At 47.7% G+C, this 70306-nt stretch overlaps 3 protein-coding genes, 1 long non-coding RNA gene and 1 pseudogene across 7 annotated transcripts in view; 2 read left to right on the forward strand and 3 right to left on the reverse strand.

Moving 5' to 3' along the window:
• Positions 1 to 821: 821 nt before the first annotated feature.
• On the forward strand, positions 822 to 26617 carry TRIM14 (tripartite motif containing 14). Of its 2 annotated transcripts, none has more exons than XM_044265280.1 (6): positions 822 to 860; positions 4263 to 4358; positions 17709 to 17942; positions 21155 to 21317; positions 23094 to 23186; positions 25914 to 26617. In XM_044265280.1, exons 1-6 carry the CDS (start codon positions 828 to 830, stop codon positions 26447 to 26449), a joined length of 1155 nt encoding a protein of 384 aa, XP_044121215.1. In that variant the 5' UTR covers positions 822 to 827; the 3' UTR covers positions 26450 to 26617. The 2 variants fall into 2 exon arrangements, with proteins under 2 accessions (XP_044121215.1, XP_044121214.1); XM_044265279.1 differs by lacking the exon at positions 822 to 860 and adding an exon at positions 1296 to 1529.
• On the reverse strand, positions 23903 to 30691 carry LOC122917425. 2 transcript variants are annotated; one of them, XR_006386390.1, is made up of 4 exons: positions 30578 to 30691; positions 29436 to 29674; positions 25272 to 25386; positions 23903 to 24665 (listed from the first exon to the last, which is right to left on the reverse strand). It is a non-coding gene; the product is annotated as an uncharacterized LOC122917425 (long non-coding RNA). The 2 variants fall into 2 exon arrangements; XR_006386389.1 differs by lacking the exon at positions 29436 to 29674.
• A 1190-nt stretch (positions 30692 to 31881) lies between these two features.
• NANS (N-acetylneuraminate synthase) lies at positions 31882 to 55550 on the reverse strand. Its single transcript, XM_044265282.1, has 6 exons — positions 55345 to 55550; positions 51351 to 51566; positions 38481 to 38580; positions 36546 to 36700; positions 33780 to 34046; positions 31882 to 32112 (listed from the first exon to the last, which is right to left on the reverse strand). The coding sequence occupies exons 1-6, from the start codon at positions 55474 to 55476 to the stop codon at positions 31903 to 31905; spliced, it is 1080 nt and encodes a 359-aa protein (XP_044121217.1). The 5' UTR covers positions 55477 to 55550; the 3' UTR covers positions 31882 to 31902.
• Positions 55551 to 64930: 9380 nt separating this feature from the next.
• On the forward strand, positions 64931 to 65108 carry LOC122917827 (annotated as a pseudogene).
• Positions 65109 to 69276: 4168 nt separating this feature from the next.
• The window catches only part of ANP32B (acidic nuclear phosphoprotein 32 family member B), a 26191-nt gene continuing 25161 nt past the window's right edge, over positions 69277 to 70306 (reverse strand). Inside the window, exon 7 of one of the 2 annotated variants that reach the window (XM_044265283.1) lies at positions 69277 to 69753. In XM_044265283.1, coding sequence (XP_044121218.1) covers positions 69665 to 69753 — 89 coding nt within the window. In that variant the 3' untranslated portion in view covers positions 69277 to 69664. The remainder of the gene's footprint in view (positions 69754 to 70306) is intronic. The other variant, XM_044265284.1, reaches the window with a different exon arrangement.

Genomic DNA, 70306 nt, shown 5'->3' on the forward strand with positions numbered 1-70306 from the left:
AGCATAAATAGAAGTGAGCAGGGCAAAGGGTATTGGGGGAAAAGAGGTCCCAAGCAGAAAAAACTGCCTATTCTTGGTCTGGAAACAAGCAAAAGGTAGAGCATAGACAGGGCAGGGATCAAAGGTATTAAGAGCCAAGGATAGGACCTGAGAATTTTTTTCCAACTTTATTGAGATACGATTGACAAAAGTTGTATATACTCGGATTGTACATGATTTTTAAGGATGTACAATGTGATGATTTAATATATGTATACCTTGTGAAATGATTACCATCAAGTTAATTAACACATTATCTCACATAGTGTGTGGTGAGAACACTTGAGATCTACACGCAGAAAATTTCAAGTATTAACTAGAGTCACCAGGCTGTACCTTAGATCCCCCAAACTTGGGCATCTCACAACTAAAAGTCTGTACTCTTTTCCCCCAACTCCAAAGCCTCCCTGGAACCAGTATTCCACGCTGTTGCTAGGAGTTCAACTGTTTTAATTTTATTTTGGTTTTTTGTTGTTGTTGTTGGTGGTGGTTTTTTGTTTGTTTGTTTGTTTTTGATTCCACATCTATGCGAAACTAAACAGTGTTTGTTTTTCCTCCGTCTGGCTTATTTCACTAAGCATAAAGTCTGCAAACTCATCCAGGTGGCAAATGTCAGGATTTCCTTTTGTTGGGTCTGAGCAAGGTTTCACCGTATATACACACAGCATTCATTCACGGACGGACACTGGTGGCTTCCACGCCTTGGCTGTTGTGAATAACGCTGCAAGGCACCCCGGAGTGCAGGTGGCTCTCCCAGATACTGACTTCATAATCGGTAATCTTCCTGTATGTACCCAGAAGGGAGATGGCTTGATCATGGGGTAGGTCCATTTTTCACTTTTTTGAGGAAACTCCGTGGTGTTTTTCAGGTTGGCTGTACTAATTTACATTTGGTGGAGGCTGAGACAGCCTGGGGCGATCAGTTTCTAGGATTCTGACAGCTGGGGGAACGGTGATTTCTCCCGGGGAAAGGGCAAAGAGAATCAAGGCAAAGTGGATCCGCCTGCGGCCACCTCCCAGGCGCGAGCCCAGGCCCGAGCCCTCCACGCCGCGGAAGGGGCCGGCGCAAGTCGGGCTAGAGCGCGGCCCATGGGGCCGCAGGGCGCCGATGTCGCCGCTACCCGTGCCGGGCGTGCGCAGCCGTCCTTCCTGCGGGAGCTGGGCCTGCCCGGAGCCAACCCCGCCCCACCGCCCCGCTTTCGATTCTCCGCGGGAGCCCCTCCCCCGCACTGCGGCCGCCGGGACCCGAGGGCTGAATGGCCGGCGCAGGTGCGCGGAGCGAGACACCTGGGGGGCCGGGAACACCTGGGGGGCCGGGGCCGCCGGAGCGCGAGGACGCAAGCGGCTGGCGCTGCCCGGAGCATGGCGACCGCGTGGCCGAGCTCTACTGTCGCCGCTGCCGCCGTTGCGTGTGCGCGCTCTGCCCGGTGCTGGGCGCGCACCGCGGCCACCCGGTGGGCCTGGCGCTGGAAGAGGCGGTGCACGTGCAGGTGGGGACCGGAGCGGCGCGCGGGGTGTGCAACGAGCGGGGAGGCGCGCGCAGGGTTGGCGGCCGCTTACTCGTTCGGCCTGGAGCCGCAGGGAGGCCCACCTGTTGTTGCCAACGATCAGTTAAGCTTCAGAAGAGGTGGGTTTGGGAGTGAGAACTTGGGCGCCCTGACTGATACGCAGATGTCCTTGACCTCGTCCACCACGCGGGTCCACCACACTGCCCTGGGGCTGGAAGAAGGTCTGCGGGTGAACACGGATGAAAAGCCATACAGAAACCTCTGGTTTCCTCTCCTGAAGTTCACAGTCAGGGCCTGAGGACTGCTTGACTGACTGCTGTAGGAGCGGCTGCCAGCCACCCACTCCTGCCCTTCCCCTCCACCCTTCCTCGCCATAGCACTTCCCTTCCACGCATTTAACAGCCTGGTGGGGAGCTGTGACAGCCATTTTACTGATACGAAAAGGAAAACTGGAAGCTGAGGCTGCCTTTGACCCCAGGATTCCACAGCTGTGTTGTCCCCACTGGCTTCTCATCTTGGAGCCCTCACCGGTGCATAATCCTAATAGTGGTCAGGGGCTCTCAACTCTTGTTCTGGCCTTGAGGACAACTTGTTCTGTGGCTCTGGTCAAATCTGTCTGCCCCATCTGGGATAGGCAGGCCCTCCTCTCTCTGACAGATGTAGATTCTACCACTTCCTCCTCCAGGAAGTCTTCTGTGATTAATGACCTTTCTGTTCACATTGCGACAGCCTTGGAGCTGGATGAAAATGGGCCCTGTGGGAGCTGGTCCAGTTGGTGGAGTCCTCTGTTTATGGCCCGCCTCTTCCTCCAAGGTCTTCCTTTTCTTATTTGTATAATGGTTGTAAGAGTAATAGAGGCTGTTTCCAGAGTTCATATGGCTGCTTTCCAGAGATAGGGCTTGGGTGTCTCATAGGTGGGTCCACCCACCTACCTACCTCCCCGCCTACGTACCCATTTTGTGTTCACACACCTACCCACTCACCTTTTATCCATCGTCCTTCCATCCACTCATCAGACATCCATTCAGCACATACTTTGTGCCATGAGCTAAGGAATAAATCGATTCTTCTGGATCTGGAGATGTTCCCTGGCTGGTGGGATGAGAACAGATAGTGACAATATAGTGTGATAAGTATTGTAATTGGGAAGCTGGAGGGAAGACAGTGTGAAGTAGGAAGAGAGAGCCCAGGAAGACTTCCTGGAGGAGTGCTACTGGAACTGTCCTTGAAGGCTAAGTAGAATTTTACCAGGTAGCTTTGACAGGAGAAGCATCCTGGGATTGGAAGGCCCAAACACTAGGAGGCTGGGCTCTCTTGGGGTGATGGAGAGCGTTTAGTCTTGAAAGCTTAGAAATCACAGTGGGGTAAGGATGTGCTCCTGGAATTTGCGGCTGTGGCTTATATCTGGGCTCCCATTGTGTCCCCACCCTCACCCACCACCTAGAATACAACCACACACAGCAGTAAATGCTTGTTGGATGTGACAATGACAGCTAACAACTCTGTTGAGTACTTAGTCCCTGCCAAGCACCGCACCAGGCATTCTGTGTACTTCTTATTCTCTATGGTGACACTATGGGGTTAGCTCCAGATTTATCGCTGAGGAAACAGGCTTAGAGAGGTGAGGTCACTCGCTCAGTTCCCATGAAAGGGACTCAGACCTAGGAAGTCCTGTGTGACTCAGGTTGGTGCTCTTCATAGCTTGCTGGGAAGCCCCCGCTCTCCAGTTGAAGCTGGCAGCCCTTGGACACTGTGTTCGATTCAGCAAACACTTCTGGGTCACTCCCTGGTCGCTGGGGGGGGAGCCAGGAGCGGAGCAGGCCTGCCCTCAGGAAGCTGTTGGTTGGCTGGGCAGCCAGACCTGGGCCCAGCAGCTGAGTATAAGGCCAGCCTGAAGAAAGTCCAAATAGAGGTGAGGTCAAACCTGTGGGGAAGAGGGTCACAGAGCCCACCCGTGGAAAAATGGCAGTCGCAAAACAGAGACATATGGAAGGGAGCCGTTTTAGGTGGGAGGGAGATGGGACCATGAACCCCCACAAGCCTCACATGTGCAGGTCTTCTGAAGCCCAGTCCAGGCCAAAGGCCCACATTCTTTCTGGAATGTATGTTCCACGTAGGCAGGCCCGGTGACAGGGCCTGGCATGTAGTTGGTGGTTCGGTTAATAGTGACTCTATAAGTGAACACTCTTCCCCTGTCCCCAGACTGTATGCCTTAAGGCCCTGTTTGAGAAAACTGGGTCATAAGTAGGATTGTTCTAGAAAAAAGGGAGGGGAACCTCAAGGTTTGAAGAATTTCTGACATGGGCGTCCGAGGATCAGAGGGACCCTTGTTCCAGCTCATCCTCCAATTTGCCCCGTGACTCTGGGCCCACTCATCTCACCAGTGAGTCTCAGGTACCTCAACTGGAGCAAAATTCAGGGGTGGGAGATGCCCCTCGGGGTAGCTTGTTACCTTAAAAGTCACAGAATTAAGAATTAATTTTTCCTGGGCGCCTGGGTGGCTCAGTGGGTTAAGCCGCTGCCTTCGGCTCAGGTCATGATCTCAGGGTCCTGGGATCGAGTCCCGCATCGGGCTCTCTGCTCAGCAGGGAGCCTGCTTCCTCCTCTCTCTCTGCCTGCCTCTCTGCCTACTTGTGATCTCTCTCTGTCAAATAAATAAATAAAATCTTTAAAAAAAAAAAAAGAATTAATTTTTCCTAACTCCTTCACATACAGAAACTCATCCAAGAATGTTTAAAGCAACTGGAAACCAAGAAGCAGCAGAATGTTGGCAACATAACCCACATAGAAGACACTGCCGAGAAGCTCAAGGCAAGTGGACATTTCTTCTTCATTCTAGTTAAGATATGTGCACTTCCCCTCGGACGCAAGGCTCTCCTCAGTGTGGAGCCAAGGGTATATAAAAACCCTTTTTAGATCCAGTTTGGTGGCCCTTGGGACTTCCAGAACTTAGGGGGCTCTTTTGAAGAAAAAGAACACAAAATCAGGTGTAAGGCCATGAGGGACCGGGCTAGTGAGGAGCTTGAAGCTTGTGGTATTGTGTTGTGTTGTGTTGTGTTGTGTTGTACCTGAAGCTTTTGTGTTGTTAGCTTGGTGAAGATCTGCCTCTGTCCAGTGCCCTAGTCTTGCCCCCTAGCGCCTCACAAAATGGAGGAACAGCCTTTCCTGCCACCTGCTGGCACCGCCAAGGCCATTCTCTTAGAGGGACTAGTCGTCCATCCCCTGCACCCCAAGTCACCTTAAACAAAGCAAAATGCAGTATAAAGAACGTGCAAATAACTCTTTGGGTGCCAACTGCTTTGTTGAAAGAAATTAAATAGGGTATAAATATATTCCAAAAGTAAGTACTTTCTTCAGGCTCCTCTTTTCACAAAATTGTTTATTTATTTATTATTTTTTTTAAATAATTTTTAAAAAATATTTTAAATTTTTTTAAAAGATTTTGTTTATTTGACAGAGAACACAAGTAGGCAGAGGGGCAGGCAGAGATGGAGGGAAGGGGAAGCAGGCTCCCTGCAGAACCAGAGAGCCCGATGCGGGACTCGATCCCAGGACCCTGGAATCATGACCTGAGCCGAAAGCAGAGGCCTTAACCCACTGAGCCACCCAGGCACCCCAGAATTGTTTATTTAAATGGATTCTTTTTGGGCTTGAAATGAGAAGTTGGGACTGATACAATTGTGAGCTGCCATTTTACTCTAAAGAAGTTGTGCTGGGGTTTTTGGTCCTTTTATGTGAATTGAGCTGGTCCCTTCCCCTCTCGGCCTCGGCTGCCCCCACCTCAAAATGGGGGCTGGGGTGGGATGCCCTCCCAGGGCCTCTCCCCCTGACGGCTCTGTGAACCCTGGACTGACCCCCACAGTCAGAACAGAGAGACTGGCACCCAGGACATCCCGAGGCCAGGCCCACAGCAGAGGGGAGATGCCGAGGCCCAGGCTAGGCGAGGTAACAGAATTGGTCCCCTATTGGCCCAGCATGCTTTGTCTGTGGCTGCGTGCCCCAGCATGCTGGGGACAGTTGCATTAATGCACCTGGAGCCCCAGCTGCATCAGTAACGGTGCCCGTCATGTCTCCAAGAGCATTTCTCTGGGGCTCAGGTAAATACATCCATTGGAAGAATTCAGGAAAGGATGGGGGAGGTGTTTTGGGCCACTCATCCAGAAGGGCAGAATCGGGATACAGAGTCACTGTCTGCGGATCTATGAGCAGAGATTCTTTCCTTGGGGGCCCCCAAGGAAAGAATTAGGACCCGTGTGCAGAGTCAAGTGGGTCACATTTCAGCCTTGTCTAAGGGGTGGAGTTTTCTTTCTTTGAACCTTTTCCCCAGCTTTTAAACTTCTAATTTGAAATAAGTACAGATTCACAGGATGTTGCAAAGGTAGTGCAAAGAAGCCTCACGTACCTTTCTCCTAGCTTGCCCCAAGGGTTAGAGCTTACCTAACTCTAGTGCCATGTCAAAACCAGAGTTGACAGCGTGTGTGTATAAAGTCCTACGTCAGTTTCTCATACGGGTAGATTCGGGAATGCAGAAGGATTCCGCCACCACCAAGACCTACCTCGGGCAACACCATTAGAGTCACCCCTCCCACTCTCCCTCCAACAGTCTGACCCCGGGCAATCACACATCCGTTCTCTATCTCTGTCATTATGGCATTTAAGAATGTCATAAAACTGGAATTATACGGTGTACGACCTTTGAGATTTTTTTCACTCAACCTAATGCCTTCAGGATCCCTCCAGGTTGTTTTGTGTATCAATAGTTCATTCCTTTGAATTGCTGAATACTATCCCAGTCATCTGGTAGTCCAGGTCAGCCAGTTTTTTTTGTTTTTGGTTTTTTTTTTAATTTGAAGTTTTCATCTACGTTAGGATAGTATCGTTGTTTCCATTTTGGGGCTATTAAAAATAAAGCCACTTTGAGCAATCGTGTACAGGTTTTTGTGTGGACATAGTTTCCGTTTCTCTGCAATAAATGCCCAGCACTGGTTCTGGGTTCTATGGGGCTTGTATGTTTAGCTTCTCAAGAAACTGCCAGAACATTTTGCAGGGTGGCTGTGTCATTTGACATTCCCACCAGCCATGTATGAGACATCCAGTCTCCCCTCGTCCTTGCCTACCGGCAGTACTTGCCGGAGTTCTAGTCTAGCCTTTCTGGTAGCTGTACAGTGGTCCTCCCTTTGGAGCCTGCGTTTGCGTTTCCCCAGCAGCTATGATACTGAACAGCTTTCCATGTGTTTAATGGCAGCTTCTCTGTCCTCTCTGTTGTTGTTGTTTGTGTTTTTTGTTTTTTACCACTTCAGGACTGGTCTGTCTGTTTTCCTGCTCCTGAGTTTGGAGACTTGTCTCTCTGAGCTAGACAGGAGTCCCTTGTCAGGTCTGTGGCTTAAGAATATTTTCTCCCAGTCTGGGGCTTGACATATCATTGCCTTCACAGGGGCTTTAGCAGAGTGAAAGTTTTTTAATTTTGAAGAAGGCCAGTTTATCCTTTTTTTTTTCTTTTTTAATGGATCATGCCCTCGGTTTCATGACTGAGAGCGCTTGGCCTAGCCCTACATCCCAAAGATTCCCACCTTTTCTTTGGTCTAAGTGTTTGACAATTTTATGTTGTTCATTGAAGTCTGTGATTCTTGTTGAGTTCCTTTTTTGTATAAGGTGGGAGATTTAGCTCAATTCTTTTTTTCTCTTTTCTTATGGATGTCCAGTTGCTCCAGCACCATTTGGGGAGAGACTGTGTGTTCTCCATTGAATTGCTCGAATTTTGACGAAAATGAGTTGGCCCTGGGAGCCGTTGGGAGCTGAGCACCAGACACCCCCACAAGAAGGGTGCCTGTCTCCAGGTCTCCCAGCCCCCACCTGATCACCTCCCTCACTGTGTTACCAGCCTGGCTCCTGGGGGCATTTATGTTTCCATCCCTGGTCAAGAAACAGATATTTAAAAATTCAGCCATGCTTAACTCTTTATCAGATATGTCATTTGCAAATATCTTCTCCCATTCGGGAGGTTGCCTTTTGGTTTTGTTGATTGTTTCCTTTGCTGTGCAAAAGTTTTTACTTTGATATAGTCCCAACAGATTATTTTTGCTTTTGTTTCCTTCACTTTATGAGGCATATCTAGAAAAATGTTGCTATAGCTTATGTAAGAGAAATTACTGATGTTCTCTCATCTAGGATTTTTATGGTTTCAGGTCTTTAACATTTAGGTCTTTTTTTTTTTTAAGGTCTTGTTTATTTATTTGACAGAGCAAGAGGGAACACAAGCAGGAGGAGTGGGAGAGGGAGAAGCAGAATTCCAGCCCAGCAGGGAGCCCAATACGGGACTTGATCCCAGGACCCTGGGACCATGACCTGAGCAGAATTCAGGCAGATGCTTAACAATGGAGCCACCTGGGTGCCCCCATTTAGGTCTTTAATCCATTTTAAATTTATTTTTGTGTATAATGTAACAAAGTGGTCCAATTTCATTTTGTCACAAAGCTGTCCAGTTTTCCCAACACCAGTTGTTCAAGAGACTATTTTTTTTCCCATTTCATATTCTTGCCTCCTTTGTCATAGATTAATTTAACCATATAGTGAGGGTCTATTTCTGGGCTGTCTGTTTGGTTCCACTGACCTACGTGTCTATTTTTGTGCCAGTACCATACTGTTTTCATCACTATAGGTTTATAGATTATTTTGAAATCTGGGATTTGGGTACCTCCAGTTTTGTTCCTTTTCCAAAATTGCTTTGGCTCTTTGGGGTCTTTTGTGGTTCCATACAAACACATAAAGAACTTTTACAACTCAACCACCCCCCAAAAAACCCAATTAAAAGTGGGTAGAAGACAGGGGTGCCTTGGTGGCACTGTTGTTTAAGTATCTGGCTCTTGGTTCCCCCTCAGGTCATGATCTCAGGGTCATGAGACCAACCCCTGCGTCAGGCTCTGCACTCAGCAGGGGGTCTGCTTGAAGATTCTCTTCTTCTGTTCCTCTCCTGTGGTCCTGTATGCACATGCTCGCTTGCTCACTCTCTTTCTCTCCCCCCCAAATAAATAAAATCTTTTTTTAAAGATTTTATTTATTTATTTGGCAGACAGAGATCACAAGGAGGCAGAGAGGCAGGTAGGGGAGGGGGAGGCAGGCTCCACGCTGAGCAGAGAGCCCGATATGGGGCTCGATCCCAGGACCGTGAATCATGACCTGAGCCGAAGGCAGAGGCTTAACTCACTGAGCCACCCAGGTGCCCCCTCAATGTTTGCTTTTTTAAGATTTATTTGAGAGAGAGAGAGCATGATTGGGATGAGAGGCAGAGGGAGAAGCAGACTTCCCACTGAGCAGGGAGCCCTATGTGGGGCTCAATCCTAGGACCCTAAGATCATGACCTGAGCCAAACCAGATGCTCAACTGACTGAGCCACCCAGGTGCCCCCGAATTTTTCAGTTTTGAGGGTCCATGAGCTCGGACTTGAATTCTTCTCAGTACAGTCCTGTCATTTGGTTTATTTGTTTTGCTGGTGACTCTTTTTGCCCATGACCCTTGATGGATGACAAGATTCCTTGCCCCTGGGGTGCCTGGGTGACTCAGTTAAGCGTCAGCCTTCAGTGAATGAGCCCCACATAGGGCTCCCTGCTCAGCGGCGAGCTTGCTTCTTCCTTTCCCTCTGCTGCTCTCCCTGCTTGTGCTCTCCCCGCCCCCTCTATCTAATGAATAAATAAAATCTTTAAAAAAAAAAAAAATCCCTTGCTCCTTTCCCAGGCCAGTGAATGGAGTTTTTCCTGTTCCTAGTTCATGGATGAAGCAGGCTCCTGGGTTGGTGCCCAGAGACCCCTCCCAAGGCTGCGGGGCTCCCAGTGTGGTACGGATGTCACAAGGGTCACTTGCTCAGCTTCCGCACCAGAGTTCCCTCTTTGTTTGGGGCAGCTAAGGATTTCTGCTTTTTGTCGTTTGTAGGTTTGCTTTTTGTTTTTGAGCTGAGTCATATGATTTAAAAATTGGCTCACGTGTATATCCCCATTTCTGTGTGTTTGAACTAGGGAGGGAGGTTTCCCATGTCATCTTCTTCCCCCGTTATTGACCAAAAGTCTGTGTCCCTTTATATATGGGCATCTTGTTTTGGCTTGAGGTCCTAACTAACACTACCCTGGGTCAGTGTCAGAGACGGTGTGTTCCAGTACATGGCTCTACCACGATTAAGCCATTTTTGTAATGCTGAACATTTCGATCATTTCCAGTTTTTCACTAGCATAAAAGAACACCGCAGCGAACGTTTCTTACTTGTTCCGTCTGGACACATTCCCAGAAGTGACTCCTCCAGCTCATGGACACATACGTGTAGGACTCTCCTGTGTTCCGCTAAACTGTGGCCCATGTGCTTTGGGGCAGAGAGGTCAGGGACAGCCACACTGCCCTGTGCTTGCGTAGGGAGAGGCACTGCTGGGAAAGGGTTGTCTGCCTGGAAATTAATCCATAAAACACTTTTGTGAGCAAACAAAAGTCAATAAAGTTCACACGTGCTCCAAAGTCCACTGTTCAGAAACCAGGGAACAGCCAACCACTTCCTTCCAGAGAACCATCAAGAAGGCCTTGGTCCTTAATCCTCAACCAACACCCATGGAATGATTTTCTCTGACATCCTTGTCAAGAGGCTGTTTCCTTCCCCTGCACAGCAGCTCAGAGGCCCAGGTGGACGGGAAACTCGCCATTTGCCCGCTACCCTAACCTGGACAAGGGTCAGGTGTCAGAGGGGCACAGTGATTATGCTCTTCTTTTGGAATCTTCCCAGTTTTCCCCAGGGAGCTTTTGATACTTTTATGAGTGTGTGTCGAGGGGGGAGGGGGGTTATGTAAATATGTATACTATAAAAATAAATATACACATAAGTTTGGTTACTGTCTGTCGAATCCAGACCTGGGTAGGGAGTTAGGGTGTGCACAGGCTGGCAGAGCTGAAGTGGCCCTCGGCGCTGGGGGCGCCCAGGAAGACAGAAGCCACGTTGAGGGTTTTGAAGATTTTTTTTTTTTTTTTTTTTTTACTTATTTGAGAGAGAGAGACAGTGAGAGAGAGAATGAGCGAGGAGAAGGTCAGAGAGCGAAGCAGACTCCCCATGGAGCTGGGAGCCCGATGTGGGACTCGATCCCGGGACTCCAGGATCACGCCCTGAGCCGGAGGCAGTCGTTCAACCAACTGCGCCACCCAGGCGTCCCACGTTGAGGGTTTTGGACAGTGGTGATGAGTGCAGGGACCAGTGACACAGCATGAGAGAGGCAGAGAAGCCAGCCAGGGGTGGCGAGGCAGAAGCATGGGCAGGAGACACAGGGAGGATGTGGGAGGAGGGAGCGCAGGAGGCCGGGGCCACTGTGGTGGGAGCTGGAACCAGAGCAGACCTGTCCTTCGGGAGCTGGAGGGTAGAGGGGACGCAGGGATGCAGCCTCTCGTGGAGACCCTGCCTTGGTGGGAGGGACGCCCTGGCTGCTCCCTCTCCCTCATTTCTCTCTAGTTCCTCCTTTCATTGACCAGACCCAGCCTGAAGGAGGCTCTTGGAAATGCACAGGCAGGAGTCAGCCCCTCTCCCTACCACGCAGGGCTGGGGGAAGGAGAGGAAATGGGCCTACACTGGCACCCTAGGGAGGGAAGTAAACAGCCTCCATTCCTGCCTTTCCCTGTGACCCACCAGAGCTGTAGGGACTGAACCGCAGCTTGAGACCAGTTTGGGGACAGAAAGCAGCCTCTGCCAGGGTGGGAATTGGAAGATGAGGACTCAGTCAGGCCATGCTCCTGCTGACAGGGGACGATGCCACCAGTCTCCACCACCCGCGCTGGATAAGGCCACCCCTCTGCCTCCCTCCGCAGGCCACGGCCACCTGTCCAAGTCACCAGTGACAGCACAGCTAACAGGGAGAGGGCAGGGGTGGGGAACAGTGGGAGGCCCCGGAGCGGCACCCATGGAAGCACTGTCCAAAGTCGCGCTGAGATATCAGCCAAACAGCTCTCTCCATTCTCCTCACAGGCCCCTCACCCTCCACAGGACCCAGACAGGCCTGCAGGGCCCTGGGCCGACACGAGTCACACAGCAGCCAGCACTCTGGGTACGAAATCCCCCGCTCTCCCATGCCGGCCTTCACCGCGGCCCAAGTTCCTTTTGTCCCCAGTCCCTAAGCTTTTCAGCTAGACTCTTCAGGGCCTCACCCGGCCCAGCCCACTCCAGTGTGGGGTCCAGTTTCGCTTTGGATCACTGTGGCCCAAACCACCAGACGGCATATTTCCTTGTTTCATCGCCAGAATCCCCTCCCTCCCTCCCATTCTCTCTCTCTCGCTCTCTCTCTTTCTCTCATGCTTTTAAACTGTTTGCATGATCAGCCTCATCTCCTTACACCTTAAGTTTTCTTGTGGATGTTTCCAAACGGTTATTCCTGGACTGAGAGGTACAACGATGGGTTGTGTCATTAAGCTTGTTTTGTACATTCTTCTTCACAAAGTGGAGCTGTGGAAACTGCTTGGTCAGGAGAGTATTTGCTCTCTTGGTTTCTAGAAAGGTGCTCCATTTACATACGTTGCCCCCAGAGTGTGTCTATAAACCTAGAGTTTGGCACCCATTTTCTTGGCTTCATTGGGTCGTTCAGGAGAGACATATTTGTGTCCGTGTTCCCTGACCCGTAGAAACCATGTTGTCAGTGTAGACTAATTCCCAGGCTGGCCCAAAGCCAACTTAACTTATATTGCGTGCGGCTGGGAACAGCTAGCCTCAGAACCTAACCACAGCCCAGAGTGCTGTATAGGAGTCGGACTCGGGGAACTCACTCCACAGATCATGCCAAAGCTCGTGTTCCCGCCCCACTAAAAAGAGAACATGACATCATGGGGAGCCTGTCCCAAGTACCAGGGCCTGCTCTGTTGTGTGGTCTGATGTTTGGGCTGGAGAAAGAGGCTGACCTGTGTTTTGCTTTTATTTATTTATTTTTTAAATAAACATATAATGTATTTTTATCCCCAGGGGTACAGGTCTGTGAATCGCCAGGTTTACACATTTCACAGCACTCACCATAGCACATACCCTCCCCAATGTCCATATCCCCACCACCCTGCTTTTATTTTTTTTTAATGATTTTGTTTTATCTTTTAATCATACTAGTAGTACATGAGCACGTGTTCGTTTTTTTTTAAATGTTCACAACAGTATGTTAGAATCTAGTATAGAACTATAGCAACTACAAAATGGGAGTACCTCTTCACCATTCCCCCAAGCCTGTAACTTTTCCCAAACATGACTAGAGCATTTATTTTATTTTATTTTTTCAGTGTTCCAAGATTCATTGTTTATGCACCACACCCAGTGCTCCATGCAATACGTGTGCTCCACAATACCCACCACCAGGCTCACCTAACCCCTCATCCCCCCTCCAAAACCCTCAGTTTGTGTCTCAGAGTCCACAGTCTCTCATGCTTCATCTCTCCCTCTGACTTCCCCCAATTCACTTTTCCTTTCCTTCTCCTAATGTCCTCCATGTTATTCCTCATGCTCCACAAATAAGTGAAACCATATGATAATTGACTTTCTCTGCTTGACTTATTTCACTCAGCATAATCTCCTCCAGTCCCATCCATGTTGATACCAAAGCTGGGTATTCATCCTTGCTGATGGAGGCATAATATTGCATTATATATATGAACCACATCTTCTTCATCCATTTGTCTGCTGAAGGGCATCTTGGCTCTTTCCACAGTTTGGCGACTATGGCCATTGTTGCTATGAGCATGGATATACAGATGGCCCTTCTTTTCACTACATCTGTATCTTTGGGGTAAATACACAGTAGTACAATTGCAGTGTTATAGGGTAGCTCTATTTTTAATTTCTTAAGGAATCTCCACAGTTTTCCAAAGTGGCTGCACCAACTTGCATTCCCACCAACAGTGTAAGAGGGTTCCCCTTTCTCTACATCCTCTCCAACACTTGTTTCCTGTCCTGTTAATTTTGGCCATTCTAACTGGTGTGAGGTGGTATCTCAATGTGGTTTTGATTTGAATCTCCCTGATGGCTAGTGATGATGAACATTTTTTCATGTGTCTGTTAGCCATTTGTATGTCTTCTTAGGAGATGTGTCTGTTCATGTCTTCTGCCCATTTTTCAACGTGATTATCTTTTTTTGAATGTTGAGTTTGAGTTCTTTTTAGATCTTTGATACCAGCCCTTTGTAGTGTCATTTGTGAATATTTTCTCCCATTCCGTGGGTTCCCTCTTTGTTTTGTTGACTATTTCATTTGCTGTGCAGAAACTTTTTATCTTGATCAAGTCCCAAAAGAAGTCCCATTTTCACTTTTGTTTCCTTTGCCTTTGGAGACATGTCTTTTTTTTTTTTTTTTAAGATTTTATTTATTTGACAGAGAGAGAGGGATCACAAGTAGGCAGAGAGGCAGGCAGAGAAAGAGGAGGAAGCAGGCTCCCCGCTGAGCAGAGAGCCCGATGCAGGGCTCGATGCAGGGCTCCATCCCAGGACCCTGAGATCATGACCTGAGCCAAAGGCAGAGGCTTAACCCACTAAGCCACCCAGGCACCCCTGAAGACATGTCTTGAAAGTTGCTATGGCTGATGTCAAAGAGGTTACTGCCTATGTTTTCCTCTAGGATTTTGATAGATTCCTGCCCCACATTGAAGGTCTTTTATCCATTTCGAGTTTATCTTTGTATATGCTGTAAGAGAATGGTCGAGTTTCATTCTTCTACACATAGCTGTCCAATTTTGCCAGCACCATTTATTGAAGAGACTCTTTTTTCCACTGAATATTTTTTCCTGCTTTGTCAAAGATTATTTGACCATAGAGTTGTGGGTCCATTTCTGGGCTCTGTACTCTGTTCCACTGGTCTATGTGTCTGTTTTAGTGCCAGTACCATGTTGTCTTGGTGATCACAGCTTTGTAGTAAAGCTTGAAATCAGGCAACATGATGCCCCCAGTTTTGTTTTTCTTTTTCAATGTTTCCTTAGCAATTCAGGGTCTTTTCTGGTTCCATGCAAATCCTAAGATTGTTTGTAGAACTAACAGACATTTAAATGCACCTGCATGGATGCCTGGGTTGTGCCTCTGTTAAGCATTCTCCTTTGGCTCAGGTCATTCTCCTGAGATGGAGTACTGTATCAGGCTCCCTGCTCAGTGGGGAGCCTGCTTCTCTCTGCCCCTCCCCCTGCTTGTGTGTTCTCTCTAATAAATAAATAAAATCTTTTAAAAATTTAAAAATGCACTTGCAAACATACAGAAGCATAGACAGCCTCCCCCCACCCCTGCTATCCAAAAGTAGTGTTCTCTGAAACCTTCTGTAGGTAGAAAGGGCATAAAGGAAAGACAATCACCGGCTTTTTCAAAGTTTGAGTTAAGCCACTTCACTTTAAGGAAAGTCCTGGGTTAATAGCCATTTTCTAACTGGAGGACACCTGAAGACGATTTTCGCTTTTTGGACAAAAACCCTTACCATGCTAATAAAGGTTTTTCTTAAAAGCAAAGTGGACCAAAGCAGACATTCAGAAGGTGGGCAAACCTGTATCCATATATAATTTTTGTTTAGTTATCTTTTACAGAAATAGGATCATCCTATATTTGTTATTCTATAACTTGCTTTTTTCATGTGGTGTCTTGGAGAGTTTTCCATGCCCAGGCACCTGGATCCACTGGTGTGTGTGTGTGTGTGTGTGTGGCAAAATGTACATAACATAAGTTAACCATTTTACCCATTTTTTGGTGTACGATTCAGTAGGACAAACTGAATTTACAGTTATAACCACTGTTTTTGCATTTATACTCATAAACACTGTATTACACTCACAACCACTGTATAACTGTACATTACAGTTATAACCACTGTAAACTGCATTTACACTCATAACCACTATTTCCAAAAATTTTCCACTACTTCAGATATAAACTCTGTAACTACTAAGCAATGACTTCCCCTCCTGCCAGGTCCTGGCAGACTCTCATCTACTTCCTGTCCCTGTGAACTGGCCTATTGTGGGTTATTTTATAATAGGAAATCATCCAGTATTTGTCCTTTTACGTCTGGCTTATTTCACTCCACATGACCTAACGGTTCACCCACAGTGTATTATGTATAAGAACTCTGCCTTCTTTTTAATCACTGCCTGTTCTTTCATTGTATAAAAGCCACATAATATATATAGTAAACATATATATATATACTTCCCATATCGAAAATCTTGCCCACCTTCACCACCAACAGTGCTGTAGTGAGTGTCTTGGTACACAGATGTTTGTGCACGTGTGAAAACGTTTTCAGAGATCAATGCTTGCAAGGGGAATTGCTGCATCAAAGGATGGTTGCAGTCAAAATTTTGATATCACATTGTCCCCTAAGAATGCTGATCCAGTGTGGCTAAGGTGTACTCCACACCATTCCAGGCTCTGCTATTATCAGTCAGTTAAAATACCTCCAGGCTGATGGCCATCAAGTATTTTCACTGCCCACTTCCTGGACTGCCTGAGAGGCCGGGTACCCCTTTGTCCAGCTATGGGCACTTATAAGCATCTAGCCCATTTTAAATTGAGTGATTTTTTTTTTTTCTCCATGTGATGGATGATAAACCCATGTAGCTTGTTGGAGCCGTTGTCTACAGAACCTTCCCTCTTAAGAGTTCCATTTTTTTATACAATCAGACCTGCTGTGGCTACTTTGTAGCTCTCTGAGTTTTAGGCTCCTCTTACAGAGGTTTCAAATTTTTAGAAATAAAGTTGTTTTGTATTTCATTATGATAGGTTTTTTTTTTAATATATAGTGCTTTAATCTCTGTGGAATTTTTCTGTTTACCTTTATTGTAGAAAACCTCAAGCATACCCATATATTTAGAAGCAAATCCCAGACATGCCGTTTTATCTGTAAAAGTTTAGCGTGTTGTTTCCACAAGATGCTTTTTTTTACATGCCCAGCCATGTTGTCATCATCACACCTGTGAAAATTCATAACAGTTCCCTTTTATCCTTCAACATCCAACCAGTGGTCACGTTTTCAACTGTGTTATAAATGTCATGTTTTGTTTGAATCAGAAGTGAAATAAAGTTTTCAAAATGCATTTGGTTGGCGTGTATCTCAAGTTGATGGTTACGGTGTTTCTCCGTTCTCCTTACGTATTCTAAATTGGATTTATAAGTTAAATTTAGAGTGATCAGACACAGAGTCCCCTTTTTTGGCTACACTACTTCCTAGGTGGGCTTCTGTTTGCATTTACTTTTATATATGGTATGAGGATCTAATTTTTTTTTTCCAAATACATGGTTAATTGCATGTTGTACCAACACTATTAATGGAATAGTTCACTCTTTCTTCCCTGTAATTTGAAATGTGACCATTACCTCTCTCTCCCTCTCTCTCTCTCACACACACACACACATACAGAGTTCATTTCTGAATTATTTTGAGCTCTTGATCTTTGTCTTTTTCTGTGTCATGTGGTTTTATTTTTTTTAAGATTTTATTTATTTATTTGACATAGAAAGATCACAAGTAGGCAGAGAGGCAGGCAGAGAGAGAGAGAGGAAAGCAGGCTCCCAGCTGAGCAGAGAGCCTGACGCGGGACTCGATCCCAGGACCGTGAGATCGTGACCTGAGCCTAAGGCAGCGGCTCAACCCACTGAGCCACCCAGGTGCCACGATGTGTCATGTGGTTTTAAGTCCTGTAGCTTTACAGTTTGTTTTCATATTTAATAAGACAGGTCATCCTTCATTGATCCTTTTAAAGCAATTTGTGGCTTTTCTTGGGCTTATTCTTTGCCACCATAATTTGCCATTTGTCTAATCCACATGCTAAGGCTGGGATTGCAATGAATTTGTAGACTATAATGAATCTTTCTAGCCAGGAATGTGGTCTTTTCTTCCACACATTCAGAGGCCTTTTTTTTTTTTAATGTCTTTTAGTACAATTTGATGCTTTACGTAGTTCATTACAGTTTTTGTTAGTTTATTTTTTGGTATCTTGCTATTTTCCCCACTACCCTTATTTCTGCATGCATTTTCCAGTTGTTTATAGGTGGTGGTACTTGGGAAAGCTGGAGTTTTTATGAGCTGGTCTTACGCTTGCCCGGGGACATTGCTGAACTCACTTTTTAGAGGTTATAATCTTTTTATGTTGATTATTCCAGATTTCCTGGTTGGCAGTGATATCATTTGCAACTGGTTTCTTTTCAGGCTCATGCAGAGTCAAGTAAAACCTGGCTGACGGGAAAATTCACTGAACTGAGACTGCTACTTGACGAGGAGGAAGCGCTGGCCAAGAAATTCATCGATAAAAACATGCAGCTCACCCTCCAGGCATACAGGGAGCATATCAAATCTTGCAAAGAGCAAATAGATGGCATGCACAGCCTCTCCACCAGGGTCTGGAGGATCAGCCAGGAGCCCGACCCCATACAGCTGCTGCAGGTAATGCTGGGCCCCTGCCCCCTCCTCCCCTGCACTTTACCTTGGTTACTGGGGCATCAAACACAGAGTTTACGCTGAGTGAATACACAAAGAATTGCCTGGCCAGCCTGCAGGCTTTCTTGCCCCCACACAAGTGGTAAGGAAATAGGCGTTGTTAGGAAGGGCAGATCCTTCTTGGACTAATGACATCATATTTACAGCCACTGTTTTGGGGGCCGGGGCCCTCTGTGTTCCAAGCACTTTCTGTATCTTAGCTCCGATACTTCCTAAAACGCAGCAAAGTGGCTATTCTCACCCCATTTTATGAATGAGCAGTTGAGGCCCAGGGAGGGTGAAGTGACTCGTCCAAGGTCACACAGCTGAGAGGCAGCAGAGCTGTGATCAGAAGCCAGGTCATCCTGAGTCCAGAGCACAGCCACCTGGCCCTCTGCCTGCTAAGTCTCACTCGAGACCCCTTCCTGGAAAGGCAGGTGTCCTTCCGTCTACTGAGCAGGCCCCAAGAGGTGACTCAGTTTGCTCAAAGGGCAGAGAAGGATGGTACTCCTTGGCCACTGGGATCTGTTGGAGGCTATCACCTTACACGGAGGGAGAGTCTAGGAAACAGCACCTGTGATGTGTTGGTCTATTAGTGAACATATGTTGTTAAGCGTGGTGCTCCTGTTCCCAAGGAACCACAGGAGAAACTCCCCTCCGGTGTCAGTACTGCTGTGCAGCCCCATGCTCTGGGACTGCTTTCCTGCTCACATGGCCCTTCCCTGGTTCCTTCTTTGCCCTGGCTTCTGGAACTCTCGGAGCTACACAGGTTTCACATGGCTCGGCAGACACCTGGCACCATATGCTTTGTTCCTCCGCTCGCTCTGGCTTCCAGCTTACTTCCCTACCCTGATGTTTTCTTCGCTTAAGTTTTCTCACTGAGGAGGAAACGCCTGCCCTGTTAGATAACCTTTGGAAGATGCTTTACAGATTTGTGGGACGAGATAAAGGTGTCACCGAGTCTAATCACACATTAGGCTTTGGCTGGAAAATAAGGCTAACAAACAAATCGGTCAGTAGCAAACCGGTTAAGCCAGTCCCCGACAAATATTTCTAGGCTTGTGCGTGTACGTGGCCTTGGTCAACTCAGCCTAACAAAAAATAATTCTAGGTGAGTCGCTTTCCTAGGCACCCTGGATATTATAAAGAGGGGCAAGTTGCACAGAGGTGTACATTCGTTTCTTTAAAAGTGACGGTACTTGGGAGGGCTATCTGATACAAAGGGACGCTTCCTTTTGGAGGAAGATGGAGAATATTTTTCTTGCATCATAGAGTTTCATGGCTTGATCATCTTTTTTCTTTATTCTCCGGTGCTAGAACTACTGATTTTCATCATTTACCATCCTCCCTTCTGCTTGCTCACTCTCGTATATATACGGATCTGTACTATTCTGAGTAACCTGTTTGCGCCAGGCCCCTGCTTGACATTAGGAGCTTGAGGGTGGGGAGGCATGCTCAGAAATATCTATTTACAGTGCAGCCCCAGCGAGCTGGCAGAAGTATGTCTAAGAAGTGTCCAGTTCTGCATAGGGACTCAGGGAAGGCTTCTAAGGGGAGGTGACTGTGGTGCTGGATATGGGAGCATGAGGGGCTCACCAGGGACATACAGAGGGACAGAGGACATCCCAGGCAGAAAGGAATCATGTGCACATGAGGGTCCGGCAGGCTGGAGAGCTGCTAGGGTTTAGCCTGGCTGGAGGCAGGGCGGGGGCATGAAGGGAGGGAGTGGCCTTGGGAGTTGCCACTGGGTTTGGAAGCCAGGCCTAGTTAGCAGAGGGCTGTATGTACCTGGTCGTGGGTTTAAATTGTCCTGTAAAGATTTTGGAGCCAGGGGAGCATTCTGAATTGGGAAGTGACCTGCTCAGTTTAATGTTTTTGAAAAGTCACTCTGGGGGTACCTGGGTGACTCAGTGGGTTAAAGCCTCTGCCTTTGGCTCGGGTCATGATCCCAGGGTGCTGGGATCGAGCCCCGCATTGGGCTCTCTGCTCAGCAGGGAGCCTGTTTCCTCCTCTATCTGCCTCTCTGCCTACTTGTGATCTCTGTCTTTCAAATAAATAAATAATCTTTATTAAAAAAAAAGTCACTCTGGTGACAGGGTGGAGGGTGGACGTTGGAGGCCAAGACCAGTGGACAAGCATCAGGAGGAAGGGACAGGCAGGTCTGAGACATGTGACAGGACTGGTGCGTGGAAGTAAGGGGAATCCAAGATGATGCCCAGCTATGGCTTGAAATACAGATGGCTAGGGAGCTGTTCCCCAAGTTGGCAAACGTGAGAAGCAGGTGTGCTTGATTTCCTTATTCTATCATAAATATTTACAGAGAACCTACTGTGTGTCGGGCCCTTTGTTACATACTAGAGCTGGGGATACCGGGATGGTCCAGGGAGCTTCTACCTTGCAAAGCCACACTTAACCCAGGAAGGCTATTTAAAGGGTGAGGCCTGGAGTTCATCATTGTTTGGTGGGGAAGGTAACAGTGGGGGACTAGTCAGAAAACAGGCAGGTGGGGCGCCTGGGTGGCTCAGTGGGTTAAGCCGCTGCCTTCGGCTCAGGTCATGATCTCAGGGTCCTGGGATCGAGTCCCGCATCGGGCTCTCTGCTCAGCAGGGAGCCTGCTTCCTCCTCTCTCTCTCTCTCTCTGCCTGCCTCTCTGTCTACTTGTGATCTCTCTCTGTCAAATAAATAAATAAAATCTTTAAAAAAAAAAAAAAAAAAAGAAAACAGGCAGGTCCCCACGGTGGGGGGGGGCACTCCCCCTCAGTCGGCATTCCAGCTGAACTTCCAGGGTCTTTGGCTTCCCTCATGCCCAAGGGACTCTTTCCCCTGGAAAACTGGTCCATCATTCCTTTGGTGCTCCTGGATGTCAGGCAGAGCCCGGTGGCAATGTCTGGAAAGCTTCAGGGTGCCCTGCAAGGTGGTGAGCAACTTGGTGGCAGGTACAGCCAGCCAGTCTCCTTCCTTCCTCCGCCCCTAAGGCCGTGCACAGAGTAGAGCTCCAGGAACATGGAAGTGAGGGAGAAATCAACTCTGGCCCTGGGGCAGAAGTCGGGGGCACAGCCTGGGCTGCTCCCAGATGCCGGGGCAAGGGGGGGGCCGCCCCTTCCAGGCTGGGTTTGTCTGAGGGCGCAGAGGTGGCAGCTGGGACGGCAGCTACCCTGACACCCCGCACACCCCCGCAGGAGTACCGGGCCGCCGAGCAGGAGATGCAGCGGCAGACGAGCCTGGGAGAAGTGTGCTACCCCACACCCCTCTCCTTCGAGCCCGTCAAGAGCTTCTTCCAGGGCTTTGTGGACGCCATGCAGAGCTTGTTACAGACGCCACTGGACACTCGCCTTAAAGAGAGTAAGTTGCTGAGTGACCAACCTTGTGTCCTCAGCTCCCCTGCTACCCTTTAACGCAGAGACGAATATGAAGACCTGAATCCCGTCTCTTCCACCCAAAGGCCAGTGGCTGGGCGGTGGAGGACTCCTGGGCCTAGGCCCATCCTTCAGACTTCACCTCCTTCCTCTTCGGAGACAGCATCCTGCCTTCCCAGCCATCCTGCTCCACTTCTGCCCCCAAGTCACTCCCGGGATTCTTATACATCTTACCTTCGCCTGCTCTGGGCTCCCAGCTAGAATAGCCATCTGCCCCCCCCCCCAATCTGGCCAAGTCCCAGCCATCCCTGTGGGGCCAGCCCAGCTGGGCTCACCCGGGGAAGCCTTGCCCCATCACCCTGGGCTGGCTGTGCTGGCCAGCTGCCCCGATGCCTCTTCCCACTCCTTGTGTGCCGGTCTCCAGGCTGGGGCTGTCCCTGAGCTGGACACTCTGTACTTGCCTCCCCCTGCATGTCATAAATGCCCAAAGGGCAAGAAGCACTCTGAGTCCTGCTCCGAGGTCCCTGCAGGGCATAGCACAAAGTAGGTGCTCAGAAATACCTTTCTTCATTCATTTATCTTCGCTCTTAGGATTCCTCCAGGACATCTAACGAGCCCTAAGTCTCTGTTACACACTGCAGGGTATAAAAACAAAGGTTTTGCCTTTGTGGTGCTCAGGGTTCTGGGAGCAAGACAGACAGTAGTAACTGAAAAAGTCAGCGGTAAGAGCTCTGATGAAAAATACAGCAGGGTGAGGAGAATACAGGGTGACCAGGAGGAGGAGCTTTTTCCTGGGGATGCGGAGCCGGCATCTCTGAAAAGGGGACATACGTCTTCCCTGCGGTCCGCTGCTGCTTGACTCCAGTCGCCGCCTCGTAAAGTTAGGCCCTGGCTACTGCTACTGCGGCTGCCGTAGTTCCTCCCCAGGAGCTCTGGCGTCCCTGCTGCCCCACTTCAGGCTTGAGCCTCCAAGCAGGACCTCTGCCTCCACTCACCCTGCCCCATCCTCTCCCCACCACAGAGCTTTGGAAGTTCTGTTCGTGTCTGCCTTCACTCAGACGCCTGCCATGGCTTCCCAGTTCCTGTGCCAGTGCGGGTACCTGTCCTTAATACCCGTGCTCCTGCTCATACCCTCTGGCTGGGAAAGCCTCCCGTCCTTTTCTCTGGATGTCTGAATCTTCCCGGTCCTTTAAGGGCTCACTGAGGTGCTTCCTCCTCCATGATGTCTCCTCGGATTCCTCTCTTTTCTGTGCGTTGGCGGGTAGCTCAGGTGAGCCTACTTCTCACCTCTTTTACCTGATGGAGCTGTGGAAGACAGGAACCATGGCTTGGGTTTCCCTTGAACTCCCTCGCACTGGAATGAGACCTGGATATGGCCTTCTCTGATGGCTAATTTCTCATTTTCCATTTTATCCCAGCACTGGCATGTCTGCCAGGCGGTTGCCCCCACGCTTGGCTGTGGAATACATCATTGATTCACACGGCCCTCCTTGAGCCCGCTGTCCCGTCCCAAGGTTCAAGGGACAGTCACACTGGCCTGAATCCACTTCCCACCCTCAGAAGTACGCTTCTCCTTAGACCCCAGTATTGTCCTAGGGAATTCCTGTCGCCAATTCCTGAATTTGCATTTACTGCTTAAATATGCATGCGCTTCTGGGGGAGAGATGATCCGAATTTCCAGTTCTGTAATATTTTTAGTACATTCTGTAATTTGCTCTGCCTGCATGAGGGCCAGGCACTCATTTCTCACAATCTGTTACAGACACGAACTGCCAGCTCTCGGGCTCCGTGAGCACCAAACTAGCTTCATTGTTGAAAACAAGCCCCTCACCGGAGCGATCACTCTTCTTAAAATGTAAGCCCTGGGGCTGGGGAGCAAAGGGAGGGTGGAGAGGGCCAGGCAGATTGTGGGGGATCACAGAAATGGAGGCACCCCCTTTTTTTACTAACAGACCCAACTTGGGTTTTTTCAACCTTTATTACTAGTTTTTAAATAACAGAAATAAGCAGCACCTGGCTGGCTCAGTGGGTAGAGCATGCGACTCGATCTGGGGGTCGTGAGTTTGAGCCTTGCATTGGGTGTAGAGATTACCTGAAAGTAATAATAATAATAAATCTTAAATACAGAAATAATACATATTCATTGCAGAAAAACTAGGGAAAAAAACCCAAATTTTTTAAAGTCACTTGCCCATAGATAACTACGATTATTGTTTGCCCTGTTAGCTTTCCTTAGTTTATCTATATATACATATAAGAATATATTTAATATATATATATTTTACAAATATGGTATCATACTATACATACTGTTTTGTAACCTGTTTTCATTTCATTTCATTTTTAAAGTAAACTTTGAAATATAAAATACAGGGACGCCTGGGTGGCGCAGTTGGTTGGACGACTGCCTTCGGCTCAGGGCGTGATCCTGGAGTCCCGGGATCGAGTCCCACATCGGCTCCCAGCTCCATGGGGAGTCTGCTTCGCTCTCTGACCTTCTCCTCGCTCATGCTCTCTCTCACACTCTCTCTCTCAAATAAATAAATAAAATCTTTAAAAAAAAAAAAAAAGAAATATAAAATACATAAAAGTACAGAAATCAAAGGGGTGCTGCTCAATTTTTTTTGAAAGATTTTATTTTCAGAGGGGGACAAAGAGGGTGGAGCAGAGGGGAAAGGAGAGGAAGAGTGAGAGACTCTCCAGCAGCCTCTGCGCCAAGCGTGGAGCCCATGGCGGGGCTCAATCCCACAACCTTGAGATCATGACCTGAGCCAAAACCAAGAGTTGGGTACTTAACCAACTGAGCCACCCAGGCACCCCAATCATTTTTTAAAAGTAAACATGGTATATAACCTCCTTCAGACCAAGAAATGAAAACTTCCAGCTCCCCAGAAGCCTTGCTCATGCAGCCTCCTCTTCACTACCCACCAAGGGTAACTACTCTCCCGATTTCTGACACTGTAGATTAGTTTTGCCTGTCTTTGGCCTTTGCAGGACTAGATCATTCAGACTGTACTTTTTGGTGTCTTGCCTCTGTCACTCAACGTAATATTTAGGAGATTTATCCATAGTATTGTGCATAGAAGTAACTTGTTTTCACTGCTGTAAGTAGTATTCCATTGTATGAATACAGCACACCCAAACTATGGAAGGACACTTTGGATTGTTTCCGGTTTGGCCTGTAGTGAATGTTGCTCTGAACATTCATGGGCATGTCTATTTGATGCACATATGCATGCATTTCTGTTGGGTATTTACCCAGGAGTGGGAGGAAAGGATGCTTACCATAGTCGCTTCGTGCAGCACTGTTCCAGAGATCCTATAGAAGTGAAAGCTATAAGGATTGGAAAAAGGGGGGGATATCATTATGATGTCATAAAATGTCATGCAATATCATACGATATTATGAATATTCATAGATGACATGATTACAGGAAATCTAAGTAAAAGATAACTTAGAATTAAGTGAACTTAGAACTGTTGCATATATCATTATATAAAGCTCAATCCTGTTTCTGTATATTGGCAATAAACAATTAGAAAATGAAATTTTAAAAACATTATTTTCAGTGACATCTAAAAAAAAAAATCAGGAATAAAAATCTTCAGATGTGCAAAACCTTGCTACAGGTTTTGCACTCCAAACACTTCGACAGTATCTACTAAAACAGAATATCCACGTACCCTACCATCTAGACTTCGTTTTCCATGTCTACAGATGTGGTACAATGCAGTGAGAAAGATTACTGGGAGTTAAGTCAGCACCACATTTCTGGGATACAAGTTGGCAGTATTTACCAAAGGGCTTAAAAGCAAAATTATCCATCTTAACCCAGTAGTTCCTCTTTTAGGAATGTATCCTCAAGCAATAATCAGATGCATGAAGATGTAATTATATTAGTGTTTTCAGGAGCTTTTTTAAAGCCTAAATATTGGATACCTGGGTGGCTCAGTTGGTTAAGCGGCTGCCTTTGGCTCTGATCAGGTCCTGGACTGGAGCCCCACCTAGGGCTCTCTGCTCAGCTGGGAGCCTGCTTCTCCTGTTTGTGCTCTCTCTGAAAAATAGATGAATAAAATATATATTAAAAAAAGCCTAAATATTGAGATAGGTTAAAGTATAAAACACTTAACACAGCAAAATCTTAGGGTCACCACTAAAATACTCTCATAAAAAATATTATTTGATAGGGTAAAATGATCACAAATACAATCAATCAAGTTGAAAAACCAGATTACGCAAAAGTGTGTATGGCATGATACCAATAAGAAAAACTACAAGTGGCAAGATAAAAACTGGAAGGATATATATCCAAGTGTCAATACGGACAGGATTTTTTAAATTGAATTTTTAGAAATTGGCAACAAATTCCATGGCACGAATCCAGTGAAATTTTCACTCCTTCCCGTGTCCCCCAGCTAATGCCTTGGATGCAATTAGGGTTAAAAGGGTGGCTTTTCATTTATCCGCTGGCAATTTCTGGCATCTCAATTTCTACGGGAAAGTGGTCAGGACCAGCGGGGCCGTTGGGGGAGAGCTGGCCCCACCCACCAGGTGTGGCCCCCATGTCCCCGCCCTCCGCAGATGCACGCACGCCTACCCTGGAGCCGGACACGATGCACGCGCGCCTGCGCCTCTCTGCCGACCGCCTGACGGTGCGCTGCGGCCTCATGGGACGCCTGGGACCCACGCCCGCGCTGCGCTTTGATAAACTGTGGCAGGTGCTGGGCCGCGACTGCTACGCCGCGGGCCGCCACTACTGGGAAGTGGACGTGCAGGAGGCGGGCGTTGGCTGGTGGGTGGGCGTGGCCTATGCCTCCCTGCGGCGCTGCGGGGCCACGGCCTCCGCGCGCCTCGGCTGCAACCGTCAGTCCTGGTGCCTCAAGCGCTACGACCTCGAGTACTGGGCCTTCCACGACGGCCAGCGCAGCCGCCTGCGGCCCCGCGACGACCCCGACCGGCTGGGCGTCTTCCTGGATTACGAGGCCGGCATCCTCTCCTTCTATGATGTGTCAGGCGGCATGAGCCACCTGCACACCTTCCGAGCCGCTTTCCAGGAGCCACTTTACCCGGCGCTGCGGCTCTGGGAAGGGGCCATAAGCATCTCCCGGCTGCCCTAGGGGCCACAGCAGGAGTGACCGTCCTAGGCTTTCCACTGCTCTGGTCTCACCGGAGCTGATGTGGCTCGGCTACTGCCAGCTGCCCAAGCATCCCCGTCTGCTCCCCCACCAGTCATGCCCTGTGCTTTGAAAAGGCTCCTTTCCCAGGGGAGTTTTCAAACAGGCCCTAAAGGCCAGTCTTCTGCCAGGGCGCTCTCAAGGGGCCTCTCCACCACCACCAGAGCACTTACATGACACCACTTTTAGTCCAGGTGCTGACCCCAAGTGAGTCCTAAGCATCCCGACCCTGTCAAAAGACCTCATCCTCTGGCTCTGGCCTCTCCCTCATAGAATAGTCAGCAATGCCTGGCACTTGGGAGGCGCACAAGAAATGTGTGAATGAATGAGAGCCATCCGGCCCCTTCTCCCTAAAGTCCTTTTGATCTGCCTCTTCCTCTCCACTCTGCTTCAGCTTGTCCGTGTCTCTTCAGAGTAGCCGCACTTCACGCCTCGGGGCCGGAACCCCTTCCCATTCTCATCCTCCACTGTACAGCGAGAGTGCCAGGCCTAAAACTTCATTTAACCTCTTAGAACTACCAGAAGGTTCTCAAGGACCGCAGGGAGAAAAAGCAGGCACTTTACCTTAGCATTCAAGGCTTTTCTAGTCTGCCCTCAAACTCCCCGTGCTCATCTAGCTTCTACGGCTCTTTTCAGAGACCCTCTGGCAACTTTGCCCTTTGCCTGTCTGAGCCTTCCCCTGGCTTAACTGTCCCAGGAAGTCTCCCCCAACCACAAGAACCTCTCTTACTCTGAAAGCCACAAGTCTGGGACCCTGCTTTCCCACTAGGTGGGAAGCTCTCCAAGGGCAGCTATGTCCAGGGTGTCCCTTTCCTTCCCAGACAATGACCAGCAGCCGACTACCACTGAAGCAAAGAACAGCTGAGCTGAGAAGTTCTCACGAATCACCCAGCCTAACCTCACTGTACATTTGGGAGAGACTAAGGTTCTGAAAGAAAGTTCCTCAGAGCCCTCCAGCCCCAAGGCAAGTGTTTTACTTGCCCCCTGACCCAGCTCTTCAGGCCCAGCTTTCAATGTGGGAGATTTTACTGCTTATTCATTCCTCAAGGGATGTTGGGAAGAATCAGCAGGCAACCGTTGCTTAGCAACCACAGGCCAGTTCCCCAACTGCCTTGGAACTTAAAGAGGAGGAGCTAAGAATAAGGTCTGGACAGGCCCAGACATCCCCATGCTCCTCCAATCCCGCAGTTGCAGGTGCTGCCAAGAACCCAGAGAACCCCACTTTCCGTTAAGAAGGCGCAGAAATAGAGAAGGCCAAACCAGGAGGACCTCAAGGGCCAGCTCCTCTACCAGGAAGGGGAAGTCCTCTTTTTGGGGTCTGTGCCTTGGTTCTGAAGATGTAGCATCATTTGTCAAACTCCCCAGAGGGTTTTGGAATCATACTATGTTCAAGTATCTGAGGTGCTCAGCCAGAGGGCGGCAGCGGGGTGAGGGAGATGCAAAGCTGAAACCCACTCGTGCTCTCAGCATTCGGTAGTTTGAACCACAAAAAAACGCCAATTTCCAACAATTTTCTAAAAATGCCACTTTCATACAGGGCAATGTAATACAAGTGGAAATCAAGGCAGAAGGAACCCTAAGAGTGCCTTTGGTTGTAACCAAATCACTTAAAACTTTAGCGGGAGAGACAGCACAGCGTCTAGGCCCCCTGCTCCGGGAACGCTAAAAAAAGGGGAATTAATTCTACTGGAGATGACCCAGAGCTGAATTCTGACAGGGCATTCCCGGCAGAAGATGAAGGACGCTCCTAAGCCTACAAGCTTGTTCATCCCTACGCACACAGACCTACTTCCAGACCCATGGGGGGCGGGCCCAGGTAGTAACAGCACCTGCTATTTTGCCAGGCACAGTTCTAATGCTTTACAACTATTAACTCATTTGATCCTGACATTATTCCTAGGAGGTACGAAGTTATCCCATTTCTATGCAGGGCAAAACTGTGATCCAGAATGAATATCTTGCTCAAGGTCACACAGCTGGTGGCGGACCTGGGGTCGTGCTCACGTCCCGCAGGTCGGACTGCTCCGGCGAACACAGCTGGTCCCTGGTGGGTGCCTGCTCACTCCTGTTTTGCCTGTGATGCTTTGCTCTAGCCTCCTGAGTCTGCCTCTGGATAACGTTCCTCGGGCTGAGATGAGGTCCTGTATCCAGAGAGGAACTTGAGTTTGGAATGCATGTATCAGAGACAGAGCTGGACTATACATGACAAAAACTGGCTTTGATCCAGTGCTGACTCTGGATCAAGACCTGTGCTGCCAGAAAGCGGCAGTTTCAGTGCAGTCATGTGACCTTGGGCTAGTCACTTCACTTCTCAGAGAACCATCTGTAAAATGGGGGCAGTGACCCTGCCTTCTAGTATTGGCCAATGGCTATGAACTTGCTTTAAAAACCATCCAGTACTGTACCATGCCAGGACCCACAAGCCTCCCCTGCGGCCATCCTGCGGTAGCAGGAACCTCCTTGAATATTCTCCATACAGGACCAAAGTTTCCCTTGGGGTCCATGATTAGAAGATCACTGACCTAATTCTCCTTCAGATTTATACTTACAGAAATTTCTTAATACAGCAAACTGCTTGCAGATATATTTTTAAATGACATTAATTTTATAGTCTATGATTTAATAAATATGAACACTGTAACCTTTTAACTGTGTTCTTCACTGGGAGTTCACGTTGCGTGTCCTGGCGTCCCCTCCACAATTTTCTTGTGGTAGACAGCTGGTCCCAGGTTCAACAGTGCTAGTGATGGGGAATTCACTACAGAGTATCACTAAGTGCTTGCCTACATGCAGACAAGCGCTCCCTCCTAGCTGCTCCGATCCAAGACAATATTACGTAGTTGATGGCATCTCTGTGATCATCCTTTAGCAACATGGAAGCCATCTGTGGTCCTTACTGATTCTTAGAGATTCAGGGACCCTCCCTTACCTCTTGCATCTCTTCTGTTTCTGCGATTCTCCTTTGTCAGGGAGCAGGGGAAGGTGATGTCAGCCTAGCAGAGGACACACACACAGGTGGGCCTGCACAGCCTGGTCCTGGCGGGCAGGAGTCTACACTATGAGAAGGAGCCAAGCTGCTTGTGAGGTGAGGTTAGGGGTCAGCACGTGGGTGTGGGGCCAAATCTCAGTCCAGCATATCCCCAGAAGCCTTCCTTGGTTCTCCACCACCTAGAAAACAAAGTCCAAACTCCACAGGCTTTAAGGCCATTGCTTCCCTCTTTTTTTTTTTTTTTTTTTTTTTAAGATTTATTTATTTTAAAGAGAGAGCAGGAGCCTGGGGGAGAAGCAGGGGCAGTAGACAAAGGGAAGGGAAGAGAGGATCTCAGGCAGACTCCACAATCCAGTGCAAAGCTTGATGTGGGGCTCAAACTCACGACCCCAAGATCATGACCTGAGCTGAAATCAAGAGTTGGATGCTTAACCAACTATGCCATCCGGGCACCGCTCCTTGCCTCCTTTCTGACCACCTTCTAAATCCTTCATCCGCATGGAGCCAGTCCCTGCCAAACCATCACCTGCATGTCCTTGGACACTCTGGCACCTCCCAAGTCTGTGCCTCAAATCCCAAGATTCCTCCTCCTGTCACTTCCTAACCTACAAGGCTGAACTAAAGTACCACCAGAAGGCCTTCCCTTGCCATGCCTCCTCTCCCATCCCTACTCCCAGGTTTCCCATCCATGGCTCCCATAACCTTTAAAAAACATCTCAGCAATTCACACATGAAGCACGCCGTTTGTAGAGGTGCCTGCACCCAACAGGCCAAGAACTCTCCAGCAGCACTGGTCTGTATCTCCCACCTGGCAGGTGGTCAAGGACATCTAATAGACCTGAGCTTCGCAACCAGAATGGACTGAAGGCATGCCGGGATATCAATCCTTCCACCCTCAGGTCAGCCAAGGGCAACACAAGATGGCCCGCTGCTACTGGCTGTGGGCGTGCTGTTTACCCACCTGTGGCATACACAGGCGATAATTTTCCTTCACATTTCAATTCTTAGCACATCAATTGGACACATTATCTTTTACACATGAGTACAGCCCAGGACTCCCTCCCCAACCCGACCCCACTTACAAATATCAGTGCCTCGGGGTGACTGGATGGTGCGGTCCGATAAGTGTCTGACTCTTGACTTCAGCGCAGGTCGTGATCTCTTGGTCGTGGGATGGAGCCCTGCATGGGGCTCTGTGCTCAGCATGGTGTATGCTTGAGATTTTCTCTCTCTGCCTTTCCCACTCCTGTTCTGTCTGAAATAAATCTTAAAAAAAAAAAATCAGGGCCTCTGCAGAACCTGCTTTGGGATCCACAGGGGAGGGAGGCTCTATACAAGTAAAGAAACTTCAAGAGGCTAATTATATACATTTGAAAAGAGACTCAAGTGTACACTTCCAAACAAGGCACGAGAGTGACAAGCTCAGATAAATATGCACAAAGATTAGGAATCTGGAAATACATTTGAAAAGAATCGTTGTCAGTATTGGTTCAAAAGAACAAAGGGGAGTCTCACATGGACTCTGAAAGGTTCATGCTGCTGTACGACAAAGTAAAACAGAGGGTCTTTCTCCTTCGCTGGGTTCGTAATTTCATTATGAGTAGGGAAGGGCTGATTTCAGCATTACCACCATATATAAATGTCCCCCTACAAATGCACCACGCCCACACTCCCCGTCTCCCTTACGCAGCCCTTTTACTCCCCGCATTGCACATATCCCCTTCTGACTTCCTGGGATTCACTTACGGTGCTTATGGTCTGCTGTGCCTCTCTCCCCACCTGGGTGAAAGTTCCGTGAAGAAACATGGGCTATTCACCGCTGCCTCCTTGTACCTAGAGCAGGCCCTGGCACACAGCAGGCTCTCCCCATTGTGGTGAGAAGGAATGAATGTCCTTTCCTCTCTTTGCTCATAGAGATATGCAGGCTCTCAGCAGCTCTCAGCCCACCAGTGCCTTCTCTTGATGCCCAGTGACTGCCATGCAGCTCACTGGGTACAGAGTCCCAGGGCAGGGAAGGAATAAGGGCAGTGGACAAGACAGGTCTGGAGGGAAGGAACATTTCAGGTCATGTGGATTGGCTTCATGGGCAGGATGAATGAAGGCTTAAAGAAGAGGACCTTGTACAGCCAGATTTCAATCTCCTCCCTTCCCCCCCAGTATCCACACAGCAAATGGACAACAGTGATTTGCTTTTGAGCAAATCGCCCACCCTTCTGGGCCAGCCAGCCTGAAGCAGAGACTAGCATGTTTGCTCTTTGTACCCCTCCTATGGGCTTGCCAGTGCCTGGCCCCAAAATGTGTACATCAGGAGGAGCAGCAGATGGAAGCCAGGCTTCGAGGGACCACCGCTCCTATCCCACCTCACCCGACAGTACCAGCAAGGCAGTTCAGAGAATGGCACTTTATTTTAAGACTTGATTTTTTTGCCATGATTTTCTACCCATTCTTCCATGATGGTGTCGTCTTCTTCAACAGTGACCAGAACTTTCTTGCCCACCAGACTAAAGATGTCTTCAGGAGGGTAGCCTTTGGGCTCACCCACCTTTACCGTGAGCATGTCCAATGTTAGAACAGTGCCTTCTGGAATTTTCACTTTGGCCACCACGGACTTGCCCAGCTGTGGATAAAATGAAGACTCAGTGCCAGCCTCATAGAAATTAACTGCTTCATGTTGTTTTATACCCAAGGTCCCTGACCTCCCCAGTCTTCACAGGTACCCTGGGAGCAGGGACTCTTCTCCCCTCGGTGCCTAGAAGAGCATCTCACACCCAGCAGGAACCTGGCCAATATGGGGTGAATTAGGAGGCTTGGAGGGGCCTCTGGATAGAGCACACAGGAAAGGGCTCAGGTTATACAGCCCAACAGAGCCAGGTTCAAATCCCCTTCGGGTTCGTGCAAGCCACCTAAGTGGTGGAGGTTCTCTGTAAAATGGGAGCTAACAGCACCTCCAGTTTGTCAGACGACTATAAGGATTAGCGATGATAATGTATGCAATCTACCTGGAGCACAGAATGCTTCCGAACCATGAAAATTACGATTACTTTTGTCATCATCCAGTTCAATCTTACTTTAAACACGGGAAACAGAGGTGCAGAGGGCAGATAACTTGGCCAAAGTTGCCGGGAACCAGGATCCTGGGTCCTGGCCCACGACCACTCTGCTCAGTAAAGTGAGACTATGGAGGGCTCACAAGGCTGAGTATGCTGCTACTCGGAGGACAGGTAAGGGGCAGACGAGACAAGCCGGCGAGGGGACTAATGGATACCAGAAGCTCATGACCAGCCTTTCTGTGTCTTGTCCAGAAAAGTTCTTGAACAAATCACTGCATCACTCGACATCCTCCATGTGAGGGCCAAGGGATCAATTCTAAAATTCCACGCCAGGACCCAAGTTCTGCCAGTGGATGTTACCAGATGACGCACCACCCTGTTGTAGTCACTGTTTGCCCAGGGAGCCGGGAGGTTCGAAACCAAACTAAGGGCTCAACTCTCCTTGTCAATTCTAGTGCAATTCCCTCCCATTTTCCTCTGCAAGGCAGTTTGTTTCTTTTTGCCATGATTTCCGTGTCCTGGTACATAGGCATCTTTAATCAGGCCCTACTAGAATAAAAGATGACGGCATTCCTCACACCTGCCTGGGCTTCAGACTCTGCCTCCCCCCAGACAATCACAGCAGATCAGAAGTGCCTGCATTCCTGGCAGCCCCAGGGCGCCTGGCTCTGGGAACAGAGGCCAAGGCAGGTCTAGGCCACAGCTTCTAAGAAGCCCAGACAGTCAGCGAGGCCTCACCATCCCATCCGTCTGAAGGTCAATGCTGCACAGCTCACACTGCTCCCAGGGGAAGATGTGCGTCATCCCCCACCAGCCCCGGCGACAACCCACTGCCCCGCCCATCCAGGGTTGCCTCCGTTTACAGATGCCTCAACAACGTATCACAGGTCCTTCTCTCGATGCCTCACGGAACCCCTGTGGCCGATGGTTTCTCAAGGCTCACCTACTCCAAGGGAGTAGGACTTCACCAGCCAGGCATCTCATGAGGCTATCCCTGAACCCACTTACAGCTCCTGGAGTCTAGAGCCCTGGAGCCAAAGACTCGAGAGGCTTGGTGGGAAACTACAGCAGGACCCTAGAAGGCCGCAGAAACTGCTGACACTCCCTTAAGTGACATGCTTCTCCCACTAACCTGAGCCCAGACTCAGAGGGTCAGTACCGACTCCCGCAGCAGGGAAACCCACGGCGGCCCCTCCCAGGACAGTAGAACGCGCCAGGGTCGTGCAGAACCCACCTTCTCGTTGCAGGCAATCTCACAGGGCAACAGCTGCTTGGTCGGGGAGCCCATGGCCCTTTCCACCAGGCGCACGGACCGCACCAGCTCCGCCAGCTCTGCAGGCTCCAGTGAGGCCGAGTGGTCGCTCCCCTTCCAGGTCTTGTCCAAAGTGATGTGACGCTCCAGCACCTTGGCACCCAGAGCCACCGCAGCCACAGATATCGCTATGCCCGTTTCGTGCCCAGAATACCCTATGGGAATGTCAGGGAAGAGTTTCTGATATTCCTTTAAAATAGAAAAAAAAAAAAAAAAAAGAAAGAAAGAAAGAAAAAAGGTTAAATATTGTGACCCTTTACGCACAGAGTGTAGTCAGGCAGATCTAGGCTGGAGTCCCGTTTGGGCCTCTCACTGTCTGTGCAAATACAGGCCAGACGCTGAGGCTCTCTGAGCTTCTCCTTCTTGGTATAATACCGCTACCTGCCCAGGGCTGCTCCAGATGCGTGAAAAGCACTCGGCACATCGCGATTCTCCCAAAACAATGGCTACTGTTAGCAAGAATGCAGTCTAAGAATGCTTCACATGGCACAAGCCACCAGGAGTCACAACAGAACTACAACCGAATGCCTAAACTCATTCAGAAAGCATCTGTCACATTTAATTAGCCTGAGATGCTGAAAGCCAGTGTGCTGTATGCACAAACATCATCGTCAATAATATATTCGGCCCAACCTCGAAACAATCCTTTGGTGAAAATGCTAAATAATTAACTAATCTGTGATCTATAATTCACTGAAGAAAACAAAAGACATTCGTCAAGCGAGTCTTCTCATTGAGGGGGACCAGAAAGCATAAGTGTAGTAGAAAGACCCAGATGGCGTCTAATAAAAGATCAGTAGGACAGCTGAGTGGCAAAGGCCCTGAAAACCAGGCCCGAGGGTGAGTGACGGACAAGGGAATGCAGGCTGTGGGGTCAGAGTGTTGGATATGGATGAGCCGGCCCGAGATGGCGGAGGCGGGCAGGCCTCCCTGTGAAGCCTCCCCAGTGAGGCTGACCCTCACTGTGCCCCAGTATCGAGAAAGGACATGATGGCATCCTGAGTGAGAACAGAAGGGAAAGGGGGGCGGGCCATATCCAGAGAGAAAGAAAATCAAGGAAAACATCTGGAGTCACGTAAGGCAAACTGCTGATAACCGTAATCTCTGTGGGATGAGATTACAGAGAACATTTAGCCTCTACAGGACATATTTCAGAGCTGTTGGAGTTTAAAAAAAAAGGTCACATTTAAATTTTTAAAATGACATGATTTAGAGATGAGCTAGAAATAGAGAAAAAGCTACCACTTGGGAGAGACAGAAGTTTAGGTTAAAAGGTAGCAGTGTATGCTTTCAAAAAAGGCTAATTTTTTTTAAGTTAAATATGAAAACTGTGTAGCAACATGTACAAAAGCTTAGACTATCGTGGGGGGGAGGGGAACAGAATGTCAAAATACTGTACCAAAAGCAAAATATAAAAGGAAACTAGTAAACTGCAGTATTGGGGTTATACGCCTGTGTATATTTAAAATTCCACTAATATAACTACAATGGTTGTGTAGGATAATTACATATACATGTCTCTAATTAAGTTAAGCTTCGGGTGCTACCAGGAGAAAGGGAGGCGGAGGCCCGAGACAACAAGACAGGGGATTCCAGTCCCAGCTTTGACACCAAGCTGCTGTGAGGTCTCAGCCAAGTAAGGCCTTTTCCCTCTGGGACTGGGTTTCACCATCTGTGAAATGGCTGAGGTGGAGGAGACGAAATCCTTCGAGAGAGAAAACTCCCTCAAGACTGTCTCTGTACCCACCTTGAGCCTCACGGAGGCTCAGAATTACAGGCAAAAAAATAACAGAGCTGGCCAAGAGCAGAGAGCAGGAGAAGCCGGGAGTTTCGAGACAGTCTCCGACAACTCAGTATGAAGAAAACCCAACGGGTATTTTGCGTACCAGTGACCCTACTGGCCTTATTCACAGTAGCCAAAAGGCAGAAGCAGCCCAAATGTCCATCGACAGAGGGACAGACAAACCACAGGCGGTATATACACACAACGGAATATGATGTGGCCTCAACAAGGAATGAGATCCTAGCACACGGTACAGCACGGAGGAGCCTTGCACATGGTGTGTATATGTGCGCAGACACAAGGACACATGGTGGGATTCTGCTTAGATGAGGCCTCTAGAGGACTCAGATTCATGAAGACAGAAGCAGAATGGAGACTGATGGGGGCTGGGGGAGAAAGGAATGGGGGACTCAGTGTTTAACGTGTACCGAGTGTCAGTCTGGGAAAATGGACAAGTTTGGAGATGGGTGATGGTCACATAGTCATGTGAATGTTCTTCACGCCACTGAACGGTACATCTAAAAATGGTTAAAATGGTTAAATCTTCTTTTACACACACACAAGAGACGGCATACTAAGAAAGAATATGAAGCAGCAATTGACAGACGAGGGACCTCTGATGGCCGATACACACAGCAGAAAGTGTATACAGACAATTACGAGAAGGCACTCCTTAAATCTCATAGGGGGAAAATGAAGATTGGATTTTAATAAAAATTAATTTACAATCACCCTCTATAGAATGTACCTGTTTTCTTAACTGCACAGGTGGTTCTGTTCAAATTACATGAAGCAGGTAAAGACTGGTTAGAATTTTGGCTACAAGAAAGGTCCCAGCTTTCCCACAGTACTCGGCTCAAGGAATGCCACTGTGGCGTGGCCCAATCAGACAACGGCCTGCTCACCGCGATGACGCGCAGGTTGACGTCCTCGGGGGCCAGCGGGTATGCACTGGTGCACTGAAGGAAGCAGAAGTTGGGGTTGAGGGGCTTCACGATCTGATAGACTTGCTTCATGGTGTCCATCGACTGCATCCCACTGGAGATCACCATCGGGCGGCCTGAGTGACCCAACACCAACACCATCAGCACGTTCTCTTTGGGGGTTGGGACTCTCCCTCAAGCACACCCCAACTGCTGGCCTCATCATCCAAATGAACTCCACAGGGATCTCTCAGACACTGTGCCAGCCACTGTTGGAGGAGAGGGGAGCCTGGTGGATTCCTGCCCCCGACCCTGAGGAAATGGGAGACTCCCCTCACCCCCAATATTAGTGTTGAGCGAAGTGAGCTGAAGTCAGGAGGCAGAGGAATTTCACAATCCTCGGAGAAAAATGAGCATCTCGCTGGATGAAGAGGCTGCCCAGCATGGGAGGGTGAGGGGGAGCACGGCCCCCAGCTCAAGGGCACAAGGGAATGTGTGAGGCCCAGAGCAGCCGCCTTCCAGCCGTGTGATCTCGCATGCCTCCTCTATGAACTAAGTACAAAGCATGATAATCCTAGAACCTGCTTCAGTGCTAGGGTTGTCAGGAGGACCAAATGAGAGAATTCATGTTGCAAGACCACTTTCCAAACTGAAACAGGCAGAGTTTCGATATTACACTGTACACACAGACTATTTCTCAAAGTCAAACTTTCTCTAAGAAGCCTTCTATATGCTTCCATATCCTTGATTTCATGTACAACAATAATCTTTAATTTAAAAGGTTCTTAAGGGGACGCCTGGGTGGCTCAGTTGGTTAAGCGGCTGCCTTCAGCTCAGGTCATGATCCCAGCGTCCTGGGATCGAGTCCCACATCGGGCTCCTTGCTTGGCGTGGAGCCTGCTTCTCCCTCTGCCTCTGCCTGCCACTCTGTCTGCCTATGCTTGCTCTCACTTCTCTCTCTATGACAAATAAATAAAATAAAAAAAATAAAAATTAAAAAAATAAAAGGTTCTTAGGGGCGTGGGTTGCTGGGGGGAGGGGGGATTGGGAGAATGGGGGTAGGGTTATGGACATTGGGGAGGGTATGTGCTTTTGGGTAAATTGGAAGGGGAGGTGAACCATGAGAGACTATGGACTCTGAAAAACAATCTGAGGGGTTTTAAGTGGCGGGGGGGTGGGAGGTTGGGGTACCAGGTGGTGGGTATTATAGGGGGCACGGCTTGCATGGAGCACTGGGTGTGGTGAAAAAAATAATGAATACTGTTTTTCTGAAAATAAATAAATTGGGAAAAAAAAAAAAGGTTCTTAGGGGCGCCTGGGTGGCTCAGTGGGTTAAGCCGCTGCCTTCGGCTCAGGTCACGATCTCAGGGGCCTGGGATTGAGTCCCGCATCAGGCTCTCTGCTCAGCAGGGAGCCTGCTTCCTCCTCTCTCTCTGCCTGCCTCTCTGCCTACTTGTGATCTCTCTCTGTCAAATAAATAAATAAAATCTTAAAAAAAAAAAAAAAAAGTTCTTGGGGCACCTGGATAGCTCAGTGGGTTAAAACCTCTGCCTTTGGCTCAGGTCATGATCCCACAATCCTGGGATCAAGCCCCACATCAGGCTCTCTGCTCTGCGGGGAGCCTGCTTCCCCCTCTCTCTGCCTGCCTTTCCGCCTGCTTGTGATCTCTGTCAAATAAATACATTAAATATTTAAAACATAAAAAATTAAAAAAAAAATAAAAGGTTCTTTAAAAACTGACTTATCCTTCATGTCTTTCCTTCCAAAGTCAGCACATGGAAAAAACAGAAGTATATGCTAAGTGTAAAGAGGTTTCTAACGCCTGTCTTCAGGAGACTCCTCTGGTGGGCTCTACAAAGGGAATAAAAATGGGAAGATTTGGGCTTCTTCATTTTAGGGCAAAAATTAAACACTCACCTTTTTTGGCTGTCTTCTCCAGATAAGGAAAATTATTAGTGTCCCCAGATCCAACTTTGAAAAACGGAACGTTCAGCTCATGTAGAAACTCAACTGCCATCTATAAAAATCAAAGAGGGAGCTCTTTTCCACTGCTGTTCAAAATCACCATGCTCAGGTCAGGCGAGGAGCCACAAACAGAAAAACCCCTCCTCCTGCCCAGCAAGAGAGAATCTCAAAACAACAACCGGAAAGCTGGGACAGGTGTGTTATGTCAGTCACTTCATTCAGATGCAAACCTGCGTTCACAGCAACCTGTCCATTCGTCCAACAAACAGTGCACGCTGGCCTGTACTGGCTTCTAGCTCTGCAAAAGAATCAGACCCCAGGCCAGACCTTCCATCCCAAGGAGCCCAAGGGTCTAATCACAAAGAGCTCATGACCTAATCTTGGTCCAGAAAACCAGGTGGTGAGAAAGTGAGTGTCCCTTGAAGGCCTTACCCTTCACTCAAAACCAAACTGCCAGGAAAAGAAGCCATTTCAACCCTTGCCACGAGTGGAAAAAATGCAGCATTTTATGGCCCAGCCCTGACCCAGTGATCCACAGCCAGCAAAGCCCATCAAACCCCCTGTCAGCCTTCAAACCCTGCTGCCCACAGGAAAAACAAACTTCATTCACTTTTTTTTTTAAGATTTTATTTATTAGAGAGAGAGAGAGAACGGGCACACATGAGAGAGAGAGAGAGCGAGAGAGCAGGGGCAGAGGGAGAAGCAGACTCCCTGCTGAGCAGAGAGCCGGATACAGGGCTTGATCCCAGGACTCCAGGATCATGACCTGAGCTGAAGGCTGATGCTTATTCAACTGAGCCACACAGGTGCCCCTCATTCACTTTTTTTTTTTTTCAACACAACATCACTGCGAGAGCCCTTCACCATCCTTTACCTCCACCCTGGTTCGTCAGTAAGACTCAGGGTCAGGAAATTGGTGTCAACAAATGCTAACAGAATCAGTGGGCTACAAGTTTAAAGAGTAAAATCTCAACTTGTTATCAAATTACGAAACCCCCCAAAACTACCTTTTATTACTTTTTTTTAATTGGAGTTTGGATACCGGAAGTTGGGAGAATCAAGGTCTCAAAATGCTTCCAAACATCTAAGTTCAATCTATGGTAAAATGCTACCCAGGTTTCAGAAGTAGGTTTGGAAGGCTGGATCCTTGCTTCTCACACCTGAATATGGTACAATGATCTCCCAGGGATCTTGCTCAAATGAAATGCAAATTCTGATGCTGCTGGGTTAGGGTGGGGCCTGCAGCTCTGTGTTTCTCTTAAGTTTCTGGGTAATATTACCACTGCTGCTCCGTGAATCCTATTTTGTAAGGAGCTACGGCTGGAGACCTAGAGGGCACAGCAGTGGCAATTCCACCATCAGGCTCTTTACATCAACCCGAGGCTGCCTGAGCTTCCTTCCACCTTGCCCGCAGGTGATAAGCTACTCCAATCACTGGCTACCCTCAGAGAAACCCACTTTCCTTCCATGTACATCCTCTAGCATGAAGGTCAGAGCTGCAGGAGAGCCATACTCCGTGCGTAATGAGCCAGTGAACAATTCACAGGCAGTTCACAAACCCCTGGGTCCAAGAGACACCAGCCAGTGTGGCCCGAGTGCCCCTTACTCCCAGGCCTGCCAAGCTGCCTTCGCTGGAGTTCGGGTGGTGGTCCCTGTGCGGGATTTCTCCCCCACCTCTCCTGTCCCCTCTGAATCGCTCTCTCTCACCTCTCCTGTTTATGTACTTCTCACACTGTTAGCCAGCCCTGAAATGGAAGTGAAAAACATCCCTTCTAATGGGTTTATTGAACAAAGTCTACGTCTCCCACTTTTCTCATTCTATCTGGCTGATGGAGAGTGTTTTTCTACCGCAAGAGGGAAAACCCTATGCTAAGTTTTCTTCCTTACAATGTACAACTCCAGAGAGTAGGGCTCATGATGACAAAGTCCCCAACAGCATGAATAGGAGAGGCAGCTGGAGCCTCTTGCAGCAGGAGGAAGGAGGGACCAAACGCAGGAGAAACACTGTGCAGAAGCTCACCTATGAAAGCTGGAAAATCTGCACGGAATTCTACAGATTCTATAGTTTTCAAACGAGGAAGAAGGGGCCGTTCCTCTCTTAAGGGAAAGGGATGTGTTCGCAGTGCCCTGGAGAACCAGCCCCACCTAGCGGCCATTCCGAACACTGCCGCTTTGGATTAATCTCTGCAGAGGGTGCCAACTGCAGTAATGGGGCAGATTCCTAGGCTGGGGCACCCCCGTTCTCCATGGACTCCCCAGCTTCCCCACCCCGCTGCCCATCCCTTTTCCATGTAGGAGTACCGTGCAGCCAGGCAGCCTCACCATTCTCCTACCTCCCACCCCCCAGCACAAAGGCTTTCAGTCTGTCCGAATGGAGGGGCCAACAAGACCTTCCCAGAGAATCCACTGGTTTACACTCGAAGGAGAGGGTCCCACCAGCAACCTGGTTCCGGAAAATGCTGCACTGCCAGAGCTCCCTCTTACAGGGTCCCAATAAATACAGTTGTCTAGCCTTTTTTTTTTTTTTTTTTTAAAAATCCCAGTGTTTCCCACACTTAACTCAGAACCCTTGTTTATTGGGGGGAAAGGGGTGGGGGAGAGGCTTCATTACTAATAATTAATTGGTAGTAATTACTAATTAATGAGGATGGACAATGCGTGTCCACAGAACCTCCTTGCCATATCCCGGCCCACTGATCTGAGGGGTAACAGAAGCAAGAAGAGGAACTGGAATTTTTCTAAAGCCCCTTCCCCACCCCTCAGCATTTGAGAGCCTGTGGAAAAGGGGAAAAGCCCACAGCGATGAGCCGGGGAGAAGAGAGGGTGCTGGAGAGCTGCTCAGCATGAGGGAATGAGGAAGGGGGAAGTACAGGGACAGTCCCAGTGGCCCTGTCAGAGCACACCACGGCTTGGGTAGAGGGTGCTCTGCTAGTGGGGTGGCAAAGGAAAGGAGAAGGGAGGAGAGGGGGTACCTTTCTCTGGGGTACCCAGCTCTGCTAGGACAGGACACTTGTGTGCGAGGGCAGCATGTCCTTCAGGGGCCACCTCGACGGTTGTGGCCTCTACTGGCTTTCTCAAGAGAACTCTCCATTTAGACCGAAGGAACTCTGTTCATTTCAGTCCCATTCCACGTGTCTCTCAGCAGCTCTGACCAGGGCTCTGGTAATTCTGTTAGCCTTGATAAAATCCCACCTCACTGAAACCTTCCCTCCGCATATGAGGAATACCACTGAGAGGAGAAACGAGGCACTCGGTAACTGGCTGCTGCCCACAAGGAAGTCAGGGCTAAATACCCGGCGCCACCTGCCAGGTACACACAGAACAAGTGACTAACCCACTTCTTTCAGCCAGGCAGACAGGACATGCTGGTTCAGAAAAGGGACCTGGCCAGTAAATTAACTCTTGTAAGTCTCTTAAGAATGCATCTCCAGGGCGCCTGGTTGGCTCCATTGTTAAGCGTCTGCCTTCAGCTCAGGTCCTGGTCTTAGAGTCCTGGGACCCGCCTGCATCAGGCTCCTTGCTCAGCAGGAAGCCTGCTTCTCCCTCTCCCACTCGCCCTGCTTATGTTCCCTCTCTTGCTGTGTCTCATCAGATAAATTAAAAAAAAAAAAAAGAAAAAAGAATGCAGTTCCCCTCATTACCTATGCCTGGGGTCAGCCTGGAGGACACTTGGGAAGCATGGCATTCCGGAGCACAGACACCCCCCTGTCCAGATAGTGTGAAGCAAAACAGCTTCAAAGGACTCTCAGTAACAGAACGCCCGACCACTCACCACAGCCATGGGGGCTGGGCATCTTTATCACCCTGTCTTGGCAGATGGCACACTGGGGCTCAAAAAAGGTTACACGATGAGCCTGAGCCCACAAAGGGTGAGCGCCAGAACCTGAACTCAGAGACTGTGGCCACAGAGCCCGTGTCTCCCACACCACACAGCAGGGCTTTCCTGGGGAGCAGAGGGAAAGGAGCCCAAAGGTAAGGCTGAGAAGCAGACCCCGACCACCAACACCCGGGCTCTTCTCCATCTCCCAGCTGCTCCTGCTTCTGCCTCAAAGCCACCTGGGAGTGAACGACATGAACAAGTGACCTTTCCTAAGGACACGATGCCAGGAGGTGCCCTCTCTCCTTCAGAGGCCACATCCGGCAGCTGAGGCGCCTGGCAGCATGGGCTGAGAAGGAAAGCCTTCATACCAGATGCAAGTAAGTGGCCTTCGTCCTATCTTCTCTGGGTCTGCATCAGAGCTGGGAGAGCCTGTGGACAGCAGCTTATTCACACACAAAAGGAAACGGAGGCCCAGAGAGGGAAGGGACTCACTAGGCTCACACTGAGATCAGCTCAGAGCAGAGTCAGGGCAAGAAGCCAGCCAGATGTCCTGACGCTCAGCCTGGGTTGCCCTCCTTAACTGCAGCTAACATCTGCTCAGCGATGGCTGTGTGCTATGCTTTATGTCAATAATCACAGATAATCCCCACAACAACCTTGCAAGATGGGTTCAGGTACTAACTGTGCTTTTGCACAGAAGCACAAAGAGGTTGAATGACCTCCACCTGGACCCACCAGGGATGAGAAGCAGAAGCATATTCAAACTTGGAATCAGACCCCGAAGTCTGCAGGCTCAACCGTGAAACCTGGGTGTGCACCTTTCAGCATGGGGCTCCCCAAGGTTTGGCACTCTTAAAAAGGACTATGGACGCATGGAGCACTGGGTGTGGTACAAAAGCAATGAATACTGAAAAGAAATTAAAGAAATTAAAAAAAAAAAATAGCCTGACTACATGTATAGTAAGAAGTGCTTAAATTGACACAGGCCCATACAAAGTTGGGATGTTACTTTGTAGACATCTACTTTGTATCTTCCTGGTAAGCCATATGATGAAGAAAAATTATGAATATATATACCATGAGAACATTGGTAAGAGTGATAAATTTTTAAGTGGCTTTCATTTGGGAAAATATTTTATAAATTCTAAAACCACTGAGAATATATTACAAATAAATGATTTCATTTCAGTGTAAGAATTTCCTGTAAATAAATGTATCTAAAGATTTGTTTATTCAAAAAAAAAATGACTACAGACTCTACAGGGTTTTTGTTCATGTAGGTTCTATCCATTTACGGAATTAAAACTAAGGTATTTGGGGCTTTAAAAATCTTTTATTTTGAAATAATGATAGCTTGACATGAAGCTGTAAGAAATAATACAGAGAAGATCCTCTGTACCCTTCACAGAGGTCCCCCTATAGTGACACCTTACAAAACCAGAGTACAAAATCACAACTGGGAAGTGACGTTGACAGGGTCTACTGATCAGATTAAATGTCACAATTTCTACAAGTATTCATTTGTGCCGGTGTGCATCTAATTCTATGCAGCCTGACCGTATGCACAGACTCAACCACCAGAGTCACATTACATTCTGTGCAAAAGCACAGTTAGTACCTGAACCCATGTGCCATCATTCCAAGGCTTTCTGGCCACATCCACTCGCCTCCTTTCCCCTCCCTAACCACTGACAACTGCTCATCTGTTCTCCAACTCCGTAACTTTGTCATTTGCTATATACACTCAACGATATAGTATGTAACCTTCTGAGACTGGCTTTTTCACTCCATGTAATACCCTGGAGAGCCATCCAAGCTGCAGCACTTACCAGCAGTTCATTGCTTTTTATGGCTGGAACTGTTCCCTTGCTAGAGAACTCCCTGGGTTGTTCTAGTCTGGGGGCTATTACAGGTGAAGTTGTCGTGGACATGTGTGGACAAGGTTTTGTATGAATTTTAAATTATCAAATGACACCTGGCGGGCTATGTGTTGAGCATGTCTAGTTTGTGTTGTTTTTTTAGGTATGCAATGGTTATTTTTTACGGAGCTATAATTGACGCATAACAGTGTATTAGTTTTGGGTGTACAAAATGATTTGATATATACACACTGTGAAATGACTACCAAAAAAAGTTCAGTTAACATCCATCCCAACACACAGATGCAAAATATTTTCATGTGTTGTCCAGCTTATAAGAAACTACCAGGGGCGCCTGGGTGGCTCAGTGGGTTAAGCCGCTGCCTTCAGCTCGGGTCATGATCTCGGGGTCCTGGGATCGAGTCCCGCGTCAGGCTCTCTGCTCAGCAGGGAGCCTGCTTCCTCCTCCTTCTCTCTCTACCTGCCTCTCTGCCTACTTGTAATCTCTCTCTGTCAAATAAATAAATAAAATCTTTAAAAAAAAAAAAAAGAAACTACCAGTAACTGAGTAAATTATGATACAACACCACATGTGAACTGTATTAAAATAAGGTTATGTTTAGAAAAAGGAGCATGCTGTATATTCCAGAGTGATTACACCTTTCTGCAGTCCCACCAGCAGCCTAGGAATGCTCCATTTTCTCCGCATCCTTACAGCCTTTTGGGGTTATTGTCACTTTGTTTTACCCAACTGATAGCTCTGTAGCAATACCACATTGTGGTTTAAAATGGAGAAATTTTTAAAAATATTTTATTTATTTATTTGAGAGAAAGAGAGAGAGAATGCATGAGCAGGAAGGCAGAGGGAGAGGGAGAGAGAATCTCAAGCAGACTCAGAGCTGAGCAAGGAACCCAATGCAGGGCTCGCTCTCACAACCCTGAAGTCACAACGTGAGCCAAAACCAAGTCGGACACTTAACTGTGCCACTCAGGCGCCCCTAAAACTGAGAAATTTTAGAATAGACAAGCACAAAAGAAAAAACATAAACTGGACATCATTAAAACTAAAGATGTTTGTGCTTGCAAGAATACCATCAAAACATGAAAAGACAACCCAGAAGAATGGGAACCATTTCTGCAAACCAATGCCTGAGTAGGGAGTCATATCCAGAATATACAAAGATAGATAACCCAATTAAAAATTGACAAAGGATGTGGGTGCCTGGGTGGCTCAGTGGGTTAAAGCCTCTGCCTTCAGCTCAGGTCATGATCCCAGGGTCCTGGGATCGAGCTCCACGCCAAGCAGGGAGCCTGCTTCCTCCTCTCTCGCTGCCTGCCTCTCTGCCTGCCTCTCTGCCTACTTGTGATCTCTGTCAAATAAATAAAATCTTAAAAAAAAATTGGCAAAGGATGTGACAGACATTCTTCCGAAGAAGGTATACAAATGGCCAATAAGCACATGCAAAGGTGCTCAACATCAGGGAATAGGAGTCAAAACCACGATAAGATGCCATTTCGCACTTGCTAGGACATCTAGGATCAGAAAGTCAGATTCTTCACAAATGGCTGGTGAGGACATGGAGAAACCCAGACGCTCCGACACTGCTGGGAGGATTAGGAACTAGGTGCAGCCATTTTGGAAAACAGTCTGGCAACTGCTCCAAAGTTAAACACATAGTTACCACGTATGCCCAAGAGAGTAAAAACACGCCCATGCAAAACCTGTACCTGAATGTTCGTAGAAGCATTATTCCTGCTAGGCAAAAAGTAGAAACGATCCCAATGTCTACTGACTGATAAGCGGGTAAATAAGACACACAGTCTCTCTGTGCTCGAGACCGTTACTCAGACATAACCAGGAGCGAGGCGCACGAGCAACACGGACAGACCCTGAACACGTCACTGCGTGGAAGAGGCCAGAAACACAGGACCACAGGCTGTCTCATTCTGTTTACCGGTAACGTCCGGAAAGGGCAAATGTAATGAGACAGGAAGCAGTGAAAGGCTGCCTTGGGCAGAGGGAAACAAGGGGACTGAGAAAGGACTGTAAGTGGGTACACGATAAAAATGCGCAGAAGTCCGCTCTGGTGAAGGCCACCACAACTCTGAAAATACTAAAATCAACTGAACGGTAAACTGTAATTGAATTGTGTGGTCTGTGAAAGGAGTTGTTACTAAAATAAAAGAGCATGAAGCACACCTTTCTGTAGCCACTGCCAGGGGAATGACGTCATCACACACCACACACCCTCTGGAAAACAACACTGTACACGTGGGAAAGAATGACAGTGAAGAAGGTAAATCACATTTGAGTATCACTGTGAAAACAGTGTGGACCTGGTGGACCTTCTGAAAGGCATCCTGACCCCCCAAGGGTTCCTGGACCACACGTTGAGAACCACTGTCATACGCTTCCCATTACTCTCATTTGTTATTGTTGCTTTCAGGTGTCACTGCCATGGAATTCCCACGTGACCATTCTTCCACTTCCCCTTTGGTCAGGTTTTAGTAAAACTGCCCTGCGGTGGAGGGACAGGAAGTAACACAACCGAGCTTGATTATTTTTATTATTTTTTTTATTTTTTAAGGATTTACTTATTTGGGGCACCTGGGTGGCTCAGTCGGTTAAGCATTTGCCTTTGGCTCAGGTCATGCTCCCGGGGTTCCAGGACAGAGCCCTGCAATGGGCTCCCTGCTCAGTGGGGAGCCTACTTCTCCTTCTGCCTCTGCCCCACTCATGTTCTCGCCCGCTCACTCTGCTCTCCCTTTCTCTCTCTCAAATAAAGAATGAGAGCGTGTGCTCTCTCTAATAAAGAGAGAAAGTGCATCACATGCAAGCTGGGGAGAGGAAGAGGGAGAGAATCTCAAGCAGACTCCCCATAAATGTGGAGCCCGATGTAGGGCTCAATCTCACAACCCTGAGATCATGACCTGAGCCAAAATCAAGAGTCAGATGCTTAACTGACTGAGCCACCCAGGTGCCCTGAGACTAATTTTTTAAAAGATTTTATTTATTTATTTGACAGAGAGAGAGAAAGATCACAAGTAGGCAGAGGGGAAGGCAGAGAGAGACGGAGAAGCAGACTCCCTGCTGAGCCGAAAGCCCAATGCGGGGCTCGATCCCAGGACCTGAGATCATGACCTGAGCCAAAGGCAGAGGCTTTAACCCACTGAGCCGCCCAGGCGCCCCATTCAAGACTATTTTTAACAAACAGGTTAGGACTTGGTCCTCTAAATGAGAGTGCTGCTCAAATTCATTCCTCTGGGAAAGGCTGTACGCAAAGACAATACTAGAGACCCAGAACACTGCCATAATCTTTGGAAACTCATTCCAGAGCTTTGCAGCCCTGTCTTTTTTTTTTTTTTTTTAACTTTTTTTATTAACATATGATGTATTATTAGTCCCAGGTTTATAATTCACAGCACTCACCATAGTACATACCTTCCCCCATGTCCATAATCCAACCACCCTCTCCCTACCCCCGTCTCCTTGGCAACCCTCAGTTTGTTTTGTGAAATTAAGAATCTCTTATGGTTTGTTTCCCTCTCCATCCCATCTTGTTTCATTTATTCCTTTCCTATCCCCCAAACCCTCTATATTGCCTCTCAACCTCCTCATATCAGGGAGAGTGTATGGTAATTGTCTTTCTCTTATTGACTTATTTCACTAAGCATAATACCTCTAGTTCCATCCACGGCGTCACAAATGGCAAGATTTCATTTCTTTCTTTCTTTCTTTTTTTTTTTTTAAGATTTCATTTCTTTTGATTGCAGCACTGTCTTGTTACTGACTCATTACTAAGCCAATCGGACCCAAAGTTTGACACTCAGCACAAGAAGGATTGGTAGTTTCCTTAACCGAGATCTGCCCTCTGAGGATGAAGGTTTGCCTGTCTGAGTGCTTGAGTTCTAGAGGACCGCCGGAGAGCAATCCCAAATTGCTGGGAACCCACAGTATATGACACAAGTACAAAATGAAAACAAATGCCACTTTCTAGGTGTGACCTTCCTTCCGAGGCACTAAGCATGTACCAAGATCAGGAAATACTAAGATCAGGAGGTACTAAGAGCCAGGATCTGGGTCCACAGGGAACACAGAGACAGGGTCCCATCTTGAGACCTGTGCTTCATGTATACGTCTCACCCGCGGGTGAGGTATCTTAATCAATGCCTTGCCATTTCCCTAAGAGGAAACAGGCCCAGGGAGATAGATGAAAGAAGAGTGTGTTCAGGTTGGGGGTGGGGGCCGGTTAGCTAATTAGTGACTACGGACACTCTCCCTGTGAAATGGGGAGAACCGTGCTATTTGAAGAGGTTGTTAAGACGAGTGAATGAGTTGTTATGTTTAAAATATCTAGCAGAGAACATGGTACATCATAAATACTCAAAAAATGTCAGTTAATAGTAGAACCAAAAACAACACCCAAGTCTTTCAGATCCTAAAGCACATGCTCTTTCCTGCTTAAACTTTTTTGATTTTCAGATCCTATAAGAATCTGATAAAAACCACTAACCCTCTCTTTTGTTTGGCTCCTTCGTTTATTCCTCCAACAAATGTCTCCCAACCACCTACTACAGGCCAGGCACCAGAGATGCCTCCATTCGGCTAGCAGTCTGGGATGGAAATGGGAGGGTTAACACACCATTATTCAAGTAATGAGGGACCAAAACAGGAGGGGTCTGAACCAAGCTGGGGAACAGGAGGAATTCCCTGAGGAAGTGTTAAGCTGGGATCAGAAAAAAGCCCAGCCACCTCTTCAGGAACACTTTCCTCAAAAAATCTGTCTCCTGGTCCCCAGAGCAGCTCTTAGGCCCAGAGGCTCTCCACGCACTTCAAGGCAGTAAAGAGCAAGGGGGAAGCCCAAAGGCTCCGCTAAGTTTCACGAAGCCACACACACCTGGACTGATGCCCAGGCAGAGCTGAAGGACCAGGGAAAGCACACTGCACCTTCGAGACCCACTTCCTGCACGTGTGACTTTGTACAAATTTCCCAACCCCTCTGAGCCTCCATATCTTCATCTGCAAAGTGGGGCACAGTAGGGATAAAATATATTTACCGTAAGGAAAGATGCTCTGTAAGTCATAATTCAAAAGTAGGAAATTATGATCATCAAATGCACAACTGGGTCTGAAGACTGCCAGGCTTATGAAAGCTGTGAATTAAGGGATGAATCTGTCCACAGAACTGAGGCCTGGACTTGTCATTTCCCCAAGATGCCTAGGTTCTCTGCCTCCCTGTCCCTGTTAAAACCACTAACAGCCTAGGCGACCAACAGCCCAGACTAGATTTATGTTTCCTTTCAACTGTTTATAACATATTCTGGGATTGGAATAGGGACACAAATGGTCAGGGAGGCCTACAGAATGAACTGGAATCGATTCAACTACTCTGACTGACCAAAAGTATTCCAAAAGTTTCAAGAGCCATAAAAATGCTCGTAGGTTTCATCTAATGATCAATTTCTGCAAAGCCACCCTAAAGAAACAACACAGAACACAGAAAAATGATGTTCATCTCAGCATAAGTTAGAAGTACAAAAAAACCCGAGTAACCTGCAACACAAGTAGAGAAATGGTTACATTATAAATCCTCAAAAGATTAATTACATTGCTGGGGGACGTGGGTGCTGCAGTCAGTTAAGCATCTGACTCTTGGTTTTTGTTTGTTTTTTTGTTTTTTAAAGATTTTATTTATTTATTTGACAGAGATGACAAGCAGGCAGAGAGGCAGGCAGAGAGAGAGGAGGAAGCAGGCTCCCTGCTGAGCAGAGAGTCCTATGTGGGCTCGATCCCAGAACCCTGGGATCATGACCTGAGCCGAAGGCAGCAGTTTAACCCACTGAGCCACCCAGGTGCCCCCTGACTCTTGGTTTTGACTTATGATCTTGGCTAGTGAGACCAAGCCCCAAGTCAGGTCTGCATTCAACACAGAGTCTCCATAAGTTTCTCTCTCTCTCTGCCCCGCCCGCCCCCCCAGCTCCCCTCATCCTCACACATATTCTCTCTCTCAAATAAATAAATAAATACATTTTAAAATTAAAAAAAAAAAAAGTATCACATTGTTATGAAAAACTTTAAGAACAGGGCGCCTGGGTGGCTCAGTGAGTTGGGCAATGGACTCTTGCATTCAGCTCAGGTCATGACTTCAGGGTTGTTGAGATCGAGCCCCACATCAGGCTTTGCACTGAGCTGACCATGGAGCCTGCTTATGATTCTCTTTCCTCTCCCTCTGCCACTGGCCCCACTCACTCAAGCCCGTGTACATCTCTCTCAAAAATTAGTAATAGCTTTTGGGAAAAAAAGGAACTTAAAGCAAAAGATGTGAGGACTTATGTCAATTATATCTCAGTAAAGCTGGAAAGAAAAACCCAGATATGGGTAAAAACTTATTGCATAATGTTAAATGGGAAAAGCATGCACAGAACCAAATTCTGTGCACAGAACCAAATATTCACCATATTTGTTCTGTGCACAGAACCAAATATTCATGGTTGCTAAATGTAGCAACCATGCAATGCACATAAGACTTAAATCTATAAAAAGAGCCACCATATAGCAATTACGGGTTAGTTTTTCCTGTTTCTAAACTTTCTAAGATGTTTATTATTTTTACAATTAAATTTTTTGCATTTGAAAAAGAGTACACAAAGGAAATCTCAAAGGGGCAGGTCACAGAGCAGACAGGACATGAGACGTGGCACCTGCTGGACCCTTCCAGAATGCCAGCATAACCATTCTGTGAACCACTCAGGATGACTACCAGTGCCCCCCACCCAAATCTGCCAAGGCCGCGCAGCAATGGGTGGAACCCTGTCAGAAGGGAGGATTTCTGATTCCTAGTCCAGGCCACTTTCCACTGGGAGAAAACTGGTCCGGCAGGGGTCTCCCAGAAGCTTGAGGGACTCGGGGATGCCAGTGTGGCTGCCCCCTACTCCCAAAGACAACTTGTTTAGAAACTTCTGGTACTCCGCCCACAAAATCCCACTGGGCCTCTGCCTCTCCTGGCCTCCATTCAGTTGGGAATTGATACGGTTTATGTGATCGGGAACGCTAAGTCTAGAAAACACAAAAAAGGCTCAAATGAGCAATGGCTGGAGTTGACTCCAGGCCTAGCAAAGGACAGAGTAACACCAAGGGCTCACCTCATCCATGCCTGAGGCGGTGAAGAAGATGCCGATCTCCTGGGCATATCTCTGCAGCTCCCTGTACTGGGCATGGCTGAACTCCAGGTGGCGCTTGTGCTCCCCATACGTCTTCCCCCAGGAATGCTTGGACGTATAGGGCCTCTCCAAGGCTTTCCGATTAAACTTGTACTCCAACTCACTCTTCTGGAACTTGGCACAATCGGCCCCACACTCCTGCAACACACAACAGGCTCCTTTCAGTGGCCTGTCGTGGATTCTCAGAGAAAAGGGAAATGCTAGGGTAACAGCTCTGACATCAGTATCTTTAAAAATAAGGTTGACTGACAGAGGCAAAGAGGAAAAGGAGAAGCAAAGTCTCAAAGGAAGAGAAGGCTGGGAATGGGGCCTTCCCCTCCTGTCCCCCCTTAAAATGCAAAAAGGAAAAAAAATGTGATTTTTTCCAGTTTATTTTATATTAAAAATAATTAAGCAACTAAGGAAGACTTTTAAGTTGGGTAACTCCGCAGAGGACAACAAAATGAGCACTGGACCAGAACTGAGGGGAAGTCAGGATGTGACTCTCACTCCTGGCTGGATAAGTCAGTCCCACTTTCAGGACTCAGCATTTCCATCTCCATCAACAGCTGCTCTGGGCTCACTCCAGAACCTGGAGCAGCTCAGAGGAGACCCTCATGGGCCAGGAAACAAACAACTCTGCTTTAGCTGTTCTACGCTACTGCTTTTCTGCATGGCATCTTAGTTGAACAAGAGATTCTGGGGCAAAAAAGGACAAAGACAAGGACTTAGATAGGCCCAGGCCTTACTGAACAGAAACTAGAACATGAAAGTTGGATTTTCCAGCTATAAAAGCTCTAATTCTATTGCCAGTCAGCCCCCGATCTCTCACAACTGCTTTTAAAAACCTGTCAATAGAAATACGGAGGAGGGGCACCTGGGTGGCCCAGTGGGTTAAAGCCTCTGCCTTCAGCTCAGGTCATGATCCCAGAGTCCTGGGATCGAGCCCATCAGGCTCTCTGCTCAGCATGGAGCCTGCTTTCTCCTCTCTCTCTCTGCCTGCCTCTCTGCCTACTTGTGATCTGTCAAATAAATAAATAAAATCTTTTAAAAAAAAGAAATACGGAGGAAAAGTCTCCAGTTCACTGACATTTCTGTAGACAGAATTATTCATGCTGCTTTTTAGCATGCTTTTTAGCACCTCACTTCGAGAAATACCTGTGCTAACAGCGCTGCCCCCTCTCCTGGAAAGACCACAATATGGCATGGTCAAGAAAGTCTGAAAAACATGAGGACGGAAAGTGACCTTGGGCAACAGAGTTCTCATTGTTTAGAGGAAGATCTCCAGGCCCGGAGTAACCCAAGCAACGTTGCACAGAGTCTCTGGCAGAGCTGGACAGATCACTTTGCTAAGGCTGCAGAGCACGTGTCTCCTGGCCCATGACTGCCACCCAGAAGCTGCTACAGCCAGGCCTCCAGCAAACCAAGGAGGGGGCGGGGGAGGGGGGGTGGTTAAGGAGGTGTGTGTGTCTCGGGGCGTTGCTTCCCACTCCCTTTACTTCTGAGCTCTATCTCAAGGAGTGAAAGAGCCTGTCTGCTCTGGGTGAACCTTTCATTTACAGGAAGAAGATAAAAGTGAAGCAGCAGAAACTACTAAGAGGTTGATAAATTTCTACTATATTCCACATGACAGCAGTTGTTAGGAGAGAAGAACGGGTTCTTCCTCTTCTTTCCTAAAACTGAGTGATCTCTCTGTTTAATTCTATGGAGAACTCCAGGTTCAGAAAACACAATCACTGTCTCTGTTTTACTACAACGATGATGGTGGTCAAGTTTTTATTGATTCTCTCCTGGCCAAACAAAACAAAAGCAGCAAAGCTCCAGGATGGGCCAAGCTGTGATGCTCACTTTGCTGCAAAATTTGGAAATTAAAAGTTATATTCAGCTAGTAAATCTTTAATTGTATATTTATAAATTGTATATATATATATATGTATGTATATATACAAATTATAAATTTATAGTTTATATATTAGTATATTTTGTTGTAAGAAAATAAAAATAATCGAAAGAGCTCAACTTTTAATACTGCAAATAGATTGATTTCATTGCATGAGTTACTCTGGGTAACTAAACGTGAGAATATGACTTTATCTGGCAACAAAGACTTATTAAAAAATCCTAAAATACAAGGATTTCACAAGATTCCACTACTTTAAGTTTAAAAAACAAACACACACACATTTTAAAATAAATGAAACTGAAGCCTAGTGAGGAAAAGTCACCTGCCCAAGATCATTCAGCTGATAAATGGCATCTTCACACCAGTCCAGTGTTCTTTCCACTCTACCACAGGCTCAACCTCTTCATTCTCCTCCCCTCGCCCCAGAAGCAAACTCCAAAATTAAGAGAAAAAGAAAAAAAAAGCTTTGTTTCTATGGCTTCAAAATCTCTGGGTGTTTTTACAACCTCAGCATTCAGAGGTCACACCTCCGCAAACAGGTTGTTCCCTAAATTATGTGCAGGAATTTCCCCCCTAGAAACAATGTTACAGCACAAAGGCTAGCACCCTCTGGTTAGGAGCAAAGCTCTAAATTCCAGTATTTACTGTGTGCCCTTGGACAAGTCACTTCTCTGAACCTTTAAAATGAAACCAACAGAATCCACCATGTTGTGTTGTAGGAATGAAGTGAGATGGTGCATTTAAAACATTTGGTCCGGGGCACCTGGGTGGCTCAGTGGGTTAAAGCCTCTGCTTTCGGCTTGGGTCATGATCCCAGAGTCTTGGAATGGAGCCCCGCATCGGCTCTCTGCTCAGCGGGGAGCCTGCTTCTCCCTCTCCCTCTGCCTTCTTCTCTGCCTACTTATGATCTCTGTCAGCCAAATAAATAAATAAAATCTTTTAATAAATAAAACATTTGGTCCATTAAGTGCAGCTGTCACTCTTTAAAAGTATTTTTTTATGATTCAGTAGGCTTCCAGAAAAGCAAGTTAGTCCTGAAAGAAGAACAAGATAAATACCTAATCACACTGATGACAGGGGAACAGCTTTCACGGAAGGGAAGGGGGGAAAAAAGACGGAGTGAACCAGAAGAGAGAGAGCAAGAAGCGTGGACAGTGACAATGCAACTTGAGGAGAGATAAATGAGAGCCAGCCTTGTGGGAAAGGATTGGAAAAAGCATCCAAGTAGACCTGTACAGGAATAGAAATTTGCCAAGATGGAGCACTGAATATTCCTAAACCTCCTACTGCTAATAGCTAACATTTATTGAGTCCTCAGCAAGTACTGTGCTAAGAGCTTTAAATAAATCATCCCATTTGAGCCTTACAACTCTGAGGTAAGTACTACTATCAACCCGACCTTCAAATGATGAAACTGAGGCTCGCAGAGTAAGTTTAGCAGCCCGCCCACGTTCACACAGCTGGTGAGTGGTGGCCGCTGAATTTGAACCCAGAGCCCTGGCATTTTAACTGTTTCACTTTCCAAACACAAGCAATGACAAATGAAAAGACGACAGCAACTAAGAGGTGCTTCAGAACTCGCTGGAAGTAACTCAGTGTCGCTGAAAGAGGTCAGAAACGAAAAATGGTAGGCAGGAAGGAACCAGGTCATTAAGGTCCTGAAGGCTATGTTCAAGGGTTTCAACTCCACCCGTGGACAATGGGGAGCCAGTGAAGGTATGAGGCAGGGGTACGACCTGACCAAACCTCTGTTTAAGGAAGATTAGTCTGCCACCAGGAGGGGGCAAAGGTCGGGTTGGGCGGCAACCGCAGGAACGCGGACAAGTGAGGTGGGTGGGGAGGGATGAGCAGGATTCCAGAGATTTAGAAACGGAACTGGCGAGCGGGACGTCGGGCCGCGCGCGGGCTACGGACAGAAGCAGAGCCCAGCAGTCCCCGCTCCCCGCCGCAGGCTCTCCCGCGGCCCCGCCCCCGGCCCTCGGCCCCGCCCCCGCCCCCGGCCGGCGCCCTTTCCCTCCCGGGCTCTGCCCTCACCTTGGCCGTGCGGATCATGCGCTTGGCCACTTCTAGGTCGCCCTGGTGGTTCTGGCCGATCTCGGCAATGATGAAGCACGGGTGCTGCCCGCCCACCCAGCGCCCGGGACACAGCTCCAGCTCCAGCGGCATCGCTGCGGCTCGCGTTTCGGCGCTCCACCGCCCACCTCGAGTCCTGTCCGCGGCCCAGTGGGGAACCACGCGCCGTCCCGGCCACGTCAGCTCCGCCACGTTAGTCAGCGGCCGCGCAGCCAATCCGAGGGCCCCAGCTCGCTGCCGCCAGCCAATCGAGGAAAGGGGCGGAGCCTTCCGCGAGCGGGGCGGGGCGGCGGGACGAGGAAATCAAGCTCGGTTCTCTTCAGCGGGGCTCCAGGTTCCCGGGCTGGTAGCGAGGCCCGGGGGGTCGCGGCCTCTCTGCTTCACCTGTGAGCCAACATTCTCCAAGAGGAATGGAGGGCGGAAGACGGTTGCCTTGGGCTCAGGGAGAGCGCGCCCTGCGGTGTAATGGAAAAAATGAATTTGGGAGTTGGAATTAGAGCTGCTTTGAGCACAGGTGCTGCCACTAACCGGTTCTTGATCGTGAATACGTTAGTCTTTAGTCTTCCTGAACGTTATTTTCCTTTTCCCCGAAATGGGGAATTATATAGGTTCGTGAGATGATGTATGGAAAACCCTGATCACGGTGCTTGGCCTGTAGTAAGGTTTCAGTAAGCGGATGAACGGCGTGGATGAGCAGCGAGGAATGAGCTTGGGCCGCTGCCTCAGCAGGAATGGAAAAGAGACTAGAGCAGGTGACAGAACCAGGGTGGTCCTAAGGCAGGGAGACCCACAGGATCAAAAGCCCAAAGTAGTCCAGGAGAATAACAACAAAGACACCAGCAGATTTGGGGATCAGGAAGCCGCTGGCCAAGGAAGATGAAACAGAAGGGACTAAAATAGACCTTTTCTGGGGAACATTTAGTGTTAAAAGCAGATGGAAAATGCACCATGGCCTAGACAGGGAACCAGAGTTGAGGGGTTGTGAAGAAGGGCACCTTGGGAGGCCAAGAGGCTCAGCAAAAGACCCTGAGTCCAGAGAAAAGCAAACCCAGCACTAAAGTAGCTCAGTACTACTTGTGCTAAAGAAAACCATTATGGTTTTGAGTAATTTGTGAATGAGGGAAAATTAAGTTTAAAAGCAAAAAAGGAGAAATCACATTTAAAAATACAATCACCTGGCTGGCTCAGCTGGTTAACCATCCGACTCTTGATTTCAGCTGAGGCCATGATCTTGTAAAAATACAATCTCCTGGCTGGCTCAAGGTGGTTGATTTCGGCTCAGGTCATGATCTTGAGGTTGCGAGATTGAGCCCTGTCAGGCTCAGTGCACAGTCTGCTTGAGATTCTCCTTCTGCCCCCTAAACCACCCCTACCCCCTTGCTTGCATTCACTCTCTCTAAATTAAATAAATAAAATCTTGTTAATTAATTAAAATACAACCATCCCAACAAAAGCAAGTTAGGCTGATGTTATTTGTGATTAAATAAAAGCTTTCAGTAAATTAAGGTAATGCTATATCTTACTACAGAAAGGAGGAAAAGACACTATTTTCATTTCATGCTCGTTCCTTTTTTAAAAGCCAGTTTCCAGTGCTTTCTGTTGCTTTTTCGGCTTGGATAACAAAGCCGTGCTCAGTATGTAGAAATGGATGACAGAACGTGGGAAGGTCTTAAAAACAAAACCAACTGGGATTTTTTCTTTTCTTTTTCTTCCCCCTGTTACTGGCAGGAGAGGGTAAGGAAGAACTTAGTTTTGGAGAAACTAGGGTAACCCAGAGTGCTGGGTCATGGGGACCAAGGTGGAGAGAGGATGGAGACCCAGTTCTCGGACCTGAAACCCTGAAACCCCTCAAGTCTGAGGCCCCTGTGGTCAGTCCTACTATGCTAAGCCCTTCCTTAAGTTGGTTCCTAGAAAGCTTCCTATGACCTGGGACTCCTACCTAATCTTTTGCTATTCTGGGCTCTAGTTTCACTGAACTATTCTGAGTTGTCCTGAGGGATCATGGTCTTTCACCTCCAGAACTTGGCATATAAACTGTTGCCCGAGTCTGTAGGCTTCCCACTCCTCCACCTCCACCATACTGAGCCATGTCTGACCACCTTCTGGCCCATCAGTATAGAAGTCACTTCCTCTCAGAACCTTCTCCGATCTCCCCAACAATCTTCTGTGGGCTCCCATAAGATTCTTATTTGCCCACGTATTACCTTTTATGGTAACTGCCCCTCGTCTCCTCCGTCTTCCCTCTAGGCTGTGAACTTCTTTGGGTCAGGAACCATCTGGACCACCTACTCAGCACTAAACCCAGGGCAAAGCTTTAGGGATACCATAGTGAACCAGACAGACCATACCACATGTACTGTAAGTGTCCTTCAGGGCCAGGAGCTCCTTGAGAACAGACCTGGACCGTTTCCTACTGTATCCCTAGCACCAAGCACTGAACTTAGCACTTAATAGGGGCCAGTAAATATTTGTTCAATGTACAAGTGCAGAATAGGAAAGATGACTGAATACTGAGACATAATTGACTTCATGTGTTTACTCAGGCCACATTCAGTCCCTTAGGCAAACATGACTGTTGCCTGAGTTGCTCTTAAAGTCAGCTTTCTGGAAAGTTCCTCTGAGGAAGAAGTGAATTGTTGATCCACCCAAGTTTCCCAACCCGAGCTGCCAAGGACCTGCCCTGGGGTTAAGGGGCCAAGTTGTCTGATTCTCCCAAGTTTCTCAGTTGTTCCATTTACAGGCACCCTTACTAGTCAACACCCTCACCACACCTACTTCCTGCTTCCTCAACCTTGGGCCTCATCCCTGTAACGTGAACATCATTTTTATACTGTCCCTGAGAACGTAAGCCCACCAGCACACCCGGGGTGTTCTGGAAGGTGAAAGGCAACCCCCACGGACTCCCTCAGAGGATTTTTTTTTTTAAAGATTTTATTTATTTATTTGACAGAGAGAAATCACAAGTAGATGGAGAGGCAGGCAGAGAGAGAGAGAGAAGCAGGCTCCCTGCTGAGCAGAGAGCCCGATGCGGGACTCGATTCCAGGACCCTGAGATCATGACCTGAGCCGAAGGCAGCGGCTTAACCCACTGAGCCACCCAGGCGCCCCTCCCTCAGAGGATTTTGACCTCTGCACACAACATACAAGCCTCCGTTTTTTTTGTTTTTTTTTTTTTTAAAAGGCAATTTTTTTTTTAATTTATTTGACAGAGAGAGATCACAAGTAGGCAGAGAGGCAGGCAGAGAGAGAGGAAGGGAAGCAGGCCCCCCGGTGAGCAGAGAACCCGACGCGGGACTCGATCCCAGGAGATCACGACCCGAGCCGAAGGCAGCGGCCTAACCCACTGAGCCACCCAGGCGCCCCCAGCCTCCGTTTTTTAAATGCGACTTCACTCATCCAACAAATAATTACTGAGTGCCTACTGTGTGTCAGGCACCTCACCAGGCACCAGGAATAAAATGGGTAATGAAAGAGTATGGTCCTTCTCTGTAACCTATAGTTTACAATAAACTATAGCCCCACACTAATTTTTTTTTAAGATTTTATTTATTTATTTGATAAAGAGAGATCACAAGTAGGCAGAGAGAAAGAGGGAAGCAGGCTCCCTGCTGAGCAGAGAGCCAGATGCGGGGCTTGATCCCAGGACCCTGAGATCATGACTTGAGCCGAAGGCAGAGGCTTAACCCACTGAGTCACCCAGGTGCCCCACACGCTAATATTGTTAAATAACAAGGTTCAACCAAGTAAGTGGGAAAATCTAAGTGGCTTTTATTAAATGACTTATGAATTGAGCAGCACCCCATCTAGCAAGAAGAGAGGCACTCGGAAGAACTGTACAAAATGGAAGGTTTTTATATACGGGGGTGAGGACAAGAAAGCTATTAACAAAAGAAAAGGACTGTTCCAGATGAGGCTGTTTGCTAGCGAAAAAGATGAGGTACCCTATCCTGCAGATTCCGTTGTCTTTCCTTGAGAGATGGAGAGGATCCACATGAGAGTCACTGGCTCTAATGGAAAGAAAAATTTCCTGAGTGACCTGTTCAGGCCACATTTCTGGGGGGAGGTGGCAACTGCAATTAGATTGGATATTAAGCCCCAGTTTGGGAGCTGGGTCTAAGTGATACCATTTGGGGCCTGAGGTTTTCTTTATTTCACAATATAAAATCGTGAATTATAATAATAAGGGCAATGATAGAAAACAAATTGAGTGCTGTGTTGAGACTAAGAGGAGCTCCTTTTCTTGGGTAGTCGGGAAGAATCTTTCTTAAGAGTGGACATTTAAGCTGAATCGCCCCCTCACCCCGAATTCCTTCCAAATGAAATAATCTCTTCCCCCTGTGGAGTCACCACACGATGCTGAGACAGCACAGTGTCCTAGAAAAAGCACAGGGTTTGGAGTACGTCAGGCCTGGGTTTCACTATCAGCTCTGTCCCTGGGGAGGAACTTCTCAACTTCCTGTGACAGACTGGCAGCCACCACCAGAGGGCAGTAGTGAGGACTGCACAAGAATCAGTGTGTGAGACCATTCTGGATTCTTGTCCTGCCTGGTGACTTAGGGACAGGTCTCGTGCCTAAACCCTGGCAGGTCTGTTTCCCACTGCCTGTGGCCTGCTGGGACATTGCCTACCCTCAGACCGCATCCTGATGCTCCATGGCTCTCAGCTGCCGCACCTCCTTCCCACTCTGACAAGTTGTGGCCCATCCCACACCCCAATCAGGAGAGTGGGCCTCTATGATGTATCTTCACCTCTCTTCTCACCTTCTCACCTTTAACTTCCAAGAGTCCCCAAAGCTTTTAGAACTTTACTTCTTCTCCTCTCACACTTAAAAATGCTAGCAATCTCATCTATTCGCAGGGCATCAAGATCTCCTCTGCCCTCATGGGCAGCTCCCAGACATTCATCACCAGCCCAGACTGAGTTCTCTCCCTGGTTGTCTGCTCAGTTCCCCCACCATTTCTAAACACAGCCCCAGTGGCTCAGAACACCCCACAGCAACCCCTGTCTCAACCATGTGATACTGCCAACCAAACTAATCTGGAAATGGTTGAACTATAATATTACAGCCAATAAGCACATGGAAAGATGCTCAACATCCTTAGCCATCAGAAAAATGCAAATCAAAACCACAATGAGATTCCACCTCACATTCATGAGGATATCTAGAATTAGAGAGGTAAAAAAAAGGACGTGTCGACATTGGTACCCTCATACACTGTAAAATTGTGCAGCTGCTTTGGAAAACAGCTGGCAGTTTCTCAAAAGGCTAAACATAGGGGCACATGGGTGGCTCAGGTGGGTTAAGCCTCTGCCTTCGGCTCAGGTCATGGTCTCAGGGTCCTGGGATCGAGCCCCGCATCAGACTTTCTGCTCAGATGAGGAGCCTGCTTCCTCCTTCTCTCTGCCTGCCTCTCTGCCTACTTGTGATCTCTGCCTGTCAAATAAATAAATAAAATCTTTTTAAAAAAAGATTTTATTTATTTGGCAGAGATCACAAGTCTTTGATCTTTTAGCTGCCATAGCTCCAGAACATAGGATGGTGCCAGTGAGTGACACCAGGCAGAGTTCTGGAACAGACGATGGGATTACTATTATTTTTTTTTAAAGATTTTATTTATTTATTTGACAGGCAGAGATCACAAGTAGGTGGAGAGGCAGGCAGAGAGAGAGGAGGAAGCAGGCTCCCAGCTGAGCAGAGAGCCCGATGCGGGGCTCAATCCCAGGACCCTGGGATCATGACCTGAGCCGAAGGCAGTGGCTTTAACCCACTGAGCCACCCAGGTGCCCCTCAAATAAATAAAATCTTAAAAACAAAACATCAAAAGGTTAAACATAGAGTAAACAATTGCACCAGCAATTCCACTCCCTGTATATACCCGAGAGAGATGAAAGCATGTCTACATGAAGAAAATGGAACACAGCCATGCAACAGAATAGTATGGCAATAAAAAGGAATGAAGTACTAATGCATACTACAATATGAATGAACCTGACATTGGAATCTCCTCATGAGTATTTATTCACTAAATCTTTCAAGGACATTCAACTGAAAGGGGCACCTGGGTAGCTCAGTAAGTTGAGTGTCTGGTCTGATTTTGGCTGATCATGATCTTGGGGTCATGAGATCAAGCCCTGCACTCAGCATGGAGTCTGCTTGACTCTCCCTCTCGTCCACCTTTCTCTTGCTCCCACACTTGTGCATGTACTCTCTCAAGTAGATAAATCTTAAAAAATAAAACATTCAATTGAGATAAATTGTGAGGAAGACAGGCTGGGATTTGGGGAGCATGATGGATTATCATCAAATATTCAGAGGACTCCATTTAAAAAGCTGAATTGGGGTTTTTTCCCCCTCTGTTGCTCCGTGGGGCAAAATTAGACCCAAGAATGTTATAGAAAATTGGGTAAGAGCTTTTTAAAAAGATTGTTTACCTAACTAGCAATAATCATAGAAGATAAAGCTGCCTTATTATTCTAAAGAACTTTGTTTTTCTAAGTTGGAATACACTGCCTTATAAAGAGTGAGCTCCCCATCACTGAGGTATCCAACGGAAGTCAGGGAGGCATGTTGCCGGCGGGGCTCCAGGATTAGTAAAGGGATTCAACTGGAAGAGATCTGGTTTTTTCTAGTTTAGGAAGTCTGGATTTCCCTGCAGTTTGGAGATTTCCTGGCTGTCTGGAGATACAGAACTTTTGTCAGCTCTAGATTGGCGGGTTCTGATTTTGGGGTCTCCAGACTTCCTTGTATTGAATTGTATTTCTCTGCCAACTCTCTGGCTCTTTGGTCCTCAAATTATACTCATTTTTGTGGTAGGGTTTGAAGGGGAGTAAGGTAATTAATGTGAATTAATATGGTCTGAGAGAGAAATGTAGTTTGAGGTAACTTACTCAGGAACACAAAGTGGACGGGAGGCAAATCAGGATTTGACTCTGCTCTCAAAAACAGAATACCCAGGTCCTCCTTTTAATCACATTACTGTCTGTCCAAACACCCAGCCAGGGGGGTTGGGGGGTGAAAAAGCACCTGACAGCCATTCTCTGCCCAGAGGTTTTCACAAATCACTCACTTGGTGTATGAGTTGAATTGTGCCCCCCACCACCACCAAATGCGTGTGTTGAAGTCCTAACATCTAGCACCTCAGAACACAACCTTGTTTGGAAATAGGGGTCTCTGCAAATGCAATGAGTTAAGACGAGGCCATTAGGATGGGCCCTAATCCAAGGTGACTAGCATCCTTTTTTTTTTTTTTTTTAAAGATTTTATTTATTTGACAGACAGAGATCACAAGTAGGCAGAGAGGCAGGCAGAGAGAGAGGAGGAAGCAGGCTCCCTGCTGAGCAGAGAGCCCAATGCAGGGCTCGATCGGGTCCTGGGATCATGACCCGATCATGATCATGATCTGAGATGGCATCTACAGGCCAAGTAGAGAGGCCTAGACCCAATCCTTCCCTCACAGCCCTCGGAGGAACCAACCCTGACACTCTGATTTGGGATTTCTAGCCCCCAGAACCGTGAGACGAGAAATTTGTTTGGGCCATCCAGTTTGTGGGTCTTTTGTCATGGCAGTGCCAGGACAGTCATACATTTGGTCACTGAGGCAGTGTGCACAGACTGCTAGCGTGTGAGGCACAGCAGAGGGAAGCAGATACCTGGCCCGAGCGCCCACTGTTCACAGGGCAGGTGAGACAGGGAGCAGGGCAGCCAGTGCCGAGACGGTGAGAGCAAGTCATCGAGGTCATCAAAGAGGACCCCAGGGAGGGAGGACTGCCTGCCAGGCCATTTGGGAAGCTAATAGCTCTATGTTGGTTCTTGAAGATGGTTTTGATCATACAGATGGGTGAACAAAGTCAAGTGAGAATGAACAAAGTCAAAGTGAAACATGCAGGAATGCGTGGATGGCTGGGCCAGTTGGCTACGTGGGGATTAAGGGGCAGGGAGAAAGGCTAGGAAGGTGGGGAGGTTTTGTGTGTGTATCTGCAGGTCAGGAAGGTCACTGGAAGTTCCTGAGTTGCATGAGGAGGGCCAGGCTGTGGGGACATCCTGTGAGTAAGCGTAGAGATGACAGGTCTCAGGTGGGACACTGAAGGGTCAGTCTCAGGTGGCCCATGTGTGGGAACTTGGATTTCCTCAGCTTTACGTCTTCTTTTTCTACCTGCCACCTACTGAAACACCTGTACTGTGGAGAGCTCTGGGTTTCAGGAATTCCCATCCAATATGAGGGACTCTCAGAGACAAGCTTCCCCCAAGTCCAGTAGACCCCATCACCCTCACTCAGCTCTCTCCCTCGTCTCTGGGAATAGCACAAAGTGGGCAGTGAAGTTGGCCTTGCTCTGTACTCTGGGCTCTTCCAATAATCCACCTGAGCCTCAATTCCCTCATTTGAAAGATGGGGTCAGAATCTTTACACTGCCTCCCTTGAGCAAGAAAACAGATGTAAAGAGCCCAATTGTAGTGTGCCAGGGACACACTGGGACCAGCATTTCTTTTGTCACAAGTGGGGCCCAGGACGGGGCAGGCTGGAGGTGCTCAGGCCTGAGCTTGGCAGGGTGGCTGTAGGTAGGATTTGGGCCGGTAGCTGTGGAGGGCACGGGGTGGCTACAGAAGCGGGAAACAACTGGCTGATGTCCCAGTAAGAGGGGAACTCAAGGGCCAACCAGACAGAAGGCAGAAGAGCCCCAGTCACTGGAATGGACAAAGCCAAGGGCCTGACAGGAGTTCCAACCCCAGGGGCTGGCTGGGGTCCTGTGACTTCTCAAGTTTCTTCAAGGTCCTGCCAGCCACTCCCAGAGTCCCCTGGTGCCAGCCCAACTGCCCTGATAAGATGCCCGCTTCTCCCCTACCTCACTTGCAGGTGCACAGCTGTGTCAAACCCTGGGCTCATGAGTGTTTAGCTTAGTCTGCCACCAATAGAGGCCATCAGCATAGGCTGTTCCCAGCTCTTCTCAGGATTTTCCCTCATGGGCGTCCAGCACTTTCACAGTCAGTAGAGGGAATTCCAAAAAGCAAAGGCCCTTTTCCAAGTTTGCCAAGGAGGTGTAGGTCAGGGCTGTGTACCACAACGTGAAATCATTAGTAATGGTGACTGTCCGCATTTACAGCAGCCTGTTTGCCAGTCCCTCAAAGCATTTCATGGTTTCAACTCTGAAAACTTCAGCTTTTCTGTCCTGAACCTCCAAACCAACAGGGTCTGGTCATCCAGGCTCTACTTTGCTCCCAGACTGGGAAGAAACATGCCCACCTGCTCATCATTAGAGTCAGGAGCCAGACGGCCCTGAAGAGGTGCATTCACAAGAGCACAAGCTTTGGATTCAGGCAGAGCTGGAATTAGAATTCCAGCCGGGCTATTTACAGGCCACGTGACTTTGGGTAGGGCACTTCACCTCAAATCCTTTCAGTTTCCACATCTGTAAAATGGGGGTTACAATGTATTTTTTCACAGGGGCTAGAAAGAACCTCAATAAATGGCCATCTATCTGCTCCTTCTCTGACCGGAAGCTGTAGTGCCCTCTAGTGGCAGATACACATTCTGCTCATGCTAATGAGTCTAGCTTTGCGCAGTGGCAGTATCGTAGCCAATGAGGTTTATCCGAGGCGCGATTATTGCTAATTGCTAATGAGTCTAATGCTACTTCCAGAACCCGTGCTGGTCTGACTGCTAGGACAGTTTACTCATACTCCTATAGCAGCTTTTGGAAGACACCTCACTCACAGACAGTCCTGGGGTTGGCAGCCCTCATCCGGCCTTGCCTGGGTAACTGTTAACAGTCTCCTCACTGGTGTCCTGCTGCTGGCATATCCCTGTTACCTCATCAGCCTAAAACATAGCTGACCTTTTCCATCAGCCCAAACAAACCCTTACCTACTCCGCGGAAGGGCTCTAGGGTAACTGGGAGTAAAGCACGAGTCACTGACTACTAGCATCCATGCTGCTGAATAGAACTTGGGAGTGTACCCCAATCAGAACTGTACAGCCGGAACAGAGCTGTAAGCTCGGGCCCCATCTTTTCCTTTGAGGAACTGGACACTCACCAAAGGGAAGTGTGGGGGGAGGAGGAGTCAAATACCAGCCAGTGGCCAGGCTGGGGCTGAAACAGATCTCTGGATTCCAAGGCCTTCCTCACTACACTCCACTCCTGCCTCCCCAGGGCTGAGGCAGAGCTGGGCCATAATGAACACCCAGCCCCCTCACAAGCCCCTCCTGACTGGGGTGAAGTCCCTTTCATCAGACAGAGTAACTCCAAGGGTAACTTTTCCTCTATATGCCCTAACACCTCTGGAACAAGTTATAAGATACTTGGTCAGAGATTACGAGGCTGACCTAATTGGCTCTGGGAACAATTTCTACACTTGCTGCAATCTTGGTGGTTTTCCTGCAGAGCAACTGTCTAGCTGACCTCAGCTTAAGTCTAAGTCAGCTGGTAACTTGACCCCTTCTCAAACTGTCAACACAGTGTATCATCCGCCTCATTAAAATTGATGTCAGCACCACTTGACAGGGCTGGAGAAATGGGAAGGTCATAGCCTAAAGGTGGAACTACTTTCGTGGTTCTGTCTCACCTTTCTCTGGGGGTAGGGCAGTAGAATCCAAGTAGGAATGCCAGAATAGAAACATGGAGTCTGCTGTCACTACCTTCATGCGGGCACTAGTCAGGAGTCCCGGGGTGGTGATGGGGGCGGAGGCTAGCATCCCACACGAGATGGTCTGCATTCCCATCAGAAATGGCCAGCATTACTGGGCTTGGGTTACTAGAGGAGAATGTGTAAATGAAGGTAAGGGCACCAAGTTGAAAACAGGGCCATGTGATTTCTAGGCCAGGTTTTCACTTCACCAGGAAACCTTGGGCCAGTCCCCAACTCACCCTCTCCTGTGCCTCAGTTTACCCATCTTTGCAATGAGTATTGGTTCTCTTGTATTTTAAAATATTAAACATTAATAGTTAAATATTTAAATATTTGTATATAAATATATAAATTACATTACATATTATATGTGATATATTAATTATATAGAATATGTATTATATATAATAAAATAAATAATTAACTTTTTTTTTTAATTTTTTTTTTTTTTTTTAATTTATTTGAGAGAGAGAGACAGTGAGAGAGAGAATGAGCGAGGAGAAGGTCAGAGAGCGAAGCAGACTCCCCATGGAGCTGGGAGCCTGATGTGGGACTCGATCCCGGGACTCCAGGATCACGCCCTGAGCCGGAGGCAGTCGTCCAACCAACTGCGCCACCCAGGCGTCCCAATAATTAACTTTTTAAAAAAGATTTTATTTATTTGACAGAGATCACAAGTAGGCAGAGAGAGTGGGGAAGCAGGCTCCCCGCTGAGCAGAGTGCCCAATGTGGGGCTCGATCCCAGGACCCTGAGATCATGACCCGAGCCAAAGGCTGAGGCTTAATCCACTGAGCCACCCAGACACCCCAAATATTAACGATTTTAAAGGATAAGTGCTTCAGATGCAATCATGACATTCCACCATTATCACACAAAGAGCTGCTCTGGCTGGAGGGCCCATGTGTGGAAGAGACACCCCCTCAGACACCAGCCACCCAGCCCAACATGCCTCCCACCCAGCTTAGATGGTACCTTTGTAACTCAGATATTCGATACAAAAGCTGGAAGCAAACCCACTCAATGAGGGTCTCCTTCAGACGGGAGACAACTCCAGAAATATGGTCCACTCTGTGACCTCATCACCAAAAAACTTGCTTCTCATGAATTTAAAAATAGTCTTTAGTCAAGAGCGGCAAAGCCTCAAGGCCCTACTAGAGGTCAGCAAGTGAGACTTTCAGAAAGCCCCATTTAAAAAGAAAAACGGGAAAAAAAAAAAAAAAAGGAAAAGAAAAACAGGATAGAAATGAAAACCTGGCTTGATAATTTCCTAGACATCCTCATGGGCTACATGTAGTAGGTCAAAGTGACATTTTACAAAGTGACTGCCCAAGAAAGGTTTGACCTTCAAAGGCTCTCTAGAAGGTCCCAAAATTACTGCACCAGTCTCAGGGGCCATTCCCACATTTCCCATCCTCCAGGCAAACTTGCCTTTTTGAATCTAAATGTATTCAAGCAGTTGCCCACCTCAGACCCCAGATCAGTCATGCTCTTCCCTCCTATTCCTATTCTAAACCCTATTTCATTTCCTTCTTTCTTTTTTTTTTTTTTTAAGATTTTATTCATTTATTTGACAGAGATCACAAGTAGGCAGAGAGGCAGGCAGAGAGAGAGGGGAGGAAGCAGGCTCCCTGCTGAGCAGAGAGCCTGATGCGGGACTCGATCCCAGGACCCTGAGATCATGACCTGAGCCGAAGGCAGCGGCTTAACCCACTGAGCCACCCAGGCGCCCCCCTATTTCATTTCTAAACCTGCACTGGCAGCATCTATTTTCCTTTCTAGGAGTCATCCCCAATCCGTAAACTCTGAATTCCTTAACACTTACTGGACCTCTAGTTCCAGGTCCTAGTAAGTTAGCATTCCGGCCTGTCTTCTCTTTACCACTAGTTAACTGTGAGCACCCAACAGCTGGCTTATCTCCATCCCAGCCCTCTCCCTCTTGTCCAGCCAAGGAGCCTGGCCCAGCCTATGTGCATGGTCGCTACTGGAAAGTTCTGTAAACATGAAAAAGCAGCAAAGCAATCATCCAAAGTCACTGTTTGGTATTTAGAAATATATGCAAAAGCCAGTTACAAAAGAAAACTGCTTCATAACGTATTGAAGATTTGCAATGGCAAAGGCATTGTGCCCGAGGAAAACACAGTACCCACTAAACCAGAAACCTCATTTTTTTGGAATTTCCTTTGCAAAAAGCAAATTCCACTTTAAAGTCTCAAGACTTCAATTTTTAAAGTACATGATCTGGGGGTACCATTAACACTACATAACCTTTTCTAGATATGAATTCAAATTAGATCCCAATCTTTAGCACTAATTTTATGCATAAAAACCCTTCTCATTCCGGTGGCTTACAGGTTAAGATTTACTAAAACAATCCTCAATCTCCTACCACAAAAAATATTGACAATAAAGTCATGCATCTTTTAAGCAGCTGAGCCACTGAACACAGACTGCAGAACATCTTACCCCTCCCCCCAAATCCCTTTAATAGAGAAAATTTCCATCTTCTGGAAAAGCCGAGCTGACCTTGGGCAGTACCAACCCTCTTCCTTGGCAAGGCTTTTCACATGTCATTCCTCCTTAGCACGCCTGTCTTGATAACAAAGTGAACATACTCTGTTCACTTGTCAGTCAAACCCTACATGTTTCAGCCTTGATACAAAGCCCATTTTTTTTTTTCAGACCTTCCTGTCAGTGAGGGTCACAGACCATCAGTGCTACAAGAGACTTCAGAAGCCATCTGGTCACACCCCCTCAATTTTACAGACCAGGAGGTGATCTAGAGGTCAACGCAAGGTCACACAGGAAATCAGAGGCAGAGGCAGAATTAGAATTAGGATCTCCCATAACCCAGGGTAAGGCTTTTCCTTCATATTATCCTTTTCTTCTTAATTCATCTATTACTTGAATCTAACAGTTTTTATTGGCTTTCAAGGGCTCCAGAGCACTGAATTTCAAATGTTTAGGGTGGTGGGGGGGCCTACTCCCACAGTAGAGGAATGAGGAGAATCAGATTTAAGTGTCCAAAGACCCCTATATGCATTTCCTCTCAACAACCATTAACATAAAAATCCCAGAGACACCAGTTCTTTAGTGTTTTAACATGAGCTTACAATTAGTCTAATTTAAAAATGTAAGCATACAACTAGACTTTACCAAAGAGGAACGTGTTTATTTCACTTAAATTCTTAAAAATACTTTTTTGGCAGTTGACACATAAAATGTCCTAATGTAAAAAAATTTCATTGAAAAGAAAAGCATGAAAAAACAGACCCAAAATGTTAAGATTTTATTTACAAAGCTTCTTTGTTGTACAGAAAGTAAAAATGCTGTTACAGTCTCGGTGCAACTGGTAGCCACAGACGGCCGGCTCACCAATCACAGCTCCCCGCGCTACAGCAAGTCTGACATGAAAACCTAACAACGCTTACAATTTTGTTGGGGTGAAGTCCCCAAGCTTGATGGTGAATTTCCAAGAGGGGCTAAATGGAAGAAGGTGGAATGTCACAGGAACTATTCTTTGGCTCTTTGGGTGGGTGGGTGTCCTGGGGTTTGTATCACAGCTACCTTTTTTTTTTTTTTTTTTTTTAAACAGCTACCAAATCCATATGAGCAGTCCAACCAATACTGAACAGTTCTTTCTTTGCAAGTTTTTTGGGGTCTTAATCATCTTCTCCTTCATCGTCTGTTTCTCTCTTCCTCTTTTCACCTTTCCCACTTTCTTCCTCTTCTGCACAATAACAAAAATTCACTTTGAGACAATCAAAAAAGTATTTGCCTATGTTATTGCTAATGGAGGTAACAATGAACTTTTGACAGTTGGGAGATTTAAAACCTGTAAGCTTGAACGGACTGGTAGGTTGCTGATTTTAAGAGGTATTAACGAAAAAGCGCAACTAGCAACTACTGAATTAAGAAGGGCAACATGCCCAGTAACATCTCAAATGACAGCGAAGTTAACCCAGTTTTCTCCATTTTAATGTGCTGTCTTTAAGTTGACTCACATTGTAGCAACTGAGTGTTTAACTCAAAAGGTATTTCTTAGAATCCTCAGGTATCTGGTATTCATTCTTGAGGCTCTAAGAATACCTACACATCGTCCTGTTTTTTTCCAACCAGTAAAAATTCGAGGCTGTATCAACGAAATTACCTAAACACGCACGCTGTTCCGAAAAGCTCCCTAAGGGCAGTACTGAGCCCTACCTACCGTTGCACTCAGGGTTAAGTTTAGTCCAGTGGCTGGCACAGACAGCAGATGCTGAGAAAGCACAAACCAATGGAAAGCAGAGCAAACAATCTGGTAC

The sequence above is a fragment of the Neovison vison genome, chromosome 9 (assembly GCF_020171115.1).
Source record: "Neovison vison isolate M4711 chromosome 9, ASM_NN_V1, whole genome shotgun sequence".
Taxonomy (NCBI): Eukaryota; Metazoa; Chordata; class Mammalia; order Carnivora; family Mustelidae; genus Neogale; species Neogale vison.

Coding starts and splice junctions, on each gene's coding strand:
- TRIM14 (XM_044265279.1), top strand. CDS start 1,296: ATGGCCGGCGCAGGTGCGCGGAGCGAGACACCTGGGGGGCCGGGAACA. Junction 1,530..4,262: donor AAGAGGCGGTGCACGTGCAG/GTGGGGACCGGA, acceptor CTTCACATACAG/AAACTCATCCAAGAATGTTT. Junction 23,187..25,913: donor GCGATCACTCTTCTTAAAAT/GTAAGCCCTGGG, acceptor CGCCCTCCGCAG/ATGCACGCACGCCTACCCTG.
- NANS (XM_044265282.1), bottom strand. CDS start 55,476: ATGCCGCTGGAGCTGGAGCTGTGTCCCGGGCGCTGGGTGGGCGGGCAG. Junction 51,567..55,344: donor GCATGATCCGCACGGCCAAG/GTGAGGGCAGAG, acceptor TGTGTGTTGCAG/GAGTGTGGGGCCGATTGTGC. Junction 36,701..38,480: donor GGAGAAGACAGCCAAAAAAG/GTGAGTGTTTAA, acceptor TGGGTCACTCAG/GCCGCCCGATGGTGATCTCC.